Source organism: Lactuca sativa, chromosome 2 (assembly GCF_002870075.4).
Source record: "Lactuca sativa cultivar Salinas chromosome 2, Lsat_Salinas_v11, whole genome shotgun sequence".
Lineage (NCBI taxonomy): Eukaryota > Viridiplantae > Streptophyta > Magnoliopsida > Asterales > Asteraceae > Lactuca > Lactuca sativa.
Window position 1 is genome coordinate 15,607,552 of NC_056624.2, and position 72,089 is coordinate 15,679,640.

Genomic DNA, 72,089 nt, shown 5'->3' on the forward strand with positions numbered 1-72,089 from the left:
GCTAACTAGCCAAATATTTTTTTTTCGAGTTGATCATTGTCGCTCATAATTTATATCTTTTCTTTGTATGTCATATTCATATCCGAATTTTACATGTATGGCCCGATTAATTATGCAAAATGCATCAACATATCTTCCAGCTGCACAATACAACCCATTGAAAGATACAGATTAGGTGAGATGCATTGCCAATCCAATTCCTACGTAAAGCAAACCAAATCATCGCTCAAACTTCTCAACTGTCATTTTCGGCCATACACTTTCTTTTGAACAGCAATGGCCATACACAATGTTACCGCACACAATCATAAAAATGTAACAATTCTATTTAAATTGTATAACAATCACAAAATTTCTTTCTATTAAAGATTATAATTCAAATTTACTTGTTTAGCCACCGGCAATAATTACAAGATCTTGATGTAATTTTTGGTTCATAGGCATTCTCGATTTAGAGCCATCCAATTAAGATTACACGCTTTAAATATTAACAATTTTTCGTAATCATTTTAAGAGAAAATGACTAACCAAAATTTACACCTATTCCTACAATAGACATTCGTATAAGGGAGGAGGGAGTCATTTCCTCCAAACCCACTGAACTCACTGTCACATCAACTTTTTTCTCTCATTTTTCTTCATTTTTCCTAACCCACAATGTCACACCCCGGCCGTCGGTGGAAACACCGGGCAGTGTAACGTCATTTCTCGTATCATAGTTATCAACTTCTTTAAAACACATGCAATTTAAAAATACGTCAACATAAAGTTGGTGAGTTCACAGGTTTTGACTCCATATAAAAATAATACATTTTCCAAGTTCAAAAATATAGTGTTGAAAGTATCATTTTGACTCTCCAATGTTTAGTATATATTGATGAGTTTTAGCCATAAGAACTTTCCTATGTGTGCATGCAAAACCCTAATGCTTGGATCTAGGTTTCTCTAATTAAACATGCTTTGAATCCAAGACTTCTAATGACTAATTAGGTATAAGAACAATACAAAATCAGATCTAGAAGTTTACCTTTGAATCTCTTGTTTGATCTTGTTGTCTTGGAGCTCTAGAGTCACAATTGTCACTCCTCTAATGGCTTAGAAACACCAAATAGCAAAGAGGATGATTTGAGAGAGAGAGGTTAGGAGGAAATCGGCCAGGGTTTCTCTACTTTAGATGAGATGCCGATTTCCCTTGGCCATGGGGTCTATTTATACTTATAGACTCCTTAAGGGTTTCACCTTAAACCCTAGTTGGATAATCTTTCCTTAAAGCAATCCAAATCCTTTCCTTAGATAAGCATTGGACAATTTGAGGCTATCCTTAGCCCTAGAATCCATCCACCCTTCATCCAATAAGGATTTACAGTCTAAAGTGTAACTATCAAACAATTGACAATTTATACCATCTTATTTAATTAATCTCTTTTAGTCACCAAATTAATTCTAATTAATTCTATGACTTATATTAATCAAATACCAATATTATTATTCCTTATATTATTCTCATAATATATTAATAATATTTATTCTCTCATAATAAATCATCCTATCAAGTTGCTATGGTGAAGGCAACCCAAAAGGACCATGCACCATCGGGTCAAATACTTGCCTAATATAGTTGCAGCCATAGACACTATTCCAACATATATATCCTAGGTATAAAATTTTACTTACCAAATAAGTAGTTTACCTATAAGTCTCATATACTATAACATAAGTGTTTGTAATTCCATACAAACAAAAGTTGTTACGTATAAATCTTATTGCAATTATATACGAGTAAAAACCACTACGTATAAATCTATTTCAATTCTATACGAGTATGTATGTTAGGTATAATTATCTACTTAATATACAAGTAGTACCTAGGGTATAAGTAGGGGAAACTTATACTTAACATTAATACTTGTATACGACAAAGTATAATGTTTCTAACAATTTGCTACCATGAGTCTGTAACCGCTGCTATGACATAATACCTCTGATAAAACCCACTCATGATTTCCATGAGGACAACCCATTCATGATTTCCATGAGAAAAACCCATTCATGATTACCATGAGGAACACCGCACGCTTCATCGACGCCGGAATAATAAACAAATAAAAGGAACGGATCGTCACTCGCTTGTCTTGGGTTGTAATTAACAACCACAAGTGGGGTCGTCAACCCGTATCTTATTCATACACGACTTCCTTGCTCACACGGGATTAACGGTTACAGTTCATAGGATTTCCACTAAGATCCCCAATCTTAGTTGATGAATGAGGTAGCTCATGTAGACTTTGACGGCGTTCTATATTCCTAAATAAAAAAGCATATTCATGTCAAAAACCCTAAGTTACTAGACTATGCTTTTAAACAGTACTCCTAACTTCATAACATTTAGGCAGTATAATAACTATAACTTGAAGTAAAACCAGGTTTTATCTTGACATAAAACCGATAACAACAACAACATATAACATACCAAGTTTTATCTTGTCATAAAACTAACAATAACAACATATAGCATACTAAGTTTTATCTTGACATAAAACCAATAATAGCAACATACTTTATAACTTAACATATAGAACTTCCGAATATAACTTCGGAACTATATCTCACACAATATATATATATATATATATATATATATATATATATATATATATATATATATATATATATATATATATATAATCCTAAGTATAACTCAAGATCTACATTAGTATACTATTATAACAATAACATGCTAACAACTTTACGATAGTTGTATACTTTCATATACAAAATAACTATATCCCGGTTATTATAACTATCTACGTTGATACTAATATACTATCATATAGATATAATAATAACATATATATAATATTTAGCATGCGTTTTTCCCTGAAATATTAGAAAGTGGGGCCGTGAAACTCACCTTAGCATCGTGATTTTATGTAATCTAAACAGAAACGGTCAGCGGTAAGAGGTCGTCGGGGCTCGGGAAGCGAAACGGCTTCAGCAAGCGAGAGAGAGAGAGAGAAAAGAAATGGTGTACGGAGAGAGGAGGCCGGACTTGCTATTTATAGGCTGATTTTTGGCCTCTCACGACGTGAAAAACTCATTGTTCACGTCGTGAGTTTGTATCTTATCTCTTCGTAGACTTGTCATCCGTCTTCTAGCTTCCGAAGGTGGCAAAATGAGCCCTCACGACGTGAAAAATGCCTTGTTCACGTCGTGAGTTTGGATCTTATCCCCTTGTAGCCTCGTCACACCTTCTAGATCCGAAATATGGCGGTTTGACTCCTCACGTCGTGAGTTTTTATGCTCACCTCGTGAGTTCAGTCAAATTAGGGTTTTCTGACAGCGACATCTTCGGAAGGCCATAACTTTTGCATACGAACTCCGTTTTTGACATTCTTTATATCCACGCGTAGGTATTTACGAGCACTGCAACTCTCTTTTAGACTCCAATAGCTAATTATAATCCTATTTTAAATTCCTTATGTTATAGAGATTTTATAGTGTTCGGTTTATTATAACTTCTTCATGCAAAGTCAGATTTAGATGTTCTCTATATTTTTGGAATCGTATGGACATATAATTTGATTTATACCATAAAGTATGTATGAAAGTTCATATTTATATTAGAATTATCATGAAATACATAGTGAGTTTACTACATTACTAGTTTAACAAAATCACATTACATGATTGGCATAATCACATGTGATTGTTATTGACCTATTTTGACTGGTGTTACATTCTCCTCTCGTTAGAATAATTGCATCCCGAAATTTATCTTGTGGACGAGGAATTGTTAATTAGTTGGGGAAAAGTTTGTGGATATTGCTTAGCTGTTAATGTAACTTAAGTTAATATGCGACATAACCAATTCTTGCTAGAATTTCAAAAAGTCCTATATATCGTGGTTTAGCTTGCCTTGTTTTTTGAATCGAATCATGCTTTTCCAAGGAGAGACCTTCAACATTACTCTATCTCCAACTTGGAATTCCAAATGCTTACGTCTTACGTCAGCATCGCTCTTCTGACGATCACATGTTGCCTTTAATTGATCCTTAATTTACACGATCTTTTGAGTTGTCTCGTGGCTGATTTCTAGCTCGGCACATATGGTATGACCTATATGTTCTCTGGCCAATTGTGTGTCTCCAAATTCTTAGCGCAAAAACTACATCTCCCAATTCAAGGTCATGGGTAGTGTAATTATTCTCATGCACCTTAAGTTGTCGTGATGCGTAGGCGATAACTTTTCGTCTTTGCATCAACACACATCCTAATCCTTGATTTGATGCGTCGTAGTATACGAAGAAATCTTTTGTCCCATTTGGAAGGGATAGGATTGGTGCACTACACAACATTTGCTTTAGTTTTTGAAAAGCTGCTTCTTGTTTATCTTCCCAGTTGAACTTCATATCCTTCTAGGTTAGTGTTGTAAGTGGCTTGGCTATTTTGGAGAAATTCTCTATGAATCTACGGTAATAGCCAGCAAGTCCTAAGAATTGACGCACTTCTGTTGGCGTCTTTAGTGTTTCCTAGTTCCTGATTGCTTCAACCTTGGAGGGTTGGACACGAATCCCTTTGTTACTAACCACATGTTCTAAAAATTGTACTTCTCTAATCCAAAATTCACATTCGGAGAATTTAGCATACAACTTTTCTTTTCTTAGTAGTTCCAAGATTATTTGCAAGTGTTGACTGTGTTCTTCCTTGGTTTGTGAATATATCAATATATCATCGATAACTACTAGCACAAATTTATCCAAGTACGGTTTGCAAACACTATTCATGAGGTCCATGATAATTGTTGGAGCGTTGGTCAATCCCAAAAGGCTTAACTAAGAACTCTTCATGACCATATCAAGTCCTAAATGCTGTTTTCGGAACATCATCTTCTTGTACTCCGAGTTGATGGTATCCTGATCTGAGACCTATCTTTAATCTTCTAGAATCTTCAGGTGTTTTAGTCTATCAACTACCGTATCCAAGTTTAGTTGTGCATCGGTCTGAACAAAATTAAACATAGGTGATCAGCCTATGTTTAGTTGTGGTTAGGCCCATGTACAATAAAACTCGACTAAGTAGTTTGACCTAAAGCATTGTGTTGAATTCTTATCGAGGGTTTTGGTTTTCTATATTTTTGGTTTATACACGTGTTCTCATCGCGGGACTGAGTTCATACATAGCTCTATATCTTTGTGTTTGTTGTATTCATGGGTATTATTAATTATTGTTTGTTAATTCAGGTCTAGCTGATAAGGTACCGGCCAGTCAGGACAGTCGGTGGGCAGGATCATTTTAACATATAGTCGTTCTGAAATCCAGCAAACCAAGCAACGTGTCTATCCTGTCACCGCTCCCGTAAGTAGTCCTTCAGTAGTATAATTACTAATACATTTCATTTGTAGGTTAAGGGATATACCTAAACCTAACAGACTAAGCCCTAAACTATAGTCGTGCTTTCCTAAGAAAGTACTAATTCACTATAGCTAATAGCTTTGATACCAATCTGTCACACCCCGACCGTCGGCAGAAACACCGGGCAGTGTAACGTCATTTCTCGTATCATAGTTATCAACTTCCCGAAAACATATGCAATTTAAAAATACGTCAACATGAAGTTGGTGAGCTCACAGGTTTTGACTCCATATAAAAATAATACATTTTCCAAGTTCAAAAGTATAGTTTTGAAAGTATCATTTTGACTCTCCAATGTTTAGTATATATATCCTAGGTATAAAACTTTACTTACCAAATAAGTAGTTTACCTATAAGTCTCATATACTATAACATAACTTTTTGTAATTCCATACAAACGAAAGTTGTTACATATAAATCTTATTTCAATTCTATACGAGTAAAAATCACTACGTACAAATCTATTTCAATTCTATACGAGTATGTATGTTAGGTATAATTATCTACTTAATATACAAGTAGTACCTAGGGTATAAGTAGGGGAAACTTATACTTAACATTAAAACTTGTATACGACAAAGTATAATGTTTCTAACAATTTGCTACCATGAGTCTGTAACCGCTGCTATGACATAATACCTCTGATAAAACTCACTCATGATTTCCATGAGGACAACCCACTCATGATTACCATGAGGAACACAGCACGCTTCATCGACGCCGGAATAATAAACAAATGAAAGGAACAGATCGTCACTCGCTTGTCTTGGATTGTAATTAACAACCACGAGTGGGGTCGTCAACCCGTATCTTATTCATACACGACTTCCTTGCTCACACGGGATTAACGGATACAGTTCATAGGATTTCCACTAAGATCCCCAATCTTAGTTAATGAATGAGGTAGCTCATTTAGACTTTTACGGTGTTCTATATTCCAAAATACAAAAGCATATTCTTGTCTAAAACCCTCAGTTACTAGGCTATGCTTTTAAACAGTACTCCTAACTTCATAACATTTAGGCAGTATAATAGCTATAACTTGAAGTAAAACCAGGTTTTATCTTGACATAAAACCAATAACAACAACATATAACATACCAAGTTTTATCTTGTCATAAAACTAACAATAACAACATATAGCATACTAAGTTTAATCTTGACATAAAACCAATAATAGCAACATACTTTATAATTTAACATATAGAACTTCCGAATATAACTTCGGAACTATATCGCACATTATATATATAATCCTAAGTATAACTCAAGATCTACATTAGTATACTATTATAACAATAACATGCTAACAACTTTACGATAGTTGTATACTTTCAGATACAAAATAACTATATCCCGGTTATTATAACTATCTACGTTGATATTAATATATTATCATATAGATATAATAATAACATATATATATATATATATATATATATATATATATATATATATATATATATAATATTTAGCATGAGTTTTCCCCCGAAATATTAGAAAGTGGGGCCGTGAAACTCACCTTAGCATCGTGATTTTATGTAATCTAAACAGAAACGGTCAACGGTAAGAGGTCGTCGGGGCTCGGGAAGCGAAACGGCTTCAGCAAGCGAGAGAGAGAGAAAAGAAATGGTGTACGGAGAGAGGAGGTCGGACTTGCTATTTATAGGCTGATTTTTGGCCTCTTACGACGTGAAAAACTCATTGTTCACGTCGTGAGTTTGTATCTTATCTCTTCGTAGACTTGCCATCCGTCTTCTAGCTTCCGAAGGTGGCAAAATGAGCCCTCACGACGTGAAAAATGCCTTGTTCACGTCGTGAGTTTGGATCTTATCCCCTTGTAGCCTCGTCACACCTTCTAGATCCGAAATATGGCGGTTTGACTCCTCACGTCGTGAGTTTTTATGCTCACCTCGTGAGTTCAGTCAAATTAGGGTTTTCTGACAGCGACATCTTCGGAAGACCATAACTTTTGCATACGAACTTCATTTTTGACGTTCTTTATATCCACGCGTAGGTATTTACGAGCACTACAACTCTCTTTTAGACTCCAATAGCTAATTATAATCCTATTTTAAATTCCTTATGTTATAGAGATTTTATAGTGTTCGGTTTATCATAACTTCTTCATGCAAAGTCAGATTTAGATGTTCTCTATATTTTTGGAATCGTATGGACGTATAATTTGATTTATACCATAAAGTATGTATGAAAGTTCATATTATATTAGAATTATCATGAAATACATAGTGAGTTTACTACGTTACTAGTTTAACAAAATCACATTACATGATTGGCATAATCACATGTGATTGTTATTGACCTATTTTGACTGGTTTTACACACAACACACGGAAATCCTATCTTTTTCAACTCACTTAATTAAGAAAAAATGCAATACAACTATGATACAAGTTTTAAAATACATGGTACAACAGAAAATGAGAGAGAGGATGAAGTGTGTTAGTAAAACCAATTAAAAAGCTCATTGAAGAGGGAGTGGTACCGATGGTAACTCTATTGCTAATTAAGATTTTACTTTGATTATTTTGTATTTTTTTAATTAAATGGGTTGAGTGGGTAGAAAAAAATAGGGTTTTCGTGTGTTGTGGGTTGGGAAAAATGAAGAAAAATAAAAGAGAAAAACTAATGTGACAGTGGATTCAGTGGGTTGGGAGGGAACGACTCCCTCCTCCCTTAGCCTACAAGGGAAAAACCATTTTTCAGTCCTCATTCTCAACCCTTAACCTTTATTTCACAATTAGGCCCATTACATAATGGTGGGGGACTCGGGGTTGCGAAATATAAAAACCGTATCATATAAGGACAAAAACAACATCATTAAGGCCAAAATTGCATTTCATAGTGGCCACACCATTTCTTGTTGGGACCATTACAAAATATGTGAAATTTTTGTTAAATCTTAACAAATAGTCGAGGAAAATGGTATTTTTAGTCATTTTCTCTATAATAGTTAAACTATTTAAACGATTTTCTAAGGATTTAATATAAAATTGATCACGGATTTGTTGTTGTGGAAACCTTAAATTTTTTGTCTCGACACAGTTAGCTTGTAAGATAACTTATTTTTTTGAGCTTTTTTGGGTTGTCGTCCTTAGTAAGCCAAAAAAAAAACCTTATAAGCTACTTTTTGAAAAGCTATTTAGACTAGTTTTTTATAATTTTCCGATATACCCTTTTATATATATATATATACATATATATATATATATATATATATATATATATATATATATATATATATATATATATATATATATATAACTCATTCTTGTAAATATATTTTTATGTCATTTTATATCTTCCAACTAATTTTACCAAATACCATTTTTTATTAGTTACTTTTTTAACTACCAGCTAGCTTTTAATGTCAATATGTGGCTTTTCTTGAAAGATGACATGTAAAAATGATACAAAGGTCAACGTCAATGTCACTTAAGAGTAAAAAGTTGCATGGATTGTTTTAGGTAGCTTGATCACTAAAAAAAAAAAAAAAAAAAAAAAAAAAAAAAAAGCTCAACTTTTAGTTTTGTTCGGGGAGCTATACAAAGATCATTTTCTAAAACATAATTAGATGAAAGTTGTTTCACTTAATAATTACATGACCACTTATACAGACTAGTAAGTGTTTTAAAAAATTGATAATGACTTGAGAGGGTAACATACTTTAGCTTTGGGTCTTATTTGGTCACTAAATGATTTTTCGTGTTTTATTAACCCATAAACTTGTTGAAACGTTTACATTATACCATTATGACCGGTAATAATGGGTTTCGTCGGTTTCCGACGTGGTTTTCGGACAAGTATGATTTTCTGGTCACCATCATTTGGGGTTGTTTCATAGGTTCAGATGTATTCAACTTAAAAAACAGAAATTGAATGTACTCAAACAAGATAATGACTCTGATGCTCTACAATAAGACCAAAAATGTGATGTACTTGTATTCTTATGTGAATGATTTTCAGAAAAGTTTTGGTTTTAACACAAATCTTCAAAGATCCAATGGAGGTTCATCAAAACCTATCTGTAACATCCGGATTCCCAGGAATTCTATATTGTTCATTTATTTTGAGTTAGAGGGAAGGACTCGACGAGTTGGTGCCTAAACTCGTCGAGTACGGTCGCGATTTGCTGACTGGATTAATGAATGGACTCGGCGAGTCGGTAGGGTGACTCGACGAGTCTGCACTGAATACAGAAACCCTAAATCTGCGGGCCTGAGCCCTATTTAAAGGCATTTATGGCCTTCATTTGCGGACACTACTCCCCTAAGAAACCCTAGAGAGCAGAGAGAAGTTTGTAGTGCAAGAGGAGGGCTAATTCATCATTCTTTGGTGTGTTTTAGCAAAGGGAAGGAATTATTTCAAGCTAGGCTGACTTGTGGGACTCAAATCTTCCATCATTTCGTTCAGAGCTGCTGTGAGAGGTAAGGATTCATGTCCATCTTCGTTTGAGTAATAGATTTCATGAATCTAGGGTTTCTTCTCTTCTCTTTTGGTAGAGATCTAGTGTGTCCCCTTCTGACAATATTATCAGATCTGGACCTTGAGAGGTCCAGAGAGTCCCTATTCTTCAGCTTTATGCAATCTTTTATGAGTTTTGGCATATAGAGACGATAGTGTGATGCACGGGCCTAAAGTTCGAATCTTTACGTGATTATCATGCTTGGGAAGGTCAGATCTATATGTTAGAGAAGCAGATCTGACCTCAGAAGGTCATTTCAGATTGAGCATGGAAGCAACTCGCCGAGTTCATAAGTGGACTTGACGAGTCGAGTCGGGGTTGCCCCCGCGATTTGTGACAAGCGTAACCCATCAAGTGAAGGGATGACTCGATGTGCCAAGTGAGGCTAGAAGGATTCAGAGGACCCGCATGGACTCGTCGAGTCACCCATGTGTACTCGACGAGTCGGGTCAAAGTTTGACCGTTGACTTTCGTTGACCTTAGGGTTCTGGTCAAGACTGATTCAAGAGAATTCAGGGAGGGGTATAATGTTCTTCTACCCAATCCTTAGGGATGAGACTATGAGAGAGTATTGATCGGGAATGTTATGTGAATGATTGGAGGATGATAGGTCGGGACGTTGAGCACGAGAGTTTATCCGACTTCATTCGAGGTGAGTCGTCTCACTATACTGTAGTACCTATGTGTGACCGGAAGGTCTTATATGCTATGAGATGTATGTGTTGTATGTTGTTATGTGATATGTATGTATTATGTATGTTATATACGATAAGGACCGGAAGGTCAAGATGATATGGACCGGAAGGTCGGGAGGTTACGGACCGGAAGGTCGATACGGGTAGCACCGGAAGGTCTACCAGGATTTGGAACGGAAGTCCCCTGAGACACTTGGATCGGAAGTTCCCACAGAGTTATGGTCTGGAAAGGCGTATGTGTTGTATTTGGTATTTTGGGGAACTCACTAAGCATTTATGCTTACAGTTGTTGTGTTATGTGTTTCAGGTACTAGCGAGGATCGCAGGAAGGCGGCGGCATGATCCGTACACACTCATAGAGATTATGTTTTGAGATTCTGGAAATTGCTTTGTAATGATAACATTGGATACATGATGTTTTGATATTGTTTTTATGATTAAAAGTACGATTTAAAAATGAAAAATTGTTTTGAAAATTTACGTTGTTACAAGTTGGTATTAGAGCCTTGGTTTGAGGGATTCGGATGCACCTTCGGGTGTATTTGAACTCAAGCTGAGGATTTGATAAAGTTTTTCATAAAATAAACAATTTTTCTAAAGAAGTAAAAGGATTTGAGGAAAGCAGAAGGAAGCAGTGTGTACGACCAGCCAGCGCCCGAACGGTGATTTCCCAAAATACCCTTACATTATGTGTTATGAGATATGTTATGATATGTTATGCTAAAGTAGGCTAGGTATTCATATTAGGACTAGAGTGGCCTGATTTGTGATGCCTTAGCCTAGGAAGATTTCTACTGCTATGAGATGCTTGAGAGTGAGTAGGTAGCAGTGAGGAGCTTATGAGAGGTTTACCAAAGGGTAGCCTATGCTAGCGAGATGTAGAGTACTTGTGACTGGGATCCAAAGAGGAGGACTTGGGGTGAATACTGATGCGGTGTGGATGGTAGTATAGGGCCCGTACTACTGAAGATACTGGAGCAGTGTGTATTCCAAGTAAGATTCCTTAGGATACTAGGGAACAAGTAGGGTTGAGTTATCAAGTGTGAGTATGCTCGAGCGAGTCTTTGATATTTTTATGTTGTATTTCAGAGACATCATGGTTGGGACACGCCACAGACTTGAGACGAGTGGCGTGAGTGACGACGAGCTTCGTCAGATGATCCACGATGAGGTGGCTGCGGCGATTCGAGCCGAGATTCCGGAGATGTTTGGGTCTATCAAGACCACACTGATTGAGACCTTTGATGAGCGGTACGCAGCAGTTACTGAGGTTGCAGCTACTGCAGCTGTAGCTGCTGCTAGACCTTAGGGAGGTGACTCGTTGTTGTTTCGGGAGTTCAGCAACACGAAGCCACTAGAGTTTGATGGGACGCAGGATCTGATCGTTGTGATGAGATGAATTTTTGATATTGAGGGATGCTTCTACACATGTTCATGTCCGGAGCATCTGAGGGTACAGTCCGCGCTGAACCAGCTCCGCTTGGGAGCGAAGGCTTGGTGGAAGTTCGTGACGGCGAACTTCACTCTTGCACAGCTTTCAGAGGTGACCTGGGAGAGGTTTACCACCATGTTCAGAACGAGTATGTTCCTCCGGTGGAGAGGGAAAGACTGGCCCAGGAGTTTTTGACCCTCAAGCAGGGTACTAAGTCTGTTACTACGATTACCAGGATGTTTCACAAGAGGGCGATGTTTTTCCCTAAGCAGGTGTCTTCTGAGCAGGCACGCTTGAGTCAATATCTAGGCATACTGAGAAGGGATATTCAGGAGTTCGTGTCGAACTCGACTTACCGGACATTTGTTGAGCTCCAAGCAAATGCTCGGAAGAGGGAGATTGAGTTGGAGACTCAGGCTAGAGAGGAGGTCGAGTCTCAGGTGATGGATAGGCGGCCGATACAATCTCAGCCGGAAGCCAAGCGGGCTAAACCCGCTGATGCGAGATCGGGAGGCAAGAAGGGTCGCACTTATGGGAAGTGCGGCAAGGGACATGATGGGGTCTGTCGATCAGGTGCTTGCTACAAATGTGGCAAAGAGGGGCATATAGCCAAGGACTGCCCCATGGGATTTATGGTTTGCTTTCAATGCAACCAGACGGGCCATCGGAAGGTCGAGTGCCCACAGCTGTTACAGGGATCAGCGCAGGGGTCTTCCCCTGCTACTGCACGTGTTACTGAGGGACGGCCAGTGAAGGCCAAGGCACCAAAGGCTCGCAGGAGAGCTTTCCAGTTGACAGCGGAGGAGGTCCGCGCAGTGCCCGATGTCGTGGCTGGTACGTATTCTTTCATTTATTTTTGCTGAGTTGTGATATGGTGCTTATTTTATGATATGCGTAAGTACTTTTCTTGTGAATTTTGTACCTGCTTTGGTGTTATTTGACTCGGGTGCGAGTCGTTCATTTGTATCCTTAGCGTTTAGTCAGCACATCAGTATTCGACGAGAGGCGTTGAGTCGACCTCTATGAGTTTCTATAGCTGACGAGCGAGCGGTGTATGCTACAGATGTGCTTCGAGGATGTGTACTCGAGATCTTCGGTGTTGAGTTTCCGATAGATCTGGTCCCGATTGCGATGGGGGACGTGTGTGTTATAGTGGGCATGGATTGGTTGAGCCGATTTGGAGCTGTTATAGACTGTGAGCGACAGTTGGTGACGATACGAGACCCTAGTGGGGGAGTACTTACGGTGTACAACGAGGTTACCCGATGTGGGTCAGCATTTTGTTCGGCTGCCAGAGCGAGACAGAGTTTACAGCAGGGATGCAGCGGATTTGTAGCCTATGTGACGGATACATGAGTGGCCACTGGGAGGCCAAGTTCGATTGATGATGTTCCGATAGTGCGCGAGTTCCTGGATGTTTTTCCCAGGGAGTTGTCGGGTGTGCCTCCCAAGAGGCAGGTAGAGTTCTGCATCGATTTGGTTCCGGGGGCAGCACCTATTGCCAAGGCGCCTTATCGCCTTGCGCCGCCAGAGATGCAGGAGTTATCCTCGCAGCTTCAGGAGCTGCTGGGGAAGGGGTTTATTAGACCGAGTAGCTCACCATGGGGAGCGCCGGTCTTTTTTGTCAAGAAAAAGGATGGTTCACACCAGATGTGCATTGATTACCGGGAGTTGAACAGGTTGACGATCAAGAACCATTATCCATTACCGAGGATCGACGATCTGTTCGATCAGTTGCAGGGAGCATCTTGGTTCTCGAAGATAGACTTGAGGTCGGGATATCATCAGATGAGAGTGTGGGATGAAGATATCCAGAAGACGGCATTCAAAACTCGTTATGGGCATTACGAGTTCGTGGTGATGCCTTTTGGGCTCACCAATGCACCGGAAGCGTTCATGGATCTCATGAACAGGGTGTGCAGGCCGATGCTGGATCGGTCGGTGATCATGTTCATCGACGAATTCTCCAAGTGTGATTTTTGGTTACGAGAGGCTTTTCGCCAAATTCTCCAAGTGTGATTTTTGGTTACGAGAGGTCCAGTTCTTAGGAAACCTCATTAACCAAATTGGGATATTGGTCGGTCCGGCCAATATTGAGGCGGTTATGAGGTGGGAGGTGCCGAGATCACCCACCGAGATCAGGAGCTTTCTGGGATTGGTCGACTACTATCGGAGGTTTATCAAGGATTTCTCCAAAATTGTCGTGCCTCTCACCAGGTTGACCCGGAAGGGTGTTGCTTTTTCATGGGGTCCGGAGCAGCAAACCTCGTTTGAGACACTTCGCTAGAGACTATGCGAGGCCCCGGTGTTAGCCCTCCCGGAAGGGATGGAGGATTTTATGGTGTATTGTGACGCATCGATATCGGGGTTGGGTGCAGTACTTATACAGAGGGGGCATGTAATAACGTATGCATTGAGGCAGCTGAAGCCTCATGAGACGAGGTATCCCACCCACGATCTGGAGTTGGGGGCAGTGGTGTTCGCCCTCAAGATCTGGCGTCACTATTTGTATGGGGTTCGGTGTACCATATACATGGACCACAAGAGCTTGAAGTATTTGATGGATCAGCTCAACCTGAATATGCGCCAGAGGAGATGGTTGGATGTGGTAAAGGATTACGGTTGCGAGATCCTGTACCACCCGGGCAAAGCTAATATTGTAGTTGATGCCCTAAGCCGTAGGGTGGAGAGTGTCGCGATTCGAGACATTTGTATGCGGTTGACGGTGATGACTTCGGTGTTGGACACCATTCGGGAGGCCCAGGCAGAGGCTGTGAGACCGGAGAACTGCAAGAGAGAGCGGGTGATTGGGCAAGTATCTGAGTTCGTTACCGATAACCAAGAGCTTATGACCTTTTACGGTCGGATTTGGGTGCTATATGCAGGCGGGGTACGTACCACCTTGATGGAGGAGGCACATAGATCGAGGTTCTCGATCCATCCCGGGGCCACTAAGATGTATTTGGATCTGAAGAAAGATTATTGGTGGCCCTGTATGAAAGGGGTGTAGCATGGTTTGGCGAGAGGTGCTTGATCTGTCGCAAGGTTAAGGCTGAGCACCAGCGTCCACACGGCAAGTTGTAGCCGCTTGAGGTTCCCCAGTGGAAGTGGGAACAAATTTCCATGGATTTTATCACCAATTTGCCAAGGACCGCGAGGGGTGTCGATGCAATTTGGGTGATTGTCGATCGGCTGACGAAGAGCGCTCAATTCCTTGCTATCAGTGAGAGCTCTTCTGCGGAGAGACTGGCAGAGCTGTATATGAAGGAGGTGGTATCGCGGCATGGAGTATCGATTTCGATTGTGTCAGATCGAGATGTAAATTTCACTTCCACGTTCTGGAAGAAGTTCCACGAGGAGTTCGGCATGAGGCTGCATTTCAGTACCCCTTACCACCCGCAGACGGATGGACAGAGTGAGCGGACGATTCAGACGTTCGAGGACATGCTTCGGGCATGTGTGCTGGACTTCGGAGGAAGTTGGGACACTTATTTGCTGTTGGCTGAGTTTTCCTATAACAACAGCCACCATTCGAGTATTGGTATGCCACCCTCCAAGTTGTTGTGTGGGAGGAGGTGTCGGACTCCCATTTTGCTAGGGAGAGGTAGGGCAGCGCGTGACGAGCAGCACTGCGATAGTGCTTCAGAAGACCGAGCAGATACAGTAGGTTAGGCAAAGGCTGTTGACCGCTCAGAGTCGCCAGAAGACTTATGCGGATAGGCGACGATCCGAGCTTGAATTCCAGGTGGGAGACTTCGTACTCCTGAAGGTATCTCCTTGGAAAGGAGTGATTCAATTCAGGAAGAGGTGCAAGCTGGGGCCCCGGTACATTGGGTCGTTCAGGGTGACCGCGAGGGTGGGCAGGGTGGCGTATCGGTTGGAGCTACCTGCGGAGTTGAGCCAGATTCATGATACCTTTCATGTGTCTCGGTTGAGGAAGTGTATAGCAGAAGAGTCGGCGGTGGTGCCGCTGGAGGATATTCAGATGGATGCGAACCTGAATTATGTTGAGAGACCGATCGCGATCCTGGATCGGAAGACCAAGGTTCTGAGGAACAAGGAAGTGCCTCTGGTTCAGGTCCAGTGGCAACATCGGAGAGGTTCCGAGCTGACTTGTGAGCCGGAGTTGGAGATGCGGAAGCAGCATCCTGAGTTGTTTGCCGAGCGAGACTTCGTGGACGAAGTCTAATTCTAGTGGGGGAGAATTGTAACATCCGGATTCCAAGGTATTCTATATTGTTCATTTATTTTGAGTTAGAGGGAAGGACTCAACGAGTTGGTGCCTAGACTCGTCGAGTACGATCGCGATTTGCTGACTGGATTAATGAATGGGCTCGGCGAGTCGGTAGGGTGACTCGACGAGTCTGCGCTGAAGACAGAAACCCTAAATCTACAGGCCTGAGCCCTATTTAAAGGCCTTTATGGCCTTCATTTGCGGCCACTACTCCCCTGAGAAACCCTAGAGAGCAGAGAGAAGTTTATAGTGCAAGAGGAGGGCTAATTCATCATTCTTTGGTGTGTTTTAGCAAAGGGAAGGAAGGATTTCGAGCTAGGCTGACTTGTGGGACTCAAATCTTCCACCATTTCGTTCAGATCTGCTGTGAGAGGTAAGGATTCATGTCCATCTTCGTTTGAGTAATAGATTTCATGAATCTAGGGTTTCTTCTATTCTCTTTTGGTAGAGATCTAGTGTGTGTGATGTCCCCTTCTGACAATATTATCATATCTGGACCTTGAGAGGTCCAGAGAGTCCCTATTCTTCAGCTTTATGCAATCTTTAATGAGTTTTAGGGCCTAGGTTATCATATTAAGGGTTATTTTGGCATATAGAGATGATAGTGTGATGCATGGGCCTAAAGTTCGAACCTTTACGTGATTATCATGCTTGGGAAGGTCAGATCTATAGGTTAGAGAAGCAGATCTGACCTCAGAAGGTCATTTCAGTGTGAGCATGGAAGCAACTCGCCGAGTTCATAAGTGGACTCGACGAGTCGAGTCAGGGTTGCCCCCGCGATTTGTGACAGGCGTAACCCGTTGAGTGAAGTGATGACTCGACGTGCCAAGCGAGGCTAGAAGGATTCAGAGGACCCGCATGGACTCGCCGAGTCGCCCATGTGTACTCGACGAGTTGGGTCAATGTTTGACCGTTGACTTCCGTTGACCTTAGGGTTCTGGTCAAGATTGATTCAAGAGAATTCAGGGAGGGGTAGAATGGTCTTCTACCAAATCCTTAGGGATGAGACTATGAGAGAGTATTGATCGGGAATGTTATGTGAATGATAAGAGGAGGCTAGGTCGGGACGTTGAGCACGAGAGTTTTTCCGACTTCATTTGAGGTGAGTCTTCTCACTAAACTGTAGTACCTATGTGTGACCGGAAGGTCTTATATGCTATGAGATGTATGTGTTGTATGCTGTTATGTGATATGTATGTGTTATGTATGTTATGTATGATAAGGACCGGAAGGTCAAGATGATATGGACCGGAAGGTCGGGAGGTTACGGACCGGAAGGTCGATACGGGTAGCACCGGAAGGTCTACCGGGATTTGGGACGGAAGTCCCCTAAGACACTTGGACCGGAAGGTCCCAAAGAGTTATGGCTTGGAAAGGCGTATGTGTTGTATGTGGTATTTTGGGGAACTCACTAAGCATTTATGCTTACAGTTGTTGTGTTATGTGTTTCAAGTACTAGCGAGGATCACGGGAACACGCCGGCATGATCCGTACACACTCATAGAGATTATGTTTTGAGATTCTGGGAATTGTTTTGTAATGATAACATTGGATACATGATGTTTTGATATTGTTTTTATGATTAAAAGTACGATTTAAAAATGAAAAATTGTTTTGAAAATTTACGTTGTTACACTATCTCAGATTTTTAAGGTTTTATGGGTTTCAATGGTAGTTCATTAAACCCCATCTCTAAAACAAAACACATATCAGATATGCTCATCGTTTGTGTGTTCATCATGTGTGTAGTACCCAAAAATCCATAAATCACTGGGTTTTAATCTAAAAGGAAGCTCGAAATCTGTAGTGAATCTTCGAAATCTGAAGAGTAACAGCTCTGACATCAATGAGCGAGATGAACAAGAAAGAGCATTTGAAAACTTTTCCCTTGAAACCCAAATCTGAACCATAGGTGTTAGGGTTTGCAGATCGGAGCTTGGTTTTGTAGAAAATTAGAATGAAGAAAGGCGGCATTCCAGAGAAGACAACAATGCTCCAACAACGGTTTACCGTCGCTTGTTCCGACAAGAGTTTGTAGATCGGAGGCTACTGTTTGTTAGTTGATTTTTGTGTGTTCATGTTCATCTTCATCTTCACCAGCTTCGAATTTTCACACACGAACACCAAGTACACATAGTTGGGTGTGGTTTTTTAGTTCATTTTCTGATTTTTGTGTCTAATTCCTTCAATAAAACCTAGATTAAAAGTGTAGCTGAAGATAAGGAATGTCGGAAATGTCACCAAAGAAGATGATCGAAAATCATACTTTGTCGGAAACCATGTGGGGAACTGGAAAACCAACTATTACCGGTCATAATGGTATGATGTACACGTTTCAACAAGTTCAAGGGTTAATAAATCAAGAAAATTAATATAGTGACCAAATGTGACCAAAAACTAAAATACATTACCCTCTCAAGTCATTATCCCTTCAAACAACTCACGATGATGACGAATTATAGATAATATTTGGACAAGTGACAATTTCATTTTTTTCCCTGTTTAAAACGAGATTTCAATTCATTTTAATGGGTTAAAATTTAACCACGTCTTCAAGAGCTTGCAACACGTGTAAAAAGTTCATATTTGACATAACACCAGGGGAAAAATGAAAATCAAGTAATTAAACCTCTATGAAAAAAAAATTGAAAAAAAACACATATATCTTTAAAACATCCAAAATTTTCTAGAATATTGGAATAAAGTTGAAAGTTGTTTGTTTAAGCCACTTAAACTAATTTGAGTAACGTAAGTAGAACCATTGTTAAGTTTTGAGTCAGATCTGGTTGAATAAGACACAACCTTAGATCTGGTTGAATTAGACACAACCTTTAATCTAACAGGAGTAGGTGGCATATCAAAGTAGCCTGGACCAAGTCAAAGGCTTCTAAATATGATATCAAATAGTCTCAAGCCAACCGAACCAGTAAGAGACATCAAATAGCCCCTATGGATTATGTAAATGAGCAAGATACAAATGACAAAACAAATCCACCCCATGAAGTTACTAAAAAATGGATTATGTAAGTTACTTGTTTAAACACTAAATTAATAAAATAAAATAAAATAAATAACATCAGGTAAGCTTACCCTACAAAAAATAGCATAACTCATCCGAGTATATGCACGTATATATATTTATATATACACAGGACATGATATTGACAATCAACACTTGTCGGCTTCCATAATCGGAAAACTTCACAAAAAATGGCAATGTACTTTGTTTTCCGTTATAACCTAACCCAACTCTTGCAAAATTCCAAAAAGGGTATTAATCTTTTTTTTGTAAAGATGATTTGAAAAGTCAATAAGTCAATGAGTTTTATGTGGTCAAGGCACTAGGGAGATTAGAAAGAGAACCAAGAACCTTACCCCCAACATCCGGGAAACATTCGTGTCCAGGTAAGGGACTTACTTTTCCGTCCTCATCGACTTTGACAGGGTATTTAAGAAGGTGGCCTTGTAGAGGGGTAAAATCGTCTGATGTGAATCTTGTCCAATTTTCTTCTGCTAAATTGTTTACATTTTGCACACAGTCTAAGCTTTGTGGCTCCTTGATGTGGTCTTCAATTCCCATGTGTTCTGCCCATAATGACATTCTATATCCGTATACCTAATCATTGTTTTTGTTCTGATGAGAAGGGTATTTTCGTCTTTTTACATAGACAAGAGTGAGAATAAAAAATAAAAAATAAAAAATACTAACTTGACCATGGGGATGGTCTTGCTTTTGAGTCCATGTGTGATTAGGCTGATAAGCGCCCATAGCTATCTCTGTATCTCTTGAACCAGCCATTGATCTTTGGTTGATGTTAGCAGATCCCAATATCACATACTCATCATCTACAATCATTCCTTTAGCATGTACATATATCATGAACCTTCCGTTTTTATAAGAAGCCGAAACCTGAAATTTTTATAAATAAAATAAAAACAGTAGAGACATGTATTATAATTATATATGAAATGTTGCATCGTTATTTACCGAATTACTTCCGGAAGTTGAATCTTCTTCTTTGCCTCTTTCACGATTCCCAAGGCAGTAGAAATTTAAGTAGTCTTGTGGATGTGCATCCGTGATTTCTGAATTCTTTAGCTCTTGAGCAATAATATCGTACATCATTTGCATAGTTTGTCCCTGGGAGACCCAACCACAATTAATTAATTCAAGGGTAAAATGGTCATTTATAAGAAAGTTTTATGAATTAAAATGAGTAAATTACACGAATGGTCCCTATGGTTTGGGGTAATTTTCATGTTTGGTCCCTAACTTATTTTTTTAACTCGGAAGGTCCCTACAGTTTGGTTTTGTTGCGCGCTTGGTCCCTGTCTTACCTAAAAAGACTATTTTGCCCTTGAGTTTTTAATTTATTTAAATAAGGTGGGATAGGTAAGGTAAGGTGAGGTGAAACTGTGGAAGTGGGGTTGGGGTGTGTGTTTATTTAAATAAATTAAAAAGTCAATGGCAAAATAGTTTTTTTAGATAAGACAGGGACCAAGTGCGCAACAAAAACAAATTGTAGGGACCTTACGAGTTAAAAAAAATAACTTAGGGACCAAACGTGAAAATTACCCGAAACCATAGGGACCATTCTCAATTAAAATCTACCTGCCAGAATAAAATTTCTTGAACAGGGGCAGAGGTGGGATGGCCTTCAGGCCACATTGGAATGATGATGTAAACCGCAAATCTCTCATTTGCCCTTATCTTACTAGTAATCTTTAATGTAATCTCCATTGGTATTAAATGATCAGCACCTAACAATACAAAAAAAAAAAACTAACCATTTTCCTCAAAATCATAAAAGGATAAAGTAAAACATTAATAAATTAATTAAGATCATAAAATGAGAATAATTTTTTCAAAATACATGTTACGAAATTTAGAAGATTGATGAAGATTTAAATAGAAAGTGCGCAACCTGCATCTTTATGAGATAGCCATCCGTATGATGACCCGAGAAAATATTGATTCTCAATGTAGATGAACTTTTTTGCAGATCTTATGGCTTGAATGTAGGCTTTTTGAATGCTCTTATCAATCACAAGATGTTTTGCACAAACTAGTTTCTGCAATAAGTAAAAAGCATTTATTTCAACACTGGACATGTCAATATATATTCAATTCTTGTAAAAGATTTTGGTAATGTCAACAAACTAGTTTGCACCTATGTGATTCAAACTTTTTTCAAAAGGTTTCAACCACTCATCTTTCAATTTGGTTCCATTGTTGTAATATTGTGTATTTATGTTGTTGACGTGGTGCTGACGTCGCAAATTCATTGATACAATTTCATAACTGGTATGAAGTTGAGTGGAACAAGTGTGAAATTTGATTGCTATTTAGTGACAATCGTCTCATTTCTTTGTAACAAAAATAAACCTGATTTTCAGCTTCTCGAGCATCTTTTGGAAATCCTCTCAACGAGCCAGAATCGATTGAGCGGAAAACCTGTGAATGAGTGAAAAGAAATCGCAATAAATCAATTTTGAAAAAGAATTACAGAACAACGATTAGATTTTGAACAATTTTTCTCATATATATTTGAAGAATGATGAACCTGAACATGCCAGTTTTGAGGATCGTTGTCCCTTGAAAGCCATGAAGCAGGAGCATCTTCTGGAAGATCAGAGGAAGGATTGAGTATCCATGAAATGCGTTCTATTTTAAGCAACGCATCTTCATGACAATGAGAGATTCTTTTGAAACGGCGTCCAAGTTCAGACCATCTTGTGGCTTTTCTCCATCTTTGCTCAAAGTTTGTGAGAACATCGTATGCAGCTGGACCATCGATTTTGCAATGTAAATCATGCCATGGTTCCCTTGGAGCACGTGTACCTGACTATTTATTCATGATTTTGAAAATTTTACCCTAATTTGGATGGCATTTATGTAATTTACTAGATTTTTCGTAGTACAGTGTTGTAATACGAGAGCTAAAATAGAAAAAGGTAGAAAATGTAGTTGAAATAATGATTTATAAACTTACAGAAAATGTTGGATTGTGAAAATCGGTGGCAAATACAGTGTCGACATCTTGAAATAGACGATGATCTGGTGTGTCATAGCGTCCATCACAAAGGTCCAATCCTCCAATAAAAGCGGATATTTTCCTGTAATTTCCTTGGGCGAATGTATCCACTATCACACATTTTTGATGATGAGTGTATAGAGTTCCAACAACCTGTATGATTTAAAGGTACCAATTAGGTCGGACGGAGCAGGCGCGGTGAAAGGCAGCAGGACGCTTTCCGCCCGGCGGAACACCGCACCGTCGGCGCGGGAAAGCATAGTGCAGGAAACGGAGAGGGGAGTCTCTCCGGCTCTCTCTGGCGAATTTTTTTCTTTTTTTTTTTAAAAACAACCGTTAATCAACGGTAGTTTTTAGTTTTTCTTTTTTTAGTTTTTCTTTTTTAGCTCTTTGTGGTTTTTTTAGTTTTTCTTTTTTTTTTATCCTTTTTCCATTCCTATAAATACATACATATATTGTCAAACATGACACTACCCTCTATTCTCTCTAATTTATATCAACAAAAAAAAATGAATCCTGACAATCAAATCTCAACTTTCGATCAAAGGAAAAAAAAAAAAAAAATTCATGGTTCGAGTATAAACATCCCTCATCGCAACATTTTTGCTATCGATTCATCCCCGCAAGGAGTTTACCGCCCCCAACTCGATGCTCTCATTCAATCCTCACTACAATTCCAATACCAATATGTTGGCTAATATTACCCGATGCAAGTTCCAAATGTTCCGTCGCAAATGTTTTCAAACTTTGTTGTGTTTTCGGATCAACAATCGTCAAATCAACCTCAACCCCAAACTCAAACTGAAACTCAAACCCAAACCCATCAACAACACGAACTTGTCGATGAATCGGATGACGCGGAAGAAGAAGATATGGTTCCCGAAACTCAACCAACATCACCACCACAAAGACGTAAAGGGAAAAAACAAGCGCGCGAGGGTGTCACACAACCGGGAAGACAAAAGTCGACAGCATGGGTTCCACACGAAGAGCTAATGTTGGTCAAAGCTTGGGTTGATATTTCTGAAGATTCGATTCAGGGAAACGCACAACTGGGAGAACATTTTTGGTTTCGCATATTAGGACGATTTCGAAAGGAGTTAGGAAAATGTAACGACTACCGTACGAAACATCAACTTAATTCGAAGTTTCGAGAAATAGCAAAGGGGGTTTCAAAAATTAACGGGTTGTACAACAACCTAAAAACCCAACGAAAAAGCGGCCAAGGCGACGAAGAAATACTTCAAGAAGCGTTGCAGTTTTACCTTGAGGAAGTTGGAAAACCATTCAAGTGGCACGATTGTTGGAAATTATTGGTCCGAAGTCCTAGGTGGAAAAAATACGAGCAGGATTTTATTTTGGAGTCCAACAATCAAAGCGAACTAAAACGGGCTCTAGTAGTTACACAATCTTCTCCGATGCTCGGGTCGGTCTAGATTTAAATCAGGACGACGAACTCGAGCTAGAAGAAATTATCCGCCCAATGGGTAGGGACAAAGCGATGAGAAAGGGAAAAGGGACTTCTTCGGGTGCATCTGATTTCAGCGTGGATATTGACGAAATGCGGAAGATAACATCGTCGTTTGATCAATATAATCTAAATTTCTCTGAACGTTTGGCTTTCGACAAAGAAAAAGAAGAAACAAGGAAAAATGAACGGGCGGAGAGACAAGAAATGGAAGACATGAAGTTTTTTATGGAAAACGTCGATCATCTCTCGGGACAGGCTCTCGAGCTCGTAATGAAGAAGAGGGAAAAAATTCTGAAAAAATATTTTCCGTAGGTTGTTGTTGGTTTGTTTGATTTTTAGTTTGTGTGTGTGCGTTTTTTTTTTAATTTTCTACTATTCTAAATTTTAGGTTTAATGTAAGTTTTATTCTAATTAATGAAATGTTTTTTATTTTTAATTAAATTTTATGTTTAGTATTAATTTAAAAAATATAATTCATAAAAAAAAAAAAAATTTTATTTAATAAAAAAAATGAGGGAATGGCTTCCCACCCATTCATTGTGTTTTAGGTGAGGGAAAGAAAAGTGAAAGAAAGAAGGGTATGACCCACAAAAAATGAGGGAAGCTTCCATCCCACTCCTTCCAGTCTTATTGTCAACCTCGGCTATAAGCTACCAAATTATTAATAAGATTATAATAAAGTATTTTTGGTGTTATAGCTGAAAAGCTAACTGTTAAATAAAAAGCTAGCTGATAACTAAAAAGTTAACTGATAAAAAGTAATGTTTGATAAAGCTAGCTGAAATATATAAGATTACATAAAAGAACATGTAAAAGTATGTGTTTCTATAATTAATTAAGGGGTGTATTTGGAAATTTAAAAAAAAAACCCTTAAAAAGTTAGTTTAAGTAGCTTTTCAAAAAGCTAGCTTATAAGTTATTATTTGGCTTATCAAACACAGACAACATAAAAAACTCAAAAAATAAACTAGTTTATCAAAACCTCAAACGAAGCCTAAAAAATGATATGTAAGGGTAATGGAATAAGCAAGGTAATACAATGCATACTTTTAACCCTATTCTAAGCGTTATTTAGTTATAGTCAATGAATTTTAATTTTTAAAAATTAAAATTGAAACCCAAATAAGAGTAGGACAAAATAATATATTTCTAGTTACTTTTAGAAAACAAAACTATAATGTAATTAACATCTTTTATCAATACCGTTAAAGATTACATAAATAAATATGGGATTTTCGATAGAATGAAACCACCTCTAGACAAATATGATAATTAACAAAATGGAATGAATAACATTCTACATCCCAATTCCATCATAGCAAACATTATGTACCTAGTTTTCTTTTACTTGAAAAAAAATGTCAATTAGTTGCATGTTCATTCTATATAATTATATAAAGTGAAATGATGAACGTTATTGTGACTTTTAGCTGTTGTAGATTTTCGCATTCATACACATGGACAAATTTTTATAAAAGAAACCATAATAACCTAAAGTACTAGAACCTTTTGAACTTGCACATGGCAATAATCTAAATAGAAAAATCTGTGAATTAAATAAGTTAATAAAATATGGAGAATGGTCAAAAGAACATGCCTGTTGTTTAATAATGCTAAGCTTAGTGCTTGCATATCGGGGAGACAATACACAGTGAACAGATGAGTGTTTGAAAAACTTCCGAGTATCTTCATCATGAGTTTGCATCACTCCTTCCTGTTTACACAATATTAACAAAAAAATCATAACAAAGTCAAAGGCTTCATTTCTTCTTTTCTATTTGTTCCTTTCCAATTTCATAATTTCTACTTTTGGTCATGATTTGGCACATTATATTATTTTAAAACCGTTGTTTGAATGACAATGTTTTCGTCTTGACATGTAAGACAAATGTTTGTTAAATTACCTAACCTACGCATTAATAATAGAACCGATGGAATATCACAATTCACATACCAAACTCAATCATATTGTCTACCCAATTCAATAGCATCAATTAATGTGTAATATAATGTTTGAACATTTATTTTATATTTGATATGTCCAAAACCATTGCAATTAACTCAAATTGTAACAACAGACGTGACACCTTTTTTGATAGTTAATTCACAGAAATATTATAAGAAATGGAAACTTGTGTCATTTAATATCATATATAATTGAATTAACAATAAATATTTCACTATTTAAGATATGTAAAAAAATTCGATCTAATGTAAAGAATCTTGTAAACCAGAATTAATGTAAGGAATCATGAAGAATAAGATTGAATGAAGATGAAATAAAAAAACCCATAATACCAGAAGGGATAATTGAGCAAATACCGTTTTAATGAAGAATTTGTTGTGTGAAGTCTTATCATCCCAAACAAGCAACAAAACCCTCACACCTTCTTCTGATTTGTACTTCAACAACTCTCCAAGAGTCAAATCTCCACCATTTGGCAATGGCATGTTTGGCTCTCTGATCAGCTTCACCTTATCGTAAATCGACCACCCAACAATGTACACAAGATGATGTGCTTCCAGTATAGCATGACAAATATCTTCCCAACACCCCCTCTGCTTAAAGAAATTACACTCTCCACCCTCTTCTCCTCCATCCAGTTCAATTTCCGGTAACGTCCCTTCCACCGTGTGAGCATCCTGATACAGAGTCACACTCCCACCGGATCTCACCGGAAAATAACTATCCCTCAAGCAAAAGGACTCTTCGCCCTCGATTGATTGATCGTTCTGCTCTTCACAAGAGGTATATTGGAGTTGTAATCGTATCGCGCAATTAGGTTTTGGTTGTTTACCAGATGGACCAATAATTGGGAACCAATCGTCAATAAGCTCCCCGGATTGAATCCTTTCGGCGGAGATCATAGCCACACCGATCAATTCAGCACCGAAAACATCATTATCTTTTATTTGAATCTCCACATGAGTTACCGGATGCGCGACTGGCGTAACGAAATGCTCGTCCCATACAGGGTCCTGTGAGTTAGGGATCACGCGCGTCCGTGCGACGGTGGCACCGGCGAGACAGACGGATGCGTATGGATCACAGGTAACGAATCTACGTCGGCGCGGCGTTCCTTTCTTCGATGACGCCGTCGGTGGTTTCGAAGGCTCGAGGGCGTTTAAGCAACGTCGAACACGTTGCGTCAATACGTCCATGTTCGGCAAACATTGAGCTTCGGATATCGTAAATTCTAAGACTCCATGAAGATAAATGATCGGATCTGAGTCTGAATCACCGCTACCCATTAGCAACAACATTGGATTTTATTTTATTTTTTTGCTCTGTAAAATGTGATTAAAGGAAGGGCAATGGCGTTTTCTCACGCCGGAGGAATTGACGAAGGTAATAAGTTGGTGGTGCCGTTGCACTTCCGGCGTACTTCCAACGGCGGAGGATACTAAAAATGGCAAGTCTGCGGCGGAGAAGGTGGTCGAACTATTGGGCGACGAAAACATAAAACTCCTGAACACGTGCAGAGCCAAATTAGAATTTTAAATATTTTTTTTTTAATAAAAAAAATGTTGACCAAATAAACACAGACTACACACTTACGTTGAAAGCCTTTTTATATGACTTCAAAAGAATAAAAATAAAAATTTATTGATTGTACAATGTACATGGAGTTGGTTGTTAATAACTTAATTTAATTTTAAAACTAATATTGTTATTTATAATAAATATTAAATGTTAATTTGAAAAATATATTCATAAAAAATAGACTTGGTTGAGAATATATGTATTTTAGAGCAAATTGCAAATTTGCAATAGAAAATGATTAATCTAAATATGGTAAAAGGAGTCTTTCGTGTTGACCTGTCGACAATTATTTTTCATTTGTTAAATATAAACTATATAAAATAAATATTTTATATACTAAACTTAATTATAACATATAGGCGGTTAAGATAATTAGTTTTATAATAAAACGATTTAACCAAAATTATTTTTAACTATTTTTTTAATAAAACGTACAAGGATGTATAAATACTAGAAATGACTAAAAGACTACAATAATGGTGCCCTATTTTTTACTCTTCAAGCTTTTTATTCTTTACGTGTGAATAAGTATTTTCTAACAAAAAAATCTCAAAAGAATATATATATATATATATATATATATATATATATATATATATATATATGTATATATATATATATACTACTTCATAACTCATGGAAACCATGGTTACAAAATTAATTGAATTTTTATAATAAAAACTCAAAATTATTAATCAATTATTTTAAATAAATTATTAATTACGATATTTTTTAATTATATATAACTATAATCATTGATTTAAATAAATATGTGAAATTATATCACTTTATAATTTGTATTAATTTTATTTTATTTTTTATTCTAATGTTACTATTTTAATGTAATTAAAGTGAGAAATTTAAATTTTGAAATTTGAAATTAAGAATCAATAGGTTGACAAGTGGATTAATTAGAAGACATAATAGGATGACACATGACAAAAAGAGAATAACAGATGCATTAATTATAAAGCCTAATAGAATGACACATGTCAAAAAGAGAATAAAACTCTTTTTTTTATTAGAATATATATATATATATATATATATATATATATATATATATATATATATATATATATATATATATGCAATTGTGTGAAATCAATTTCCCAAAATTGTATATTCAACATTACAAAACCAAAATTGGTATAATATTTATTTACAACATTCTTCAAAAGAAAATACATTTAAAGAAATCCTTGTGACCATTTACACATGACTCAAACAAATCAAAAAAATATTGAATAAAAGAATTTTCCACAAAAAAAACCAATAAATCTTATAATTCCAAAAAAAAAAAAAATTAAATATCATGCAATTGAAGAGGCTTAAGTTGAGGCATGGTTCTTCTCTTCCACAGATTAATTTCCTTTCTTGGCTGCAAATTTAAACCTGCAACTGTAATGAATTTATCATCAAACCCTTGATTTCTCATCACCACTGGAGCAGAAGAAGGGATTTTAATCTCTTCATCATCACTTTCTTCATCGGAATAATAACTCCGACCACCGGAATCCATGGCTGCAGCCTCTAATTTTGTCCAATCAATATTCGAAAGCTTACCCCGACCACTAGAAAACCGCTTCATCGAGCTCAAACTTGGAGTTTTGTCAAGATACAATGGAGCCTTTGACCTTTTATCATCAAGATCTGGTTTTCTTCTACTGCTGCCGGGGGTAATCGAAATCCCACCAAATATTTTCTTAAACCCTAACTTTTTCTTGCTCTTACTTTCAGTTTTCGATGAATCTTCATCATCCTCGACGTTATATGTCCTCGCCGGCGTGAAAGATGTTGCTCGTGAAGCTTTATCTGTGGGTTTTACTTTTACAGAGTTAGTTGGTTTGTTGCCATCGACGCCGTTCCCATGGCGGCGTTGTAGTTTTTCCTTTTGATGCTTGCACTTGACTTGACCCATGCATGAAACTCTTGGGGAAGTGGGTTCGTAGACGATGGTGTAATCTGAATTGTTCTTGATTTTCCGGCGAGTATCAGCCGGAATCATGGAAACCATAGGACCGGAGAAGCCAATTCCTAGATTGGATTTATGGGTTTTTTCCGATGATCTCTTGTCTTTCGCCGGACTGTAAATCGGAGGGTTTTGAAACGTAACCGATGATGTTGCTCTTGGTAGAAACTTCAAGAGTGTGTTCTTTGCTTTTGCTGATGATACCTTTTGTTGATCCATTTGCTTATGTATGATCGAATCTTATCTTCAAGAATGAAATAATGACTACTGACATACCTTTTGGGTGTATATATATTGTGATCCAAGGAAAGAGAGAGGAAGGTTAGGTGGTGGGGGAGAAAAGTCTCGAACTCCGGCGATATGAAGTGAGACAAAATTAGGGTAACGTGTTTAGAATAAAAAAGTCAATAGTAAAACTTAGGTTAAGTTAACCTAGTTTGACTCATTTGAAGGTTATTTCATAACACTAGCCCCTACACTTTTGATAGTTTAATATACGGTCCAAAACTTTCTTGGGTTATTGTATATACATATGTAAACATTTTAATTGACAATTGTTGGATGACTTGGATCAGTTATATAAGTGGATCGTGGCACACAATTTAACTTGGTATATATATTACTAATTATCACTAAACATTCTCTAACAAACGAATATTCGTCTTTATTCAATTTTACTTAACATATTTATCTAATTACGAGTTTTAACGGCGATAAAATACATCATGTTTATATTATTTTATCAAAGGGTTATTGTCACTATGACCCAATAAATTTTAGTATATTGGTTTAAATGGTCTCTCGTGACTATTTTTTGTATTTGAAGGGCATGGACTTGTTTTTTTAGGTTTTAAAATGTCCTTTTAGCAAATTTGAAAGGGTCACCCGGTGACACCCATCTTTATCAACAACTTTAGATGCCAAATCAATTGCCACGTGTAACACCTAATGTAATTGAAACAATGTTGATGATAGAGTCTGTGAGTCTTCTCCTAAAGCTAGACACCATTCAAGTACACCTTCATTTCTTCATCTTCTCAATTGTAATATTTTTGTTGCTCGAATCATAATTTCGTTCTTTGATATGCGATTCATCCGGGTTTGCATCTGCTTGTGAGAGATGTTGGGAAATCAATAGCAAAAGAGCTTGTCGGTTTACAAGAGAATCTTGATTCGTTAACATTTGTAAAATCTGAAACCCTAAGTGAAACTACAGAAGAATCTCAAGAAGATGATGATGGAAAAATCAGAAATACCGCTCTTGAGCCACAGGTGGAATCGCAAAATGAAGAAAAGCCCGACGAGCTTAACAACAATCAAGAAGTCGAAGCTTCATGTAACACCCAAAGTCTGGAAGGCCAAGAAAGGAAAGAAAAACCTAATTTTAAAGGACGACTCGGCGAGTCCAAGGAGGAACTCGGCGAGTCCGAGCGGGATCCGGGTCGAGGAGTAAGTGACCGACTCGACAAGTCGGCCAAGGAGACCCGGCGAGTCTGGTCAGTGCGAGGAAAACCCTAAATTCGGGACTTGGAGCCTATTTAAGCGCCTCATTCTCTTCCCTAGGGTTCCTTTACTGCCTCTCTAACCCAGAACACCAAACCATAGCCGCCATATCCATTGATTGAGCCAATTGTTGCCTTGAAGAGTGCATTAAAGCTTGGAGAAGGAAGAAGGATCTTAGAGGTGCAAGAAGGGGCTATAGATCCGGGATTGGGAAGATATTTATGAACATTTGGAGGTAATAAACTAGTTCTTGGACTCTTTTGCACCTAGATCTATGTGAGAGTTTTGGGGCTTTTTAGCCATGATGGTATCCATTTGAGTTATAAGTCAGATCTGAAGTTGCTACTTCGGATCTAAGCATATTATGGTCTTGAGAAGCATAAAGTATCTGCCCTTGAGTTGATTATGGAGCCTCTTTGCCTTAAACCCTAGTTTATGGTGTATTTTGCCTAGATCTTATTCTCTACACGTAAAGTTTGCAACTTTACGTGAGTAATAGGCTTGGGAAGGGTAGATCTACAGTTTAGAGTCCATGCATGACTCAAAAGTCCTCTGCATGTATGGAGATCTGAATGCACTCGACGAGTCCTTTGAGTGGACTCGGCGAGTAGCATGAAGATTTGGAGGAACTCAACGAGTGGGATGAACAGCTCGTCGAGTTAGATGAAGTTGGGCAGGAACTCAGCGAGTTGGAAGAACAACTCGGCGAGTCTTTTGAAGGTTGTCTTGGACTCGGCGAGTCTGTTCTTGGACCCGGCGAGTCAGGTCGCGAAACCCCCAAACCCTTCGAGTTGAGACTCGAATCAGGGAGTCGAGTGGAGACTCGGTGAGTTGGACAGGTCAGGACTCGGAAATCGGTAGACTCGGCGAGTCATGGACTGACTCGGCGAGTCGAGTCGCGAATGGAAGGACTCTGGTCCTTTTGGGTTGCCTTCACCATAGCAACTTGATAGGATGATTTATTAAGAGAGAATAAATATTATTAATATATTATGGGAATAATATAAAGAATAATAATATTGTTATTTGATTAATATAAGTCATAGAATTAATTAGAATTAATTTGGGGACTTAAAGAGATTAATTAAATAAGAGGGTATAAACTGTCAATTGTTTGATAGTTAAACTTTAGACTGTAAATCCATATTGGATAGGGGTTGGACGGATTCTAGAAGCTAAGGATAGCTTAAAATCGTCCAAGTCTATCTAAGGAATGGATTTGGATTGCTTTAAGAGAAGATTATCCAATTAGGGTTTAAGATGTAACCCTTAAGGAGTCTATAAGTATAAATAGACCCTATGGCAAAGGGAAATCGGCACTTGATCTAAAAGTAGAGAACCCCTGTCCGAATTCCTCCCATCTCCTCTCTCTCAAATCATCCTCCTTGCTATTTGGTGTTTGTAAGCCATTAGAGGAGTGACAATTGTGACTCTAGAGCTCCAAGACAACAAGATCAAACAAGAGATTCAAAGGTATGATTCTAGATCTGATTTAGTATTGTTCTTAGACCTAATTAGTCATTAGAAGTCTTGGATTCAAAGCATGTTTAATTAGAAAGCCTAGATCCAAGCATTAGGGTTTTGCATGCGCACATAGGAAAGTTCTTATGGCTAAAACCCATCAGTGGTATCAGAGTCTAGCTTGGTTTTCATTAAATTATTGCTTATTTGTTTGAGACTTAACTGCAAAATTCGATTTTTGTGTTTCTGAGTCATGGACTCGGCGAGTCACTTGGTGCACTCGGCGAGTCCAAGCGTCAGGAATGGCCAGATTCGGGATTTCTTCATGATTATCTTAAGGAAACTTACCTTAATCATATTAGATCAACCCTAATCCGTTTTTTTGATATATATGACTATAATCTTGATCTAATTAAAGATATTTATCAACTAATAAAATATTTAATTTCCTTACATGATAATTGATTAATTATTTTGATTTATTTGGTAATTATCTTACAAGAAATCTTGAATAAATCAAATATAGATAATTAGGAAATTAATTGTTAATTAAAATTATTTGTTATTTGATCCTCCATGTTTTAAATGTTTAAAACTTGTCCTCAAGTTTTGAAATTTATATTTTGTAATTAAAAGTTTTAATTTAGACAATTTAAATTTCAAACCCTAGATTTTAAAAAGTTTAAAATACAACCCTATACTAATATAATATTACAAGAATAATATGTATATATATGTATAACTAAAATGTTAGTCTTACCGTTAGTAGGCCTCATTCACGAAGCCGATCTATAAGGTGGGTATAAGGTTGCGGCCTATAAAATGGCGCTTAATGGGTGTACACTCACACCCACCGCTTGCTTGATCGGTGGAGGGTCGTTAGCCGAACGGGTAGGATAGGGCAACCTCATCCTCTCATTAAAAGTATAATAAGTCATACAAAGTAACTACACCTTTTTTTAAAATTTCCCAATCTTAGTTACTTTAGGAAAAGTGAATTGATGCAATCCCATGAAAGTACACTTTGCACCCTTGCTAAGAAGTTAGTGGAGCGTGTGTGGTTTACCGACACACTAATTGGTTATAAGAAAAGGTGGCAAAGGGTGATTCATTGTTTATCATAGTTCGATGGAGCGTGTGTGGTTTACCGGCACATCGAATAGGTGATCGTTACAATGAAGGCACCATGTGAATTTGCATGCTAATTCACACCCGCTTCGTGATCCTCGGTATCCCAGTCACAAACAAGAGGGGCATATCGAGATTTAAACATGCCATTGAATAGTTTCAATGAATCTCATCCGAACCTAGGAATTCTCAATACATTTAGGACTTATAGTTAGGTTTTATGGTGGAGAATTAGTGAATCGTCATTCACTTACCTTCATATTATTTGCATGTTAGATTACGACATCCCTTTTCTAATATGTAAATATTGTTGTTGGATCCTAGCCCTAATTTTTCTTATTGGGTGATAATTACGGATTCATATTCTAATCTATCTTTGTCCTTTTCTATTTGTAGATGTCAAATGAAAACAACGCTGCTGCTAGTTCTTTCACATTGATGAGCCTTTGCCAAAAGGTCACTTTCGATGGAACGAACTTTAGCAAATGGATAAGATACATTCGCACCATTGCTCGCTATGAGGATAAGGAGTATGTCCTCGATGAGAAGCTCGAGAAAATCAACCTTGAAATCGCTACTCCGGCTGAAATTACCGCTTTTGAAACTCATGAGCGCGATGCAACGAAAGTACATTGCATCATGATAGCCACCATGAACTCCCAATTCCAAAAGTCCTATGAGGACATGTACCCGTACGAGATGCATCAAGACTTATTGGAGAGATACCACCAAAAGGCGAGACAAGAGCGTTATGAGATTTTCACTAACATGATTTCCGCTAAGATGGGTCATGAAGAGTCTCTTACCATGCACCTGCAGAAGATGCAAAGGTATGTCGACCGCCTTCGCAAGTTAAATGTTGACTTTGGGGAAGACTTGGCGATCGACATGGTGCTTCACTCTTTGCCTCCGATGTACACTCAATTTAGGATGACCTACCACATGAACAAAGAGGAGGTCACCCTAAGCAAACTCCAAGGTCTCTTGAGGGTCGCTGAGAGCAACTTCAAAGACAAGTCTGTTGCACCAACTCCCAATCCACCCGCTGCTCCTGTCTTGGCTATTGGTCTAGGAAAGGGAAAGAAGAGGAAGGCTTCGTCTAAGAACTATCGTAAGGTTAAAGCCCGAGATGGTGCCTCTTCTAGTGGGACCAAAGTTGATCCTGCTAAGCCATGCCCTAACCCAAAGGAGGCAGAGTGCCACCACTGCCATAAGATAGGACATTGGAAGAGAAGCTGCCCAGAGTACCTGCAAGCCATTAAGGAAGGAAAGATCAAGCCGTCTTTCGCAGGTATATACACAATTAAATCTAACGATTCTAATCATGCTATTTCTTGGGTTCTTGATACCGGTTGTGGTTATCACATTTGTTCTAATGTGTAGGGACTAAGAAGAAGTAGGGATGTGGAGCAAGGAAGGATCAATCTAATCATGGGAAACAGAAGATCGTCGCCCGTGACCAAGATTGGAGTGTATTCTTTAGTTCTTAGGAATAATTTATGTTTAGATTTGAACAATTGTTGCTATTCGCCAGAAATGGCTAGAAACATCATTTCATTTCATGGTTTATTTAGACAAGGTTTTAGATTTTCTTTTAATAATGAGAATGGTTCTATTTTGGCTTATCTAAATGGTGTCTTTTACTTTGAAGCTATACCATGTAATGGAATTTATGAAACTGTTATGATTGTTGATAACTTAGGAAATGATGTTTTGAACATAGATTCTTCCACTAGTATGGATAAAGCATCCTTGTGGCATTGTCGTCTTGGACATGTCAACAAGAAACGCATAGCCCAACTCCAAAAGGATGGAGTTTTGGAGTCATTCGACCTTAAGGAAGATGACACGTGCGAGTCTTGTTTGCTTGGAAATATGACTAAATCACCCTTCACGAGCATGTGTGAAAGGGGTGAGGGTCTATTGGACCTAATACATACCGATGTATGTGGACCGTTTAGATCAACCACGAAGGATGGGAACCGCTTCTACATGACTTTTACCGATGACTATAGTAGGTATGGGTATATCTATTTAATCAAGCAAAAGTCAGAAACCTTTGAAAAGTTCAAAGAGTTCAAGAATGAAGTGGAGAATCAATTGGGCAGGAAAATCAAGATGCTTCGATCCGATCGAGGAGGAGAGTACCTAAGTCTTGAATTCCACGATTATCTCAAGGAGTGAGGAATAGTTTCACAATTGACGCCTCCTAGGACACCGCAGTTGAATGGTGTGGCAGAAAGGCATAATCGAACCTTATTGGATATGGTTCACTCTATGATGAGTCGTGCTTCACTACCAATCTCTTTTTGGGGGTATGCCTTAGAGACTGCCGCCCATATCCTTAACTGAGTCCCTACTCTGAAGGTTGCCAAAATACCTCACGAGATGTGGACAGGGAAAGCTCCCTCGTTAGCACATATCAAGGTTTGGGGTTGCGAGGTTTTTGTAAGACGAGATACTCACGACAAGATTGAACCTTGAAGTGAGCGATGTATTTTCATCGGCTACCTGCAGAAATCCTTTGGATATCTCTTCTATAGACCGAAGGGCAATGTTGTCTTCGTTGCGAGGAGAGGAGTTTTCCGAGAGCGAGAACTCATAAGCCAAGGAGACAGTGGGAGGCAAATCGAACTTGAAGAGATTCAAGAGTCGATAGATAAAGGAACCTCTACCGCTAGCACTCAACCCGAGGAGGAAACTCCGGTTGAACCGATTGACGAATCCTTACCTCTTAGACGTTCCGATTGAGTTAGAGTTCAACCCCAGTTCTATGGTTTTCATATTACTACCGAAGGGGACACGTATATTAGTGATGGTACACTAATAAATCTTGATGAACCTAATAGCTATAAGGAAGCCATGGCAGGCCCGGAGTCTGCAAAATGGAAAGAGGCAATGGATAGCGAGATCCAATCCATGTATGATAACCAAGTTTGGAATTTGGTTGATAATGTGCCCGGACGTAAGACCGTTGGGTGCAAATGGATCTTCAAGAAGAAGACTGACGTGGATGGAAACGTGCACACATATAAAGCGCAATTGATCGCGAAGGGCTTTACTCAAACTCCCGGAGTTGACTATGATGAGACCTTCTCACCAGTTGCGAAGATAAAATCTATTAGAGTGATGCTAGGAATTGCCGCATTTCATGATTATGAGATTTGGAAAATGGATGTCAAGACCGCTTTCCTTAACGGAAAGTTGGTTGAGGATGTTTACATGGCTCAGCCAGAGGGGTTTGTGGATCCGAAGCATCCGAATAGAGTGTGTAAGCTTGAGAAGTCCATTTATGGACTTAAGCAAGCGTCTCGCAGATGGAATCTTTGCTTCGATGAGAAAGTCAAAGAGTTTGGATTTGTACGAAGCGAAGATGAATCTTGTGTATATGTCAAAGCCAGTGGGAGTATAGTAAGCTTCCTCATTCTATATGTCGATGACATATTACTCATAGGAAACGACATCCCGACTCTGCAGGAAGTTAAGTCCTGGCTCGGGAAGTGCTTCGCTATGAAGGACCTCGGAGAGGCTTCTTACATTTTGGGAATAAGGATAGTAAGAGAAAGAAGTAAGAGACTAATTGGACTTAGTCAGAACACTTACTTAGAGAAGGTACTAAAACTTTTTAGTATGGAAAACTCAAAGAAGGGAGAATTACCGATACAAAGTAATGCCAAGTTGAGTAAGACTCAAAGTCCGAGTACCGAAGCTGAAATAGCAGAAATGAGCCGAGTACCATACGCTTCCGCAGTTGGCTCAATCATGTATGCTATGACTTGTACTCGCCCTGATGTAGCCTTTGCTTTGAGCATGGTTAGTAGATATCAAGGAAACCCTGGCATAGCCCATTGGATTGCGGTGAAGAATATCCTTAAGTACCTTCGGAGGACGAAGGAATGGTTCTTAGTCCTCGGAGGGAGTGATGACTTGAAGATGCGAGGGTATAGTGACGCCAGCTTTCAGACCGACAGGGACAACTACCGTTCATAGTCGGGCTGGGTCTTTACCCTGAATGGAGGAGCAGTGACTTGGAAAAGTTCCAAGCAAGAAACCGTAGTGGATTCAACGTGCGAATCAGAGTACATTGCAGCGAGAGAAGCGTCGAAGGAGGCAATATGGCTGAAGAACTTCATTGGTGATCTTGGAGTTGTACCTGCCATAAAGGAGCCCATGGAGATTTTCTTTGATAATGAAGGAGCGGTTGCCTTGACCAAGGAGCCGAGGGATCATGGTAGATCTAGACATATCGACAGAAAATATCACTTTATTAGACATCGTGTAGAAGAAGGACAACTCGTAGTGAAGAGGATATCATCAGAAGATAACCCAGCAGATCCACTTACGAAGGGACTGAGCAGGGTTAAGCACTTGCAGCATGCTAGGAGTATTGGGCTGAAGGATGATATTAGCATAGATTAGATAGTATCAGAAACGTGTAATAGATAAATGTAATTAACATTTGATGATTAAATAAAGGAGTTTTATTTATAAGTAATGTTACTGTCTTATGTTAATTGTTTAACTATTGTTTCATTTTGCATGTTTTGACTTCCAGAATAATTGAGTTTATTAAGAATAATCGAATTATTCAAATTGTCCACAATCGTTCATATGTTGGAAGTAGATATGAATGAAGATTGTCATGAATCGGTGCGTAGATTGTCTAAATGGTATTAGACATAGAAAAAGATTGTTGCGACATTCATGAGTGCTTATGAACTGGTTTTGAGCATTGGAACAAACCCGCGCTTGCTGGAATCACCTTATGGAATATGATATAAAAGGGTGATCGCAAGACGATAATATCATATAGTCTTAAAACCTAGATATATGGTTTGTTATTTGTTAATTGATTGTACATTGATAATGCGAAAACGCATCAGTAACTCGGTGTCATAAAACGCATTGTTGTGTATAGTTGATTAATGAATAAGTAAATGCATATAAGTCGAAGTTTATCTGTAACTTTTATCCCAAGAGGGTGAAAGCGATATCTCGGCCGCTCAATGATTTGATTTGACTTATGTGTCGGGCCCGGTCAGAACTGAATTGATGTGTTCGATTAAGTTCTATGTCAAATAAATCAGAGATCGAGAAACCTAAATGCTTGACTAATCATTCCATAGAATTGTCAGCATGATATCTAACAGAGGACTGTACGATCCCTTATCTAAAGGACAAGATTGATTAGATCAGAGTTTGACAGCGTCTTTGAGAGCTACTATTGCAAATCGAATTGTACTTGTGCATATAGTTACTAGACTTATCCAAGTGGGAGACTGTTGGAATAGTGTCTAAGGCTGCAACGATATTAGGCAAGTATTTGACCCGGTTGTGCATGGTCCTTTTGGGTTGCCTTCACCATAGCAACTTGATAGGATGATTTATTAAGAGAGAATAAATATTATTACTATATTATAGGAATAATATAAAGAATAATAATATTGTTATTTGATTAATATAAGTCATAGAATTAATTAGAATTAATTTGGTGACTTAAAGAGATTAATTAAATAAGAGGGTATAAACTGTCAATTGTTTGATAGTTAAACTTTAGACTGTAAATCCATATTGGATAGGGGTTGGACGAATTCTAGAAGCTAAGGATAGCTTAAAATCGTCCAAGTCTATCTAAGGAATGGATTTGGATTGCTTTAAGAGAAGATTATCCAATTAGGGTTTAAGATGTAACCCTTAAGGAGTCTACAAGTATAAATAGACCCTATGGCAAAGGGAAATCGGCACTTGATCTAAAAATAGAGAACCCCTGGCCGAATTCCTCCCCTCTCCTCTCTCTCAAATCATCCTCCTTGATATTTGGTGTTTGTAAGCCATTAGAGGAGTGACAATTGTGACTCTAGAGCTCCAAGACAACAAGATCAAACAAGAGATTCAAAGGTATGATTCTAGATCTGATTTAGTATTGTTCTTATACCTAATTAGTCATTAGAAGTCTTGGATTCAAAGCATGTTTAACTAGAAAGCCTAGATCCAAGCATTAGGGTTTTGCATGCGCAGATAGGAAAGTTCTTATGGCTAAAACCCATCAGTTATGCATGGTATGTGGTAGGGTGGGGAACTCACTAAGCTTCGTGCTTACGGTTTTCAGTTTATGTTTCAGGTACTTCCGGTAGTAGAGGGAAGAGCTCGAGGTGATCGCATGGCACACACCATAGATTAGACAGTCTGGGAATGTTTTACTCTGATAACGAACATGTGTTTTGGAAAATTAATACTCTGATTATGTTTGGATTGATGATTTCGCTTAAAGTAATGCTTTATTAAAAGAAAATTTTTAGTCTTGAATTTTGCGACGTTACAAGTTGGTATCAGAGCCTTGGTTTGAGGGATTCGGGCATACTCTCGGGTGTGCCTGAACTCAAACTAAGGGGTCGGATAAAAAGTTTTCAAAAATGAGACGTCAGTTTTGTAAAAAGGAAGTTTTTAGAATGAAACAGTTTTAGAAAAGCGAAAGAATTCAGAAAGAAAAGAACTTTGAAAAGAGAAAAGGGGTGTGGTGCATGCAATCAGCCGAGCTCAAGTAAGTACCCCAAAATACCCATACAAGTTTATGTTATGATTATCAGTTAATAGAACAACATGCTAGATTAGGACTAAGGATCTAGGGATGATGCCTTATGTGCCTGTTATATGTGTTTTTAAGCTGCATGATAATGCCGATTAGACAGTACTAGGATAGCCTGTTCAAGTTATGCCTGAGTTTATGAGTTGTGTGAGTCTATGAGTTTGTGTTGCATGTTAGTTCAGATTCTTGCTATGTGGATATGATTGCTTGAGTATGTTATGGTTAGATTTTCCCTTGTCTGAATGCTGCTTGCTTTGTGCATAGTGAGATTCTGAGTGATGGGAGTTAGCCATTAGGTGGATACGACACGTCACATGTGACTAGGGTTGAATAATCTCAGAGTGCTGGATTTTGTCCTATTGTGCAGCTCTTGTTTGAGTCCAACCGTTGTAGGGATGAGTCTTTTACTTGAACTATTATCTGAACCTCGTCATATGTGATGGTATCCAGGTGATGGCTAATTGGCATCACAAGGAGACCTTCAGCATCTGAGGAGTGGTTTGAATTGAGTCAGAGGTTTCCCTAGGGTAAGCCTAGGATGAGATAGTACTAGAAGCAGTAGTAGTGGATAAGGGACCTGGTGGAGTCGAAGCAATTCCTGAGGAAAGCACGGATAGATGTGGAAGGTAGTATAGGCCCGTACTATTGAAAGCAGAGGATCCGTACTCGATTCGGGAAAGGCCGAGACAAGACCGGGAACCTGGTAGGGTGTGTCTAGTCTCGCATCCGTGATCAGTATTCTGATAGTGGTTGTGGTATATTTTCAGCATGGTGACATTGCGAGAGAGACCAGCAGGCGGATCAGGCGCCGGAGAGGGATCAAGCTCGGGTTCAGGGGCCGAGCAGCTCGAGGAGCGAATGAGGGAGTTGATATCTGCCGAGGTTACGTGCAGTATTCTATATCAGACTCCTGTGATCTTTGGCATGGTCAAGGAGGGTATATTGGAGATTTTGGATGAGATGCTGGGAGCCTTCCGTACTAAGATGATGGCATTGATGGGAGCGCGTACCTTGACATTTCGGGAGTTCAGTGCTTGCGGGGCACCAGATTATCATGGGGCTAGTGTGACAACCCGATATTTTGAGACAATAGAATGTAACACCTCTCAAATATAGGCCAAAATTTAACTGTCCTAAAATCATATTTGGGTTAAATAAAGTGGTAGGACTCGTATCAAGGTTTTCGTACATATAAAGAACACTAAAATCCGAGTTATAACGAAGAAGTTATGACCAATCTAAAATTCACGGCGAAAGCCGGCAACGCTGATAGACGTAAAACGCAAAGTTTCGATACAATAATTTTTAGCCTTAGGTATCTAAACGAAAGTCGTAGATTACGTTAAACTGTGATCATGCATAAAAAGAACGCCCAAATCTGACTTCGTATGAGGAAGTTATGATTTTCCGAAGTTTCTAACCTAGCAGTAGACAACTAAAAAACTCGAAATAGAGATCGAGCGATCTTTAGCCGAAACAACCTAAACAAAAGTTGGAGAGACCCGACAATAGGAGTATAACAATAAAAAGTCTGACGAAAACGGACGTCGGATGAAGAAATTATGAATTTTTAACGAGAATATCGTGTCCCGACCTATTAATTAAAATATAATTAAAAATAAAGTCAAAATTAGCCGATGAAGTCTAAATGAAAGTTGTAGAGTATTTTCTCACCTTCGCGTGGATATAAAGAACATCAAAAACGGAGCTCGTATGCGAAAGTTACGCATTTTAGAAGTTCTTGGCACGCACTTCAAAGTCTTATCCGAAGGAGTACGCCCTGCGTACCCTCGTACGCCCCGCGTACTCGGATACAAGGCTCCGGATCAGCCACGTTGACCAGACACTTCGCCCGAGGATGCGGTAAGCAGTGACGCAAACGAACGCCCCGCGTACCTTCGGAGTACGCCTCGCGTACGAGGAACGCCCCACGTAAGTCCGAAGTACGCCCTGCGTACCGAGGACCTCCAGCTCCTATAAATAGGCTGCGAAGGTGCCGGCTGTTTTCACAAAAATACTTCAATTCTCTCTCATTTTCGCCTCGTTTTTCGTTCCGACAACATCCCGACTTCCCGGTTTCATATTCAAGCCCCGACAAAAGTCCGAAGCCCCAAGATTCCCGAGAATCTCGTCACTTTCCGGTCGAGGTGCCGCCCGGGAAAATCTCGTTTTCTTCAAATCACGCGCCTTCTTCGATGAGTTCATACCCCTATAATCTACATTTTTAAATGTGTTATCAATATTGTTTTAATATACACTTTTAAGGGGGGGAATACAAGTAAACACACGATTATTATCGTGTGTAACTCAAAGTTTCACTAAATACTCATTTTTATCAAGTAAATCATATGTGATTCATAACCATTATATGGAATCTTTCGTACGGAAAACATAACACGATATCATCTGATATATATATATTTAAATTAAATATGTTGTTATACGTATACGAATCAAACAATTTATTTATACCTTGAGTACAGGTGTTCATTTATGTCACCACAAAAAGTTACACATTTCATAACAAGTGAGCATTACACTAGGGTTGCTATACAAACGAAACGAACTTTTAGAAGAACTATAATAGTTTACGACAAACATTTTTACATGTTAAAAACTTTTTATCAAACTGTCTTACATACTTTCTGTTTCCTTTCAAACACCGTTAGAATCGTATTTCAAACAAATGTCCCCTTATACTTAAAATTGTTTTTATCAAACAAACTACTTTCCAACCGTTTTATAAACTGACATCAAGTCATCACTTCTTATTACTTATTAAACTTCTCAAAGGTTATACAAAACTTCTTTTATATTTTATTTGTCAAATGCATGCCTATACATGTGTGGTTATATATATATATATATATATATATATATATATATATATATATATCATGTATACAGATATAGACATAAAAGTTTTCTATTCAGTTGGTTCAGTACCTTTGGGTAGCAAAGGCATATTTCGATTATACACACACATTATCAGTAACTATAATAGGTATAGTTAAGACATACTATTTACCATTCCAAGTACCAGGTATCATACAAGATTCAGTATATTCATGAGTCAATACAAATACATTACATACTATGCGAAGAAATACAATTATATACAATTAAAAAGGCATACAATCTTAAGACATACAATTACAAAAGCATACAACTTCAAGACATACCATTTCAAGGAATACAATTACATGAGGTAGTATACTAGATATTTATAAAATTTTATATACTACAAGTACCATAACAAGAAGGTATTTTCATGTAAGAACAAATGGACATTTTCATAAGTAAATCTATTTTATACTAAGTTGTGAGACACTTCACGTACTTTCGAGTATGCATTATTAAGTCCTGTATTATATACCATAATCCCTTGTCGGGGGAGCGTGATACTTGTGTATAGATCTATACGGGATTGACAATCTCGCACCTAAACTGTTAGCTACAGTTAGACCGGCAGGTCTGGGGTGACAAATGTCATAACATTCCAACGCCTGAAGAACGTTGTTACAGGCCATCAGTGTCAATAGCATGGTTATAAAACTCACATGGAGTATTAAAAACACGTTGATTTACGGAGTTTTCATATATCTTAGCGATTATAACTGTACACAAATCTACTATTTTATGACATGAAAACATCATGGTAGTTCATTTTGGGTCTTTTAAACTACCACCCACTTATAAACAAATATTGGATTTCTAAAACAAACATTCAAAACAGTCGAGTCTTGGTAGAGGACTACAATTTATACTAGTAGAAAATATGAGATTTTCTAGGGTTTTCAAACGTTTACAATTACTTGCAAACATGTTCGTTGATACAAACTTTCCTTCATACATTTACAGGTCTTTCTTTACAGCTTTACAAATCAAAGTCACATAAATACTTATGAACTCACCAGCATTATTGCTGATACTCGCTTTCAAAATAACTTGTATTCCCAGGACACAGATAGACAGGTACGACTACCAAGTTCTGTGAAGACGGAGCGATCAAGACTCGTCTTTTATTATTGAATAATCATTTTGTAGAATTATACTATGAATCAACTCAAATGTAATTAAAATTTATACTATTAATGCAATGGATGATGTTGTTGCTTGTTTACTACTTTGCATTGTTGTGATACATTACATGACGTCCTCCACCCCAGAACGTTTCCGCCGTTCTCGGTTTTGGGGTGTGACAGCTAGGGACCCCATCGCTAGCAGCAGATGGTTGGCTGATGTTGCCAACGCGTTCCGTACGAGCCGGTGTCCTGAGGACGACAACGTCAGACTCGCTTCCTGTCTTCTGAAGGACAGAGCGAGGGATTGGTGGGAGGAGATTGGTCATGCTCTGGGGGATGATGTCGCGTTGGACGCGATGACTTGGAGCGATTTCTCGGCCAGGTTCAGGGCGGAGTTTTCGCCATTTATTGAGGTGCAGCAGTTGGCACGAGAGTTTCAGGATTTGACGCAGACCACTGAGACTGTGGCGGAGATCACCGCCAAGTTTAGGGAGAGGGCTCTTCTTGTACCGCAGTATGTCGCGGATGAGGAGATGAAGAAGGCCTGTTATCACGAGATGTTGAGGGCTGACATCAGGGAATTCGTGAGCAGGTCCGGCTGTAAGACGCTGGAAGATATGATTTCTCGGGCCAGGGAGAGGGAAATTGATATTGAGCAGATCCGGAAGAGGAAGCCGGATGAGGTTCAGGTAGCCGCGAGTTCGGGCAAAAGGACCAAGGGATTATCAGGACCGCAGTCGATGCGGGAAGTGTGGCAGGGCGCACGGGGACGCGTGCAGGAGTGGTAGCGGCGGTGAGTCTGGCTGCTTCAAGTGCGGTAAGACTGGTCATTTTAGCAGGGATTGTACTGCTACCACGACACAGGGATCAGACTTGATATGTTTTCACTGCAATCAGCGGGGCCACATGAAGGCCCAGTGCCCCAGTTTGTTTTTAGCAGGACGGGTAATGTCACCTGCCCCTGCAACTTTGTGGATCACAGACGGCCGTCAGGGCCGTGCAGAGGCACCTGCAGTAGGAGGCATGGCTTTTCAGATGACTACCTTGGAGGCGCGAGCAGCATCGGACGTTGCAGGTATGTGATTTCCGTTTTCAGTTCTTTTATTCGTGCATGATTATATGGTTATGGTTCTGCATCATTGTCGGTATGAGTATTTTATTTTTGTGTGGCTCGCTTGTGATTGAGTTATATGCCATCTGCATACCTTGGATATTTGAATGGTAGTTAAGGGATGCGCTCTATTGGGGAAGGTTGCTTGGGATGCAGTAACTGTAGCATGCCTGGGAGGGACTTTGTATGTCTCGCTAATTCGGAGCCATATGATTTTAGAATTGGATTGGTTAGATCCCTAGCTATGGTAAGCTCGGGGTTCCTCAGCAGGTTGTTTATGGAATGGTAGCGAGGATGGGGATTTCTTTTCGAGCATTGAGCAGCAAGGGTTAAGTAGGATCGAAGTGGGGGAGAATCCTCTGAGCGGGCAAAGGTAAGAGCACGCAGATCCAGAATGAGTGCGCAACCTCCGAGAAGGAAAAAGAAGTGGTACAGCATTGATGGATTGAGAAGTTCAGGTTTGGGATCTTGAGAAACTTCCCCCTCGGCCAGTGCGTGTACTGGTGATGGTTAGTATGTGGTTGGGAATTCAGGATAGGGGATCGCCTGTAGGGCTCGAGTGAGTCAGAAGGAAGATCTTGAGAACTGATAGCATGGGGTGCTTTCGCATTAGCAGTCAGTGGTGGAAGTGTTGTAAGACTACGGGGCAGCCGTAGCATTCACTAGCAGTCAGAAGTGGAAAGTGTTGTAAGACTACGGGGCAGCCGTAGCATTCACTAGCAGTCAGTGGTGGGAAGTGTTGTCAGACTACGAGGCAACCGTAGCATTCACTAGCAGACGGTGATAGAAGGTGATGTAAGACTGCGGGCAAGCCGTAGCATTCCATAGTAGCTTCGTTGGCGGAGTTGGGGCGAGGCCCTTATCTCCTAGCGATCAGATAGGGATCAGGAATGGGTAGTGGATGAGAATGATAGGGAGTTTGCCTGTATAGCCCTAGAGAGGTGAGACCTTAGGAGAGGCTGCTCCAGGATATAGTTGGGTGAGACCCGTGGGCGAGGCCCGTATGAGAATAGCAGTATAAGTGAGACCTGAGAGCAGGGTTGCTCAGTAGTATGGTTGGGTGAGACCCGTGGCCGAGGCCCGAGTGAGAATGGCTAGACAAGTAGGACTAGAAGGATAGAGGCGGGTGAGACCCGTGGGCAAGGCCCGTGAGTTTTAGCAGCACAGGTGGGACCTGGTAGGGACCTTAGTGTCAAGATAGGGGATCGGGGATCCCAAGAATTTTAATGCCTGTATGGCAGAATAGATTGAGTAGTTATATGTGGTTGAAGTTTCTTCGAAAGTCGTTGGGAGAAACTAGGAGTTGTGTTGGGTCTAGTTACCGGTGGGAGCCGGTAATCCAGATATTGGTAGATTGGTAAGGACCAGGGTGGTCTCAGTTCATCCGGAAGTCAGATGAGGAATAGCAGAATTTCCAGTCAGTAGCAGTGCGAGTATGCAGCGTATGGTGGAATTTAGTTAGTTGATCGTGGGGTGCTCGACACCAAATTATAGTAGAAAGTAATGCCCATTGGATACTGGCAATAATGACCCGTACTGGAAGTAGCGGGAGTAATAGATTTGGTGAAGATAAGATCTTCACAGTGGCAGAGGAAGTAGTTGGTTATGGAAGGTTGCCCTGGAAAGGGCAGAAATCGCACAAGGAAAGAGGGGGTGAACCCTTATGGATTCAGTAGCAGTACTTGGAGAGTACCAGAATGATTGTTGGTTGAGTAAGTTGTGTTTCCAGGATGTTCCGGGTCAGGGTTGACCCGAGATTTTTATCCGCAAGGATTGATGTTAGTCAGAATGAACAAGCGGAAGGCCAGCGAAGGTAGGCAACTGGAGTTGGGGTAATTAGTTGGGTATTGGGCGCAGATCGCAGGCGGTGAGCCATGGAAAACTTCGAGGACAAAGTTTAGTTTAAGTGGGGGAGAGTTGTAACACACAAAGTCTGGAAGGCCAAGAAAGGAAAGAAAACCCTAATTTTAAGGGACGACTCGGCGACTCCAAGGAGGAACTCGGCGAGTCCGAGCGGGATCCGGGTCGAGGAGTAAGTGACCAACTTGGCGAGTCGGCCAAGGAGACTCGGCGAGTCTGGTCTGTGCGAAGAAAACCCTAAATTCGGGACTTGAAGCCTATTTAAGTGCCTCATTCTCTTCCCTAGGGTTCTTTTACTGCCTCTCTAACCCACAACACCAAACCCTAGCCGCCATATCCATTGATTGAGCCAATTTTTGCCTTGAAGAGTGCATTAAAGCTTGGAGAAGGAAGAAGGATCTTGGAGGTGCAAGAAGGGGCTATAGATTTGGGATTGGGAAGATATTTCTAAACATTTGGAGTAATAAACTAGTTCTTGGACTCTTTTGCACCTAGATCTATGTGAGAGTTTTGGGGCTTTTTAGCCATGATGGTATCCCTTTGAGTTAGAAGCCAGATCTAAAGTTGCTACTTCGGATCTAAGCATATTATGGTCTTGTGAAGCATAAGGTATCTGCCCTTGAGTTGATTATGGAGCCTCTTTGCCTTAAACCCTAGTTTTTGGTGTATTTTGCCTAGATCTCCTTCTCTACACGTAAAGTTTGCAACTTTACATGAGAAATAGGCTTGGGAAGAGTAGATCTACAGTTTAGAGTCCATGCATGACTCAAAAGTCCTCTGCATGTATGGAGATCTGAATGGACTCGGCGAGTCCTTCGGTGAGTAGCATGAAGATTTGGAGGAACTCGATGAGTGGGATGAATAGCTCGTCGAGTCAGATGAAGTTGGGCAGGAACTCGGCGAGTTGGAAGAACAACTCGGCGAGTCTGTTGAAGGTTGTCTTGGACTCGGTGAGTCTGTTCTTGGACTCGGCGAGTCAGGTCGCGAAACCCCCAAACCCTTCGATTTGAGACTCGAATCAGGGAGTCGAGTGGAGACTTGGTGAGTTAGACAGGTCAGGACTCGGAAATCGGTAGACTTGGCGAGTCATGGACTGACTCGGCGAGTCGAGTCTCGAATGGAAGGACTCTGGACATATGAACTCGGCGAGTCAGCAGGGTGACTCGGCGAGTAGGGTTGATCTGGAAGGTTGACTTTGACCGAGACTTTGACTTTGACTAGAGTTGACTTGGTTGTCTTTCGGGGGTCAGTTAGACTCAGTGTTGCATTGATATTGGTAGCTCGGGGAGCGAGTGGAGCAGGAGTTCAGAGAGTTGTCGGGCAGCAGCTAGTGGGATCATCAGCAAGTTTAGCCAATGCAGGTGATTTTCCCTTTGTGTGAATGGGTCTAAGGCCACAATGTCGGCCCATGTAGTTATGAGTAGAAGACCCGGGGGTTAGCCCTAGGCACAGTATGCTAGTATGATATTCAGGACGAGGTCCAGTGGTAGCGGGCGGGTTCCCAAGGAATGGTTTATGTGATAGTTTATATTTGTTGTCTGTGTGATGCTTGTATGTGCCTGGTAGGGAGGTGAGTGTGGGCAAGGTCCCGTAACTCACCAATAACAGAGTGTGGATGGTGTTCCACATCTCATTAGCAGCAGATCAGGGGCAAGGCCTGAGTTAGGAAAAGAGTGCGTGTGGGCTGGGCCTGTATCTCACAATCAGTAGGAGCATGGACGGGGTTCCATGACTCATCAGTAGCAGGGCAGGGGCGAGGCCCAGGATAGGCGAGGCCTTAGGTCAGGATCAGTCGTATGTGTTTAGCTTATGTGTTGTGATATGTTTATGTGTTATTATTTGTTGGTGGGCGAGGCCCTGTGACAGGAGAGGCCTAAGTGAAACAGATCTATATCCGAGCGGGGCTCTAAGCCAGGTGGGGCCTGGAGCGGCGAGGCTGTTGTATCGGGCGAGGCCCAGGATAGCGGGCATGGCAGAGTATGTGCAGTATGTGGTTATGCATGGTATGTGGTAGGGTGGGGAACTCACTAAGCTTCGTGCTTACGGTTTTCAGTTTATGTTTCAGGTACTTCCGGTAGCGGAGGGAAGAGCTTGGGGTGATCGCATGGCACACACCATAGATTAGATAGCCTGGGAATGTTTTACTCTGATAACGAACATGTGTTTTGGAAAATTAATACTCTGATTATGTTTGGATTGATGATTTCGCTTAAAGTAATGCTTTATTAAAAGAAAATTTTTAGTCTTGAATTTTGGGACGTTACACTGCATATCCTATACACAATATGAAGTCGTAGCAACTAGTTGAACAGATCTCCGGTGAGTTTAATATGTTAGCAAAAGTGATTTTTTACTGATTTAAAGATCATGAAACGCACACAGAATTAGTGGATTTAATTTTTTTTCTCTCTGTCAAATAAGAGATTCATGGGATTGATTTTGACTCTGAACCTTGATAAATTGAAAATTACGTCTAGAGTAGGTACCTCTCTTTCGGAAAATTACCCTACATCATTCGATTGTCTACATCCTTTCTTGTTATTATCACCGACCACCCATTGACTACCATCGTCTTGCAGATCTGATGAAGCCACATACAGATCTAAAATCGCAAATCTGATGAATTTGATTTCGTTAAAAAAATGAAGTTGGAGACACAAACATGTAGATCTGGGATTTAAGATCAAATAAACTATGTAACACCCAAATTTTCAAATAATTTTTCATATTTAAAAAAAAAACACTTTCATTCATAATTGTTATAAAAATATCAATGTATCACATAATCAATTCTTAACATCACATCCCAAGATCAAATATGTAAAAGCTCCTCGAGTGTGTACTGATCAAGTCGGCACTTTCCCGCGATCCTCACTGGTACCTGAAACATATAACATAACATTGTAAGCATAATGCTCAGGGAGTTCCCCAAAATACCACATATAACACATATTAGCCACTCGAGGCTATAACTCTATGGACCCTCTGGTCCTAACTCTATGGACCCTCTGGTCCTAACTCTGTGAACCTTCCAGTTCTAACTCTGTAAACTCTAGAACATACACAGCATAAATCACATAGAAATAATGCAATGCATCACAATCACATAAACAACATACAAGATACTCTATCATATAACTCTAATTACCACTCTAGGTAAAGTATAGTGAGAAGACTCACCTCGGTAACTCGGTAATCTCGAACTCTGAAAATCTGATCTAGCCTCCGCCTAATCATATGAAATAAACACTCTAAATCAATACATCTCTCAAGGCTAGACTATTCCCTCTCTTAGTACTCTCAGAAGGGTAAAAGACCATTTTACCCGTCTCATGGCTCCAAGACCCTAAAGTTGACCAAACCCTAAAAGTCAACAAAAGTCAACTCTCCGGGTTACGCTACGCGTACCAAACATGTACGTTGGGCGTACCTGGTGTCTTCACAGAAATGGGGTGTGCGACCCCTTACACCGCGCGTACTGAGATTACGCCCCGCGTAACTCCCAATTTCAGCCTCTAAGCTTTTTAGGGTCTTAAACTGTTAAGACCCACGTCGAACTTCTAGATATAACCACTTCTAAGCCACTTAATCCATAAATTTGGTGACTTTAAGCCTTTGCATGGCTGGACAAGTCATTATCACCCATAATATTTGTAACCCCCGTTGATCAGGGCTAATCAATTTAGAGACGATAAACGTCAAAAATGACTTTTTGATAGAAGAATATTTAGAATGAATAATCTTAACTAAGTTGTAGTATATGTCACAAGGTTTCCGTGCATATAAAGAACGCCGAAATCCGAGTTATAGCGAAGAAGTTATGACCTGTCGAAGTTTCGCGACAGAACCAGCACGACGCTGAATGACGTAAAAAGTGAATTTATGTTAGATTGATATTTAGCCTTAGTGATCTAAACAAAAGTTGTAGAGTTCATTAAACCATGAGTGTGTATAAAAGAACGTCTGAATCTGACTTCATATGAGGAAGTTATGATTTTTCTAAGTTTCGACTTAGCGGTATGCAGCCCGAATACTCGATTTGAGATCGAGCGGTTTTTAGCCGAAACAATCTAAACAAGAATCGAAGATCTTGTTGATAGTAGTCAAACGGTGAAAAGACAGACGAAAACGGACATCGGATGAAGATGTTATGAATTTATAACAGAGTTTTCCTGTTCCGACCTACTAAAAATATATAATAAAGTAAAGTCAAAATTAGCCAACAAAGTCTAAATGAAAGTTGTAGAGCATAATCTCACCTACGTGTGGATATAAAGAACGTCAAAAACGGAGTTCGTATGCGAAAGTTATGAATTTTTGAAGATCGAGGCATGCATACCAAAGCTTATCTGAAGCGTACGCCCAGCGTAACCAAGATTACGCCCAACATACTTGGAAATTACGCCCAACATAATCCCAGACCCAGCAGCCTATAAATAGAAACCGAGATCAGCCATTTTCTTTGCTCATTTTCTCTTCTTTCTCTCTCCCGTTTTGCCTCGATTTTCGTACAAGAAAAATCCCGAAGCACCGGTATCATTCCCGAGCCCCGAAGCAAGTTCCGAAGCCCCGAGGATCCCGAGAAGTGAGATTCCCAAGCCGAAGCTTTGCCCACGAGAAGCCCGTTTTTGTGAAGATCTTCCAGATCTACCGAAGAATACTACTTTTATAAGCCGTAGTATTGTCCGATCATCTTCTGATCAAGTGAGTGTATAGTCACTTTCATCTTACACATATATATGAAGTATTTTATAAAATACGTGTTATGTGTGTGTATATATATATATATTGTTGTTTATATGCGTGAGTGCATAGTTACTTTCTTCTAACACATAAATATAAGGTATTAGTTATGAAATATGTGCTATGTGTTATACATTAATTGTCTATTTGAGATGGACTTAGAATTGATGTTTTTATACGGGTGTTAAATGATTTAAATTGTGTTTGTATTTATATCTACAAAAATATTGGGTAGAACATGGGTAGATGGAATAGTTGGTGACGATGCGACTTCGTGCCTATTGATAAACCTTGGTGACGATGTGACTTCGTGCCTTTTGTGTAAACCCAGGTGACTATAAGACATAGTGCCTATTGTGTAAACCTTGGTGACTATGAGACGTAGTGCCAATTGTATGAACCCTGGTGACTATGCGACATAGTGCCTGTTGTATAAACCGTGGTAGCAAATGGACTTTGTGCCAGTTCCTTAGGTAAATCCTTAGGAATGAATGAAGAAAGTATAGTCAATTCTTAGGGTAAAACCTTAAGAAATAAAGAAGATAATGGGGATGGGTAATTGGGTTGATTGTTTGATGATTGAATATAATAAATATATTATTGTGGGTTGAAAACCCTATATGCTCACCAGGCTCCCAAGCCTGACACACTCAGTTTTCTTTGCATTACAGGTAATGGCACAAGAGTATAAGTTGGTGGACTTGACGGGAGATTTTGGATTATAGATCAGTGGTTATAAATGACTGTTGTAAGGTCTATTTTATATTGTTTATGATTTTGATCTGTATCGGAACATGACATCCCGAGGTTTTATTATTTAATAAAAAATACATTCTTTTTGAGAAATATTTTGATAAATGCTTATCATATTTTGTTTTTGGGAAAAATTCCGCAACTGTTTTCTTTAAAAGATAACTCTGATTTTAAAACAAAGCATAAACAAATCGGTCTTTTCTGGTCGTAAAATTGGGGATGTCACAGTTGGTATCAGAGCATTAGTTTAAGCGAACTAGGAATTTTTAGGAAATTTCTAGACTTAAACTTAGAATGCTAAGTAATGATCGTGAGGAGTGTGTCTAAAATATGTTAGTTAGTACACCTAAATTGACACAAGCACTAGTTTATTTTAGGAATGATGCCTAAAATGCTTTTATGTGCTAAATGTTTTGTGTGATAGCTATATTGATGTTATTATTTGTTCGGATCTATGGTCTGTTGCCGACCAGATCTGGAAACCTTATGTGTTTAGGATTCTAATCATATGACTACGATATTAGAACTAGCATGTAAACGTTTCAGGGTGATAAGGAAATTTATACGTTTATTGTAATTAAAGCTTTCTTATCTTAAATTCTCACTTGGTACACTGAATGTCTGCTTGGATGTACAAAGAGGTCATGGTGAAGACTCGTAGAGAAATTGAGTAAATGGAGGAAATGAAGGAGGCTTATGATAGTGAATGATACCTATCGGAAAATATCGTAAGAGTGGTGTCTTACCTTTAGTTTATGTATGATAAAATAACAGAACGTTTAGAGGAGTACGGTACGTCTAAAGTACACCTTCGATTGGCAGGATTATGGAACGGTTGCTGTAATTCTTGGAAGTTATCCCATCGTCTGGAATTTCCATCACCACTCGAGTTGAAGTAGAATTGATGATTGTAGATAGAGCAATGAATAAATCTTAGTAAAGTCTAGGGAAATTTCTATGATTATTTGGACACTTTCGTATGTGTTAACTTGTTGTGTGATTTTCTTGTATGGTGACTTGGTCGACTGCGGGACAATACTTGGGACGGGTATGAGTAGGTGTGAAAGGTAGTAGATGCATATACTACCAGAAGCACAGATTCACACTTGGATCAGGGAAAGTCACAAGGTTACCAAGAAGCTAGGGATTGATTCCGTTTTATTCGAGAATGTCATTACCATTGTTTAAGTAATGACAAGTGAGATGGTTGTTATTCTGACCCTAGTGGTCATATAAATTTGAGTTCGACTGCGATGAATATGTTACGTGGTCTAGAGGACCAAGTTAGATGTAACATCCGATTTAAGTCAGAAGGTTGAAATTAATGCGATCGATAGTATCGTGCTCGTTGTTAAAAGAAGTTTGCAGGTAGAAATGCTACATGTTGAAATGTGATTATATCACATTAGAATATGGAGGAAGGCATATTCCATTTTGGAATTTAACTCTAAAAGATCAAGTCTAAGCGTCGCATCATGCGATGAGAGGTCAATAGAGCATGACCCATCGGTCTGCTGCAATAGATAAATGAAAGTATTTATCCTAAGAAGAAGAAGGAGTCCACAATAAGAACTTATTTGGTAACTCAAAGGTTACATTTGAAAGTACAACATAGTACGATAAGCAGATGCAAGATTGGGCATCGTCTGCGGTCAAGAAAGCCATAGAGTTAAATACTCTTTCGAGTAAACATAGAAGTTACGGTTATTTCCTAGAATGAAGAAATAATGTGTGGAATCATTATGCAAGTCCTATTTCGTTGATGATTCCGGGACGTAATCATCCTAAGGGGGAGATAATTGTAACGCCCGTAGATTAGGGCTAATCAATTTAGATACGATAAGCGTCAAAAATGACTTTTTGATAGAATATTATTTAGAATGAATAATCTTAACTAAGTTTTAGTATATGTCATAAGGTTTCCGTGCATATAAAGAACGCCGGAATCCGAGTTATAACGAAGAAGTTATGACCTGTTGAAGTTTCGCGACAGAACCGGCACGACGCTGAATGACGTAAAAAGTTAATTTACGTTAGATTGATATTTAGCCTTAGTGATCTAAACAAAAATCATAGAGTTCGTTAAACCATGAGCGTGTATAAAAAGAACGTCTGAATCTGACTTTGTATGAGGAAGTTATGATTTTTCTAAGTTTCGACTTAGCGGCATGAAGCCCAAATACTCTATTTGAGATCGAGCAGTTTTTAGCCGAAACAATCTAAACAAGAATCAAAGATCTTGTTGATAGTAGTCCAACGGTAAAAAGACAGACAGAAACGGACATCGGATAAAGAAGTTATGAATTTATAACGGAGTTTTCATATCCCGGCCTACTAAAAATAATATAATAAAAATAAATCAAAATTAGCCAACAGAGTCTAAATGAAAGTTGTAGAGAATAATCTCACATACGCGTGGATATAAAGAACGTCGAAATCGGAATTCGTATGCGAAAGTTATGAATTTTTGAAGATCATGGAACACATACCAAAGCTTATCCGAAGCGTACGCCCAGCGTAACCAAGATTACGCCCAACGTACTTGGAAATTACGCCCAGCATAATCCTAGACCCAGCAGCCTATAAATAGAAACCGAGTGATATTTGTATATTTAGCCTTATATTAAGTATAGATTTTTATCATTTATTAGCTAACTTATTGCATATCATGGACAAAAGATACTTAAAAGTGTTTGAATTGTGTTTTCAGTCCAAAAGCGAAGCTCGGAAGCAAAAGGAAGCAGGAAAAGCGGTTGGGAGCTCGGGAGTTGAACAAAGAAGAAAAATGCTAAAAATACAAGGTACTCGGCGAGTCGCATCGAAGATTCGAGAAGATAAAGACTCTCTGACTTACCGTGCATGGGAATTAAGTGATAGACTCGACGATTCAGTCATGGACTCGACGAGTCGGTGTGAATCTATAAAAAACGACTTTTCAGATTGACACAAATAATTTTGGGACCCTTGGGGAGAAGCGAGCTGCGAATTAGAGATAGGAGAGATCTAGAGAACAAAGATACAACCCTAAACCCAATTCCGAAGGAGATTTGAGGCAAATTCACATCATTCTTACTTTAATCTATTGTTTTTCATTATGTTAAGACTTTTAGATTTCGTTTTTGTGCTGTCAATTACCTCAATAATGAGCTAAAACCTTTTAACTTCTGTTTGGGGAGACAATATTGAGACTACGGTTTGATTTATGGTAGGATTGATTTAATATTGGTGATTTTGTTAATTCTAGCTTGTTAAAGAACCTTATGTGTGAATGATAACTATTTTTCTGTTACTATGAAGAAAATTAAGCCGCATGAACATCTCTTAATTGTTACCTCATATAATTTATGTGACCACTTTATTATATGACTAGGATTAGCGACTGTGAAACTAGAATTAATAGAAAAATAGGTAAATTCATGTGTGAGCTTGTGTGATGACCATCAACAAGAGGTTAATTAAAAGACCAAATTAGTTAACCATTACAAGTCTAAATTAACCAGAATAAATAACCTAGAGAATTGAATTAAATTAGACAACTGGCCACTGTTTGAGTTAGTTTGTTCTCTAACGATTAGTGCAACGAACGTGAATCTAATCACTTGAATCTGTAGCCAATAGAAGAATTAATCCATTGCATTATTACCATAATATCAACCATAGGATCAATTGAGTTAAACTAAACAGAAGTTCCCTTCGTAATTGAATTTAGTTGAATCTTTGCTTATCTAGTTTTTAGTTAATTAGTTTAAGTATTAGTTGGTAAGTTTCTAGTCTTGTAAAACTAGAGAAAACCTCTTTTTATTACTTAATTTTAGATAAAATTAGTTTTTAGTTTTAATTCTCCGTTCCCTGTGTTCGATACCCTACTTATTTAGCTTTACCACAATTGATAGGTCCACTGCCTTTGTGTGTTTATTTTATAATTAAAAGTAGGATTAAAACTAGTTCGTTTCACACACATCTAGTTTTTGGCGCCGTTGCCGGGGAACGGTTCTAAATTAGCACTAAATTCTATTTTTATCGATCCTTTGTGTGAGATTTATCTTACACAAAGTTAATTCTTAGGTAATTTAGTATTTGGGATAGGTTTTGATAAATTTTTGTTTTGATTAGGAACTTTTCTGTTTTTACCTTGAACTCATCGCTGTTCACAGTTTTAGTTGTTATTTTATTTTTGTTCTTTTTACGCATTTTTCTTGGTTTTATTTGAAGTTGTTTTGATGACCCGAGGAACTGATACACCTTTGGTCCCTCCACTAGAAGACCCGGAGTCCGCCCTAAGGAAAGGAAAATCCGTTGGAGAATCTATTTCTTCAAAGAACTCACCGTTGAAGAATCTAAAGTCCGTTTTCAACAAGAAGAAGAGAAGCAATTCAGGAGCATCCAACACCTCATTAGCAATCGAAGACCCGATTAAAGAAGACACCGAGTACGAAACCGAAGGAGAAAAAGATCCGACTTTCGGGCACGAATCCGACCTCGACAACGAATTAGCTATTTCCATGGAAAACATTGATGAAGTCCCCATGGGGGAATAGAAGAAGAAGATGCGTGACGATACCGGCCCGAGACTTGTGCAACCCGCAATTCCCACTACTGCTACGTTCGAACTAAAGGGCAACATACTCGCTCAATTAAAGGAGACCCCCTTCTATGGAAAAGATCACGAAGATGCCTATAAACACTTGGATGAAGTCAATGATGTAGCTTATTACTTCAATGTTCCAAATGTGCCTCGTGAGACCCAGCTGCTTTGTATGCTGCGAGTCACATTCAAGGGTGCTGCAAAGGATTGGCTCAAGTCACTATCTCCTGGGTCCATCACCACATGGGCTAAGATGAAAGAAGAATTCATTGACCACTTTTGCCCACCTTCTAAATTAGCCAAGCTGAAGAAGGCTATTGCTAACTTTGAACAACAACTCGGAGAGTCCCTGTATGAGGCGTGGGAGAGGTACAAAGGTTTGCTAAGAAATTGCCCACACCATGACCTTAATAGCCAACAAGAAGTCTCCATCTTCTATGACGGAGTCAATGTCACAACAAGGCAATTACTTGACTCACAAGGCCCACTCACAAAGAAGCCACCCACGGTGATCAAAGAATTAATTGAAGAGTTCTCTAAACATTCTAGAGAATATCATAACCCACGAAATGAAGTAAGTAGGGGGTAGTGAACACGGTCAACGATGGTATGGCGGCAATGATGGCTAAACTAGACAGTTTTGATAGAAGAATGACGAAGATGAATAAAACAATCCATGCTATCCGGGTGGGATGTGAAAATTGTAGGGGACGCCACCTAACTAAAGATTGTGACTTGGATGAGAATGGAAACAAAAAGGCGCAAGTTTTCTATTCAAGTGGTGACAGGTACAATAAAACTTGGCAGAAACCCAAGAAGGAATGGCTCCCGTATGAAGAATACAAAAAGGCAAAGGAAGAGAAATACAAGAAAAAAGAGAGGGGTTTCTATCAAAAGGAAGAACCAGTTGTGGAAAAAAGAGCCGATTTAGAAGAGATGTTCACGAGATTTATAGTCGCATCCGAGAAAAGACACAATGATCATGATGCTGTAATACAAGAGACCAGAATAATACTTAGGAATCAGCAAGCATCTATTCTCAACATTCAAAAACAACTAGGGCAACTGGCACACCAAGTAAATGAGAGAAGATCGGGTGAACTTCCAAGTAAAACTGAGAATAATCCGATAATGGAGAGTGTGAATGCTATAACATCTAGTTATGGGGAAATTTTCACTCCTCTGGCCCTGCAAAAAAGGTCTCAACTAAGGAGCATGCAGAAAAGACAGAAGACTCGAGTTCAGCAAAACCCGTCACGACTCGCCGAGCCCCTCTAATGGACTCGACGAGTCCAAGGTCTAAAGACAAAATTGTTGTTTCTTATAGGCCGCCCCTGCCATTTCCAATTCGAGCCATACCTGATTAAAAGGTTAAAGTGTACAAAACTTTCATGGAACATGTTAAAGCCCTTCAAGTCAACATCCCATTCGCTGAAACAATGCTTCAAACACCTAAATACTTAAACTTGCTTAAGGGTCTCTTTGTGGCTAGAAAAGATATGGCTGAAGTAGCGGAGTTAGTATTAGATGAGCTACCAGAAAAGAAGGGTGATCCGGGAAGCATCTCGATTCCTTGTCAGTTTGGAAATATACTTGCTGCTCAAGCATTGACCGATTCGGGTGCAAGTATTAACTTAATGCCTTTTTCTTTCTTCAAGAAGCTGAGTTTACCGGAGCCAAAGCCGATTGATATGAAGATGCATCTGACAGATAAGGCAATCATTCTTCCAAGAGGTGTTTGTGAAGATCTTCTCATTAAACTTGACAAATTTGTATTCCTCGTGGACTTTGTAGTGCTTGACATGGAAAAAGACCCCAAAATTCCAATTATTTTGGGGAGACCATTCTTGAATACTGCATGTGCATTCATAGATGTATGCGAGTCCACACTAACATTGAGGGTAGGAGATGAATCAACAGTGTTTAAGGCTGTACAAGAGATTAAGCAAGAAGAAACAACAAAAGAAGAAGTTTCCTCTATTGATTTGGATGATGAAGTGCTACAAAAAGAACTTGCACTCTTACAAGAAGAAGATCCAAATAAATTTCTACTGCGTTCTAGAGAAAATTATGATGCTGAGAAAGACTTAGAAGAAATAGAGAAGTTGTTGGAGGGAACTGATCTAGAAGAATCAATGGAATGTGTGGAATACGCATCAACGGACTCGATGAGTCCAGTCGAAGAATGCAGTAATACGGATAGCTTTGACCTGATTGTTACTAGTTCAGTGTCTGATCTTGTCATGAAGATTTTTCCAGATCCTTTGGAAGGCCCAGCAGCAAAAAGCGAAAGTGTTAAAAATTATTGTAACTTCCAAAATGTTCTATTAGCTTGCCTTGATACGATGATACAAAGAGATGAAGAAAGGCGACTTGATAAGGAGGCAAGCTTGGAAGAAAAGGAGAATGCAAAGGCTGGGGGTGATGATAACTTATCCATTGAGTCACATGCAACCAAACCTCGAGCCCGATTCTTTTCCAATTATGAAGTAATTACGTTTGAAGAAAGAGAAGTACAAAAGATGGGACCAAAGAATGGGGTGAAGAAAAAGAAGGTTGCGAAATGGAACACGCATGCAATTGAAGAAGATGCCACAAGGAAAAAGAAAGCAGAATTGAGACGGGCATATAAGAGGAAGATACATGCCTACAAGACAAAGTATAAACTGCAAAAGATTAAGCGTGCATTTCCGATGCAGGAAAGTGAAGAAATGTAGATGGGAGGGAGTCCAGCTAAAAACTCCTCAAAAAGAAGCGCTTGGCGGGAGGCAACCCGTTATGAGAGTTTGATTTCTTTTATCTTTCTCGTTTTACTTTTTGTTTGATTTTCTTAGGACTTTTCTGTTTTCATCTTCTAACTCATCAAAATATGTTTGCTTGAGAGTACGCATGGTCTGAGTGTGGGGTGGATTGAACAATGTTTATTAATAGATGACAAAATGATGTAATTTTTTTAATGTTTGCAACTGACTCGGCGAGTTGGTACCCTGACTCGACGAGTCTATTCAGAATCCAGATAACCTTCATTCGTGACTCGACTCGACGAGTCTACTTTAATTACTGAAAAAAATAATAATTATTATATTTTTACATCTGGTAAAACTAGGGTTTTTACCCTAATCTGAACATATCTCATCCATACTCGTCGTGCGCCTCTTCTTGATTCTCTCTCAAGCACTCATCAAGTTCTTCCAATTTTCTTCAAATTTCTCAAGTTTCATCAAGCAAGGTACTTAATTTCTTCAATGTTACTGTTAAAGTCATGATCTTTAGATGATTAGAAGAGTCGATTCGATAGAACACCCGTTTTTGAAATTTTGTGAATTTTTAGGGTTTTGATTTTGGTTAAATTATGGTGTTTTGGATGGATGTTCTTTCCCTAATACACCTTATGCATATTCCTGGACAAACCCTTGGACCAATTTTGAGTTTTTATGGGTGAATTTTCACTGACCCATCGACTGACTCGCGCAGTTCATCAGACTCGCCGAGTCGTTCATGGACTCGACGCGTCCTGTCGGGAACCCATATAGATTTTGTTTTAAAGTGTTTATGTGTCTTCTGGATTGTTTGTTATTTGTTTTTCAGAAGCATGTTTTCACGGGGTCAAAGCTCTCGGGGAAGTCAAGGAGATTTTCCTTGGTTGCGTTTTCCACGAATCGACTTAAATTCAACAAGGACTCAGTGGAAGAAGAAGCTTGCGGAACTCCAGAAAAAAGAGATTTGTGCTCCCAATATAATTGATTGGGAATGGTTGGGGAGAGTTCGTTATGAAGAAGAGTTGGCTCCTTATATAATCAAGATGTTTGTACACAATGGAATGTCCATTACGTGTGATGGATGGAGTCGTGTCTTCCCTATTCAAGAACCGATCTATCGTGAGCTGTGCTTGGAGTTCTTTTACACAATACATTTCCAGGGTGTGAATGATTATTATAATCCCGGAAGTATTACTTTTTGTCTTGGGGGCGAAGTTCATCATTGTTCTATGGTGGAGTTGGCTTGGAGATTGGGGATATATGACCAACAAGTGGTCAACACGGATGCATTTCATACCTTTTTGGAGCATTGCCATAAAGCATTTACGGATGGGATCACAAGTTCAAGTTGGTGGAACACCATTGCTAACAAAGTTTACATTCCGAAGTCGGTTCAAGAAGGGAGTATACGATCACCTACGCACCACCTTATTCACCGTCTTATGTCGAACACAATTAACCAAAGGAAAGATGATGACAAGTTTTCTAACCTTTATGTTTTCTTTCTTTGGAGCATCATTACACCTAATACTTTTTGCAACATTCCATGGTGCATAGCTTCGTACTTGGCGGAGGGAGCGGTCAACGACCGCAAAACTTCAAAATTTAATGGTGGCATGTTCGTGACACGTTTAGCCCACTCTTATGGGTTAATGACTATTGGTGCTTGGAATTTGCTGACAGAGATCCCGACATCTCCCTTTAATCTTATTCTTTTTCGCAGGGCACGCATCATTGAGGACTGTGGAGGGGGTCATTACGCTATTCCCAATGACGATCCGGTGATTGGGCCCGAGGCACCGGGACGGAGGGTTCGATCAAGACGTGCACGGGAAGTGGAAGAGGCACCACCGGTGATTCCGGTGGACAATGACGAAGTACCAATGGATTGGTACAATGACGAGATGAGGCGGCTACAAGACCAAATGGCGAGGGGTATAAATTTTAGCAACGAATCCCACGTGCGACTTTTTGATCATTTTCATATTCCACACATTGATGGGGGTAACTTCCCCTATATTCCATCTTGGGACGAGGCCATTGACGCAAGGCGGAGTGGAGCTGGTGGGAGCGGGGCTGTGCATGGCGTTGATGAGGAAGAAGATGATAATTAGTTTCTTTTATGTTTTGTTGAACAATTTTTATTTTGTTTTTATTTTGTTTGGCATGTTTTGAATTCTTAATTAGGACTTAAACTTATGTGCTTGATGTTCTATTTACCTTGGTTTCTTGCAGAATTTTGGTTAGGAAATGCTTGCATAAGGAGTCTAGAGAATGTGAGAAAAACATGGAAACGAGTCAAGAAAGGTCGACGTATTGAGTCTAAGTGTTGAGTCCGGTCCTAAAGGGTTTATGAGTGAATGTTTACTGAAGCAACGGGAAGTTTTTTTGAAGTCCACTAAAAGCTGGATTCAAGACAGAATTTAATTATTTTCCACCCAGCGATGACTCGCCGAGTGCAGTTAGCCTACTCGGCGAGTCGCAGTATGTTTCCATGACTTCAAAAATATCGCCCAATGACTCAACGAGTGCTTCATATGACTCGACGAGTCTTTCATTTATCTACCACAAGGGCTGTTGATTTGATGTTGTTAGCTACACCATTTGACTACTTTATCATTGTAATCAATTCCTGAAGATTTTACAGTATCTTTCCTGCACATTTGGAGCTACCCACACGCGATTTGATTCCTAAGACATAGATGAGTTGTTCCCATGTCTAAAGTCGATTGAAGTAGGAGCTTAGTAGAAGATGATCAGCCTAGCGACTGCTACCCCAGGGGAGTTTGTTCCAACTCTCTCTATATTTCATTTGTTTTTATTTTTCATGCATACCATGAAATGGGGACATTGCATGAATTAAGTATGGGGTAGGGGGTTGGTTACATCTTAGTAAATTTAGAATCCTAATATCCTAATTTAGGTATATTTTTTTAAAAAAAATTGCATACTAAAAAAAAGTTGCTTAGGACTTAATTTAGAAATTTTGGTAAAAGTAATTTGGATTCCATGTTAGATTTATGTTGATAATTGCATGAAGACCCAAATATTTAGTTGAGCCTATATACGTTCTAGTGCATTTGTGGCTTCCTTATTCCAGTGAAATCATGGGACAAAAACACGACCTCGCTTAGCCCGAAGGATGCAATATGTTTAGCACCGTGTACCGGAAATGTATCCAGGAAAATTATTATTATAGCCAATAAAGGTTGAAGTTGAGCGCCCTTGCTTAAGCATGTTGTGACAAAGTTATTCCGTTACATTACCCCGTCACCGTAAACGTAATATTCCATTTTATAAAAGTTCCGTTAATTAGAGGTCGCAAAATAAATAAACGTTTTATTTATTTATATTTTTGTGTCGTTATAGTCGTAATAAAGTAAATAAAAACACTTAAGTTGCATTTCCATTTAATTGGAAAAAGTTAGTTTTATTATTACGACCACTAAATCGGGTGCGACCAAAATCCCCGTATAACGGCAGTATCGGGTAGATTCCCACTGAGCTCCAACTCCAACCCATATATAAGGGGGAATGGACTTCATTCCACCCCTTTTACTCTCTCTCTCTCTAAACTCTCTCTCATACAAGCCCGATTTCGCCTCAAATCCACAACCAAACGCCTCCCAATCGTAAGTCCCCTTACCCTAGTTTTTTCTAAACATTATGGATTGTGGTTTAACCCCAAAAACCGACCTTAGAAGCTGTTGAAAAGGAGTTCACGGCCTAAGAGCATGCTTAGGCCGTAAACCCCTAATAAGAGGCCAAAATGACCCAAATTTGTCCCTAAAAGCTTGGAAACTAATTGAGGATTTAGCCTAGGAGTGTTTGAAGCATAAAACAATTAGTTTTAGGGCATAAAAGAGAGTTTACGGCCCAAGCACATGCTTAGGCCGTAAACACCTCAAACCCTTGCAAAAATGCCCCCAAAACACTCCCAAACCACCCTTAGGCTTAAGACATAAATTAGGGACATGCTATTTCGGGTTTAGAACAATTAAACACTAAGAAATGAGGGGTAAAAAGGAGTTTACGGCCCAGGAAAGTGCTTAGGCCGTAAACACCCCCAAACCTCCCCAAATGATGGTTTTAATCCCCCCAAGTGGCCTCATACTTCATTATAAATCACTAGAATTGAACCTAGGGCCTTAAACTTCAATAAAACTAGGGGAGTAGGAGTTCACGGCCGTGAACTCCCATAGGGGTGGTTCATGGGCCGTAAACTCCCATTTAATGCCCAATTGGTGCCCTAAACTCCCTCATTTGACTTGGAAAAATGCTTAGGAATTTACCCTCTACCACTTAAGCCCTTAAAACACCAAAATAAAGAGTGTATAGGAGCTTACGGCCGTAAGCTCCCTTGCTTAGGGCCGTAAACTCCTCAAAGGGTCCATTTGATGCTTTAAACCCATTCACACATTTGATATTTGATTCTAGCAAAATTCCACAATTGATATAAAGCCCTTAAGCATCCTAGAACACCCTCACCATGAGTTTACGGTCGTAAACTCATGGGGATTTGTCCCAGGGCCGTAAACACAATAAGGAGAGTTTACTCTTGAAGAGTAAACTCCATTCCTAAGCCATTCAAGCCCTTAAATGTTACCCGGGACACCCCAAACACTTAACCAAGCGCTTTCCACTCTTTAGGATGCGTATACTTGTTTAATTGGTATTATATATACTAATTGTATGTAAACATATGTTATCATATGTTAATAGGTCACTAAGTGTGTCCAAGTCTTTACTTGACACCGAGCACCCAACCGGCGCCTTCGTCGGATCCACTTACACCAGGTGAGTTCATACCCCTAACTGAACCTTTTAAAATGTTTTTACATGTTTTATAGGGGGGAATACAAGTTAAACATGCCAATTATCATATCAATCACATGTGATTGATAACCCGCATGCACAAGGATTTACCACAATGTAAACTGTTTTACCGAGTATTAGACTATAAATGGTTTTTCAAAAATGTTTTCACATGTTCAAATCTCTTACTTATATTGTTTTATCAAGGTTTCATTAAAACTTGTTTATAAAGGTTCTCAAAGGATTTCTAAAAGTTTTTCAAACTTATTTTACCAAAGAACACCAAGTTGTGATTTTCTCAAGAATAAAGGTTTTCTTCCATGTTTTGATACTTCCTCTTAGTTTAAACTCCTACTTGATAACGCTTTCACTTCGTGATGTGTTTATACTTGTTATTGCCTCTATTTCACTTATACTTGTAGTTGCTTATACCTGTTAGACGCTCTTACTTCACTTGTTGTCTCTTCTACTTCGTGATACACTTATATTTGGTACGCTTATACATCACCATTCGGTTATTCCACACTATACGTTATACACCACAAGTCGGTTATTCCACATTGTACGTTATACTTCACGATTTGGTTATTCCACATTGTACGTTATACATCAAGGTTCGGTTATTCCACACTGTACGTTATACATCACGATACGGTTATTCCACACTGTACGTTATACATCACGATTCGGTTATTCCACACTGTACGTTTACACACCACAATTTGGTTATACTTCACGATACGTCTCCACTTGTTACACACTCAGTCGAAGTTAGATGTATGTATGTGCTTGTATAGGTGCATATAATTAATGATTGAAGGACTTAGGAAAGCTTGTCCGCCCTATTTCCTTTTCTTCGTTGAGATGTGGTCTGGTGGGATCGGATGGCCGTCCGAAGGTCGTTTGATTCATTATTTATATATTATGTATACGAGCATAAACATATAGGTTTACTCTAGTCAGTCCAGTTATGAGTCTCTACCTCTAATTCAGCACTTACATATGAAACCCACTACCCACTATTAGGGATGCATCTTCGGGACACAGCCTTCTCCGTCGTCTAGTTGGTAACCAGAGTCTCCTGTAGGGAGAGCGGACATTGTGTGTATAGATCTATACGGGATTGACACCCCTCACCCTGACTGCTAGCTACAGTCCACGGCCCACCAAGCCAAGGGGTGACAAATGTCATATTTTATAGATGCTTGTAGGGCGTCAGGTACTCTGGTGTCGGTTAGTATGGTTACGAGTATCCCAGGTTACCTTATAATTCATGGCCTTAAGGTAACGGTATTTCACCAGCAAATTACACTGTATGCTGGAAACCCATTCTCAGAGTCACACTGTTTTTAGACCTTGCTAGCTGTATCTTTCATTTGATACTGTCTGCGGTCTGTATTCTCTGTTCTAGACCTTGCTAGTTGTATCTTTCATTTGATACCGTCTGCTGTCTGTATTCTCTGTTTAGACCTTGTCAGTTGTACCTTTCATTCGGTACCGTCTGGGGTCTGTGTCTCCCTTTGTTAAACTGATCCAGGTGTGTCGTTCGTTCGATACTCTCCTGGAGTCGATGATTCCTTTGCCTTAGTCAGCAGTCCTCACTGCTGAGGCATACGTCATTTCTCTAATTTCTCTTGCTTCCTTTAATAATCAAATTATGTATTTGACAATGATAGCGATTAAGGGAAAACTACTTTTTACCATATAACTCCGTCCAATCTCGGTAGAAGACTGCTTTTATTAAAGAAAATATAGGATTTTCTGGAAAAGACACTAATGAAATGAATACTCTGAAATTACCACTTTTATTAAGTTATTTGGATAAAATGCCACTAAATACTTATGAAATCACCAGCATTTGTAAAAATGTTGATACTCGCTTTTCAAATAACTTGTATTCTCAGGTCCGCATTTAGACAGGTACATCCCCGGAGCTGTTGATGAAGATAGCTTAGTACCATGTTGTACTTATTATATTTACTTGTATTACTTTGATATATTGTAATGTAAATCATTTAAAACTATTACTATTAATGCAATGTTTTGTTGTACTTTGATTACTATAATACATGTGTTGTGATAATTGACATGACGTCATCCACCCCAGAACGTTTCCGTCGTTCCGGTTTTGGGGTGTGACACATGTAGGTTTTAAGTGAAAAAGAAAAAGTGAGTTACATGTAAAAGAGAGAGAGAGAGAGAGAGAGAGAGAGAGAGAGAGAGAGAGAATTACAAGAAAAGTTGTAAGACTTTTTGAGCAATCAAAGTAAAGATCAAAAGATCAAAATTCCAAAAGTTCAAAAGTTGAAGATACCAAAAATCAAATCAAACAAGATGGTGAATTCAAAGAAATCAAGATCAAATTATCAAAGAAGTGAAGAATTCCAATAGAACCAAAGTGGTATCGAAAAGTTGTAATTTTCTAGATTATGTATGCTTGGGTTGCTCACCAAAAATACATTGAGGATAGGAGGTTTTCTGCAGATGGATTCGGAGGGATGCATAAAATGAGCATTGTTCGGGATAAGTGGGTGAATGTTTATGAGGATTGTAAGAACGTCGAAAACGGAATTCGTATGCGAAAGTTATGAATTTTTGAAGATCGTGGCACGCATACCAAAGCTTATCCGAAGTGTACGCCCCGCGTAACCAAGATTACGCCCAACGTACTTGGAAATTACGCCCAACATAAACCTAGACCCAGCAGCCTATAAATAGAAACCGAGTGATATTTGTATATTTAGCCTTATATTAAGTATAGATTTTTATCATTTATTAGCTAATTTATTGCATATCATTGACAAAAGATACTTAAAAGTGTTTGAATTGTGTTTTCAGTCCAAAAGCGAAGCTCAGAAGCAAAAGGAAGCGGGAGAAGCGGTTAGGAGCTCGGAGTTAAATAAAGAAGAAAAATGCTAAAAATACAAGGTACTCGGCGAGTCGCATCGAAGATTCGAGAAGATAAAGACTCTCTGACTTACCGTGCACGGGAATTAAGTGATAGACTCGACGATTCAGTCATGGACTCGGCGAGTCGGTGTGAATCTATAAAAAATGACTTTTTAGATCGACACAAATAATTCTGGGACCCTTGGGAAGAAGTGAGTTGCGAATTAGAGATAGGAGAGATCTGGAGAACAAAGATACAACCCTAAACCCATTTTCGAAGGAGATTTGAGGCAAATTCACATCATACTTACTTTAATCTATTGTTTTTCATTATGTTAAGACTTTTAGATTTCGTTTTTGTGCTGTCAATTACCTCAATCATGAGCTAAAACCTTTTAACTTCTGTTTGGGGAGACAATATTGAGACTATGGTTTGATTTATGGTAGCATTGATTTAATATTGGTGATTTTGTTAATTCTAGTTTGTTAAAGAACCTTATGTGTGAATGATAACTATTTTTCTGTTACTATGAAGAAAATTAAGCCGCATGAACATCTCTTAATTGTTACCTCATATAATTTATGTGACCACTTTATTATATGACTAGGATTAGCGACTGTGAAACTAGAATTAATAGAAAAATAGGTAAATTCATGTGTGAGCTTGTGTGATGACCATCAACAAGAGGTTAATTAAAAGACCAAATTAGTTAACCATTACAAGTCTAAATTAACCAGAATAAATAACCTAGAGAATTGAATTAAATTAGACAACTGGCCACTGTTTGAGTTAGTTTGTTCTCTAACGATTAGTGCAACGAACGTGAATCTAATCACTTGAATCTGTAGCCAATAGAAGAATTAATCCATTGCATTATTACCATAATATCAACCATAGGATCAATTGAGTTAAACTAAACAGAAGTTCCCTTCGTAATTGAATTTAGTTGAATCTTTGCTTATCTAGTTTTTAGTTAATTAGTTTAAGTATTAGTTGGTAAGTTTCTAGTCTTGTAAAACTAGAGAAAACCTCTTTTTATTACTTAATTTTAGATAAAATTAGTTTTTAGTTTTAATTCTCCGTTCCCTGTGTTCGATACCCTACTTATTTAGCTTTACCACAATTGATAGGTCCACTGCCTTTGTGTGTTTATTTTATAATTAAAAGTAGGATTAATTCATGTGTGAGCTTGTGTGATGACCATCAACAAGAGGTTAATTAAAAGACCAAATTAGTTAACCATTACAAGTCTAAATTAACCAGAATAAATAACCTAGAGAATTGAATTTAATTAGACAACTGGCCACTGTTTGAGTTAGTTTGTTCTCTAACGATTAGTGCAACGAACGTGAATCTAATCACTTGAATCTGTAGCCAATAGAAGAATTAATCCATTGCATTATTACCATAATATCAACCATAGGATCAATTGAGTTAAACTAAACAGAAGTTCCCTTCGTAATTGAATTTAGTTGAATCTTTGCTTATCTAGTTTTTAGTTAATTAGTTTAAGTATTAGTTGGTAAGTTTCTAGTCTTGTAAAACTAGAGAAAACCTCTTTTTATTACTTAATTTTAGATAAAATTAGTTTTTAGTTTTAATTCTCCGTTCCCTGTGTTCGATACCCTACTTATTTAGCTTTACCACAATTGATAGGTCCACTGCCTTTGTGTGTTTATTTTATAATTAAAAGTAGGATTAAAACTAGTTCGTTTCACACACATCACCGAGATCAGCCATTTTCTTTGCTCATTTTCTCTTCTCTCTCCCGTTTTACCTCGATTTTCGTACAAAAAATATCCCGAAGCCCCGGTATCATTCCCGAGCCCCGAAGCAAGTTTCGAAGCCCCAAGGATCCCGAGAAGTGAGATTCCCAAGCCAAAGCTCTGCCCACGAGAAGCCCGTTTTTTGTGAAGATCTTCCGGATCTACCGAAGAATACTACTTTTACAAGTCGTAGTGTTGTCCGATCATCTTCTGATCAAGTGAGTGTATAGTCACTTTCATCTTACACATAGATATGAAGTATTTTATAAAATACGTGCTATGTGTGTATATATATTGTCGTGTATATGTGTGAGTGTGTGACTACTTCTTCTAACACATAAATAAGAAGTATCTGCTATGAAATACGTGCTATGTGTTATGTATTGTTTGTTTATTTGAGATGGGTGTGGAATGGATGTTTTATACAGGTTTTTAATGATTTAAACCCTATATGTATTTTACATCTACAAAATATGATGGGTAGAACATGGGTAGATGAAATAGTTGGTGACGATGTGACTTTCTTGCCTATTGATAAACCTTGGTGACGATGTGACTTCGTGCCTTTTGTGTAAACCTAGGTGACTATGAGACGTAGTGCCTATTGTGTAAACATTGGTAACTATGAAACGTAGTGCCAATTGTATGAACCCTGGTGACTATGCGACGTAGTGCCTGTTGTATAAACCGTGGTAGCAAATGGACTTTGTGCCAGTTCCTTAAGTAAATCCTTAGGAATGAATGAAGAAAGTATAGTCGATTCTTAGGGTAAAACCTTAAGAAATAAAGAAGATAATGGGGATGGGTAATTGGGTTGATTGTTTGATGATTGAATATAATAAATATATTATTGTGGGTTGAAAACCCTATATGTTCACCAGGCTCCCAAGCCTGAACCACTCAGTTTTCTTTGCATTACAGGTAATGGCACAAGAGTATAAGTTGGTAGACTTGACGGGAGATTTTGGATTATGGATCAGTGGTTATAAATGACTGTTGTAAGGTCTATTTTATATTGTTTATGCTTTTGATCTGTATCGGAACATGACATCCCGAGGTTTTATTATTTAATAAAAATACATTCTTTTTGAGAAATATTTTGATAAATGGTTATCATATTTTGTTTTTGGGACAAATTCAGCAACTGTTTTCTTTAAAAGATAACTCTGATTTTTAAACAAAGCATAAACAAATCGGTCTTTTCTGGCCGTGAAATTGGGGATGTCACAATATTCCATTTCCCAACTCAAGAGAGCTCATAACTCAAGCATAACCTCATACCAACGACCAAGATGGAAACTTTATGGATCTATAACACAAATACTATTGAATGGGACAGATCTAGGTCCCTGGAGCACATTACATTCATAAAGTCTCCACCTTTGGGACTTTTAACCCTAGAAATGGTTCATGCAACATCAAACCAAATAAGGAGGAAAGTTTTGAACTTTATACCTCTAGATGAAGCTCCTTTATCTGAAGATCTCAGATCCAACCTTGCACTTCAAGCCCTGGCATCCACAAGCTCTTCTCCTTCTTCTTCACTAACACACCAAAACACTTTTAGCTCCAAAATACACACACTCAAGCTATGGACTATGGAAGGCTCTCTCTTAGGGTTTCACTCTCTAATATGGAGGCTGAGAAATGAGCCTTAGCATCCTTTAAATAGTGCACAAGCCAAACATTTAGGGTTTGCATCTGGACCCATTACGCCCAGCGTAACCCTGGGTGCGCCCAGCGTACCCAGGCGAGTCCACGTCCAAATTAAGCGCATGAGTACGCCCAGCGTACTCATTTGCTACAAGATCTCTCTCAAGGGACCACTGTTGACAACTTGACAAAATAGAAGGGTTTAAGAGCTTTACCTGGATTTCGGGATGTTACAAACTATGTAATCGATTAAGGCTTTTTTTACCGATCCATCTTTTTTTTGTATTTTACATTTGTTTTTTACCATGGTTTCAGGTGTTCGTCAATGGGTTCATCAATAGTGTACATACCTGTTTCGGACATTCAAAAGGCATGGCTTTCAACCTCATCAATTGGGGGGAGAGAAAGAAACAGTAATGGTGTTCGGAAGTAGACGATGATGGTGGTGATTTTTGGCTTTGGTGGTAGAAGATGGATCGAGGTGGTGGTGAGGGATGGATAGTAATGGTGGATGGTGGGAGACTGGGAGGTGGATGGTAGGCGGTGGAAATGATTGGTGGTTTAAGGATCTTCATGAACATGAACATCATTATAGAAGATGAACAGAGCCTGGAATTTATTTAAATATTTATAATTTCACTCAAATTCTAGGATAATCAATCACATGTTCACTCAAATTCTAAGATAATCAATCGCCTAATCACAATGGAAATCTTTGTTCCTTGCTTCTAAATACCTTATTACAATCGATTTAGGGGGATTTTGTTGCCGATGATTTAAGGAACCCAAGCTGTCAGATGAAGGTGTTGGAAGGTGGGCGTTCTTCAACATGAACATATAAAGTCTTCGTGGGTATAGTTGGTAAAATGAGACGAGGGTATTATTTTCCATATATTATGTTTCAGTGGATGGATAATTTGTGATGTGGATTTTAGTTTAATTTTATAACTTGTGAAAAAAATCGCGTCATCAAAGCTACCGGTAATAAGAAGTCTTTTGCCTTTTTTAGCAGGTAAAAATAAACTTTATGCCCCTAAACTACAAAAAAAAAAAAAGTCACGAGGAATCATTTAAATCAGTATACGAAGGTTTGTTGGGCTACAATGACAATAACCCTTTACCAAAATATGAGTAAGCATCTTCTTTATGTATAGAAACTTATATGTTTTT

General features: G+C 38.8%; 2 protein-coding genes and 1 non-coding gene across 3 annotated transcripts; all 3 read right to left on the bottom strand.

The window, feature by feature from the left end:
- Window positions 1-19,340: 19,340 nt before the first annotated feature.
- On the bottom strand, window positions 19,341-27,367 carry LOC111880903 (phospholipase D delta). Its single transcript, XM_023877321.3, has 10 exons — window positions 26,088-27,367; window positions 25,363-25,479; window positions 22,253-22,447; window positions 21,824-22,105; window positions 21,646-21,714; window positions 21,185-21,332; window positions 20,872-21,020; window positions 20,248-20,400; window positions 19,969-20,169; window positions 19,341-19,875 (listed from the first exon to the last, which is right to left on the bottom strand). Exons 1-10 carry the CDS (start codon window positions 27,027-27,029, stop codon window positions 19,585-19,587), a joined length of 2,547 nt encoding a protein of 848 aa, XP_023733089.1. The 5' UTR covers window positions 27,030-27,367; the 3' UTR covers window positions 19,341-19,584.
- A 1,074-nt stretch (window positions 27,368-28,441) lies between these two features.
- On the bottom strand, window positions 28,442-29,542 carry LOC111880905 (uncharacterized protein At1g76070). The gene has a single exon (XM_023877323.3). The coding sequence runs from the start codon at window positions 29,498-29,500 to the stop codon at window positions 28,616-28,618; it is 885 nt and encodes a 294-aa protein (XP_023733091.1). The 5' UTR covers window positions 29,501-29,542; the 3' UTR covers window positions 28,442-28,615.
- A 27,795-nt stretch (window positions 29,543-57,337) lies between these two features.
- LOC111880907 (small nucleolar RNA R71) lies at window positions 57,338-57,444 on the bottom strand. The gene has a single exon (XR_002846624.1). It is a non-coding gene; the product is annotated as a small nucleolar RNA R71 (small nucleolar RNA).
- Between the last annotated feature and the right edge of the window lie 14,645 nt (window positions 57,445-72,089).

Bases quoted from the DNA above. Each gene is read 5' to 3' on its own strand.
- LOC111880903 (XM_023877321.3), bottom strand. From the start codon at position 27,029: ATGTTGTTGCTAATGGGTAGCGGTGATTCAGACTCAGATCCGATCATT. The intron at 25,480-26,087 runs GTATTTGCTCAA...TTGTGTAAACAG, and splicing joins ACAAATTCTTCATTAAAACG to GAAGGAGTGATGCAAACTCA. The intron at 20,401-20,871 runs GTAGATTTTAAT...TGGGTCTCCCAG, and splicing joins AAGAAATTTTATTCTGGCAG to GGACAAACTATGCAAATGAT.
- LOC111880905 (XM_023877323.3), bottom strand. From the start codon at position 29,500: ATGGATCAACAAAAGGTATCATCAGCAAAAGCAAAGAACACACTCTTG.